The sequence below is a fragment of the Balaenoptera borealis genome, assembly GCF_965194805.1.
Source record: "Balaenoptera borealis genome assembly, chromosome: 7".
NCBI lineage: Eukaryota > Metazoa > Chordata > Mammalia > Artiodactyla > Balaenopteridae > Balaenoptera > Balaenoptera borealis.
In genome coordinates, this window is record NC_138864.1 from 13,198,404 (window position 1) to 13,267,942 (window position 69,539).

Genomic DNA, 69,539 nt, shown 5'->3' on the forward strand with positions numbered 1-69,539 from the left:
ACGCAGCTCCTTCTGGCTGCGTACAATTCCGGGGAAGAGTCTACTGGGCAATGATCGGTCAACACTCTCAGGAGCCGAAGGAATAAGTGCCTCAGTTTTGAAAAGGGCTGTGGAACTCTGGACCATAGCTTATACTATACTGGTGGTTCTCACATTTTAGCGTGCACCAGAATCCCCTGCAGGGCTTGATGAGCCCCACCCCACTTTCTGATTCAGTAGGTGTGGGTTGGGGGTCAGAATCTGCATTTCTAACAAGTTCTAGGCGGTGCTGATGCTGCTGCCTAGGGACCACACTATGAGAACCATTCCACTGTGTCTTCCTGGGTTGAATCCAGCAAAGTTGAATCATTTGTTAATGTTTGGTATTTATAATTTATAGATGCTAGTACCTAAGATTCTCTGGTTAGATGTTCTCCTTATGAGCTCATGCTGCCTTCTTTGCAACCCTAGTTCACTGTAAATTAGACTTTATTCACTAACACACTTGCTTTATAAAATAGTTAATAGGCAGTTTTTCTGTTTACAGATGCCAGAAAACTTCCATCCATTTTCCTTCAGTCTGTGGGCCTCAATATATTTCGTTCATCTCTAAACAGGATGTATAAATCACTAAAGGGATTACTATTTTCTGTGATGAGAACCAGTTTCTGTCAACCTGACTCCATTTTCATCAAATCTGAATCAATGACACGAAGGCTAAGGGGTAGAGAGTGGCAAGTGAGAAAATGAATTTCCTGTTAAGGAAAGAAGGTAACATTTATTGGATATTTATTACATGCTAGGTACAGTGCTAAATACTTTCTTATACATTACTGAATTAGTGCTCGGTCACAACCTGTAAAATAGGTATTGCTACTTTCAGTTTTACAAATGACAAAATAGATAATATTAAATCCCTCACCCAGACCACACAACCAGTAAGTAAAGGAGTCTGGATTCAAACTCAAGTCTTTCCACAGACCACAATGCCTATCTAAGTGGCTTAAAAATGAGTTAGTATTCTTTCTTTTCATTAGCCAAGTGACATTTTCACGGTACTAGGTACTGTACCAAGCAAAGAATGACAACCTAAAAAAAAGAGTTCCGTGCGCCAAGGGAGACCAACACAATTCAGCATGACAAGGACTGATGACAGTAGAATACACGGGGTCATACAGGGCACTTAATCCAAATCAGGGATGTCAAGGAAGACATACTGAAGAAAGTGATGTCTGGGTTGGCCCTTGAAGGATAATTAAAAGTTAGCCAGGGAGAAGCTGAGACTGAGGACTGTTTCAAGCAAAGGCATGTGCAAAGGCAAGATGGAGTTTCAGGGGTGGTAGGGAGAAGCAACAAAACATAAGATGAGCAGGGGCCAGAAAAAGGTAGGGCTTTCTATGCCATGCTAAGGGTTTGAATTTTGTTCTCAAGTCAGTGAGGTTAAAGGAAAATATAGTAAGATTTGTATTTTAGAAAGAGTGGAGGGTGCAATGAAGGAGGAAGAGAATAGGACATTAGTTAACAGGTTTTTGCACTGATCCAGGAGAAAAATGACAAAGGCTAAACTGAATCAGTGGCAATACACACAGCAAAAAAAAAAAAAAAAAAAAAAAGCCATATTTGATATTCAGGAAGTAGAGGGATCTGGTCAGAATTACAGCAGCCAAACTAGCCTGCTTTAAGTCCCTTCACAAGGGACAAGTCTTTCTCACTTCAAAAGCCTTTATACTTGCTCTTTCTTCGTGGAACACTGCTAAATTACACCCTTTCTAAATTCCATTTACTCTGCTTCTGTCTCTCAAAGCACTCTGTTTCTTCCCTTCCATGCACTTGCATTTCTTGTAATTCACACATCTGCCTGTTTACTTCTTTAACATCTGACCCCTGCTGTCAAGGACCGTTAGGGCAGGGGCAGGTCTATTTTGCCAACCCCTGAATCCCCAATACCCAGCACAGCGCCTCCAAACAGTGCCAACACATCACTCGGTGACTGGTTGACGGTGAACTCACAGGTGGATGCCTCGGCGGACGTGTAATGCCAGTCACTAAGGCCAGAAACAGGAAAGGAGGGGCAGCGATTAACAGTGGTTACTGCTTACTGAATTAACTCCTAACTCCTCCACCTACTTGTCAGGTTTTCCATTCATCAGGGCACCCTGCTCTCTGCCTCCAACTTGACAGGCCCCTCCTTCCTCACGCTCGTCAACACCTTCACTCGCATTTTTCCAAACTCTTATTTAGAAGCTCAGCCCCTTCCTCTCCTCGAACTCAGGTTACATTTCCTTAAAGGCTCTCTTCCGTGTCAGACGGAAGAGAAATCTCACTTTGGGACAGCACCTGCCCACCTGGTGATGCTTCTGAAATGCCCGCCTGGGGAAATCCCACCAGAACCGAATCTCCGCGGGGACGGACGGCTCCGCACACCCGGAACGCTGCCCGGCGCGGTCAGTGCAGACAACTGTGAAAAGAAGCAAAGGTTTCAAACTGCAGCGGGTGAGAACTAGCCCCGAGCCCGGGCCTGGACCCCGGCGACGGCGGGCTGTGCCGTCCCGGGGACAACCGGGCCCGCACGCCGCATGGTGAGGGGGGGTGGGCGTGTAGGGCAGCCAGGGGGAGCGGCCATGGGCAGGCAAGCCCTCCTTCGCGCCCGTCCCTCAACTTCGCAGAGGGAGCGGGGACACCGACCCCATTTCCGAGTTTCTTTCCTTTTCGTTGGGCGGCTAACCTAACGCCAGCGGGAAGGCGCTGAGGAGAAGGGCTGCCAGGCCCGGAAACAGTGCCCGCCGCGGAGCGAGTCCCCGCTAGCACGGAGAAACCCTCGGAATCTGTGAAAAGCAGCCAGCAGAAGCAACGACAGCAACCGTTTCCTTCCCAAACAGGTCTCAGAAACCGCAGAGCCGATGCTGAGAAAGGGCGGGAAAGCCAAAGCCACCACTAATTTTTCCACCTATTGGCTAATCCCGCTGTCGTTCCCGCAGGCCCGCCTTCCTTGCTCGCGGGCGATGTTCTTACTGGCTGACTTCCGTCAGCCGTCCGCTCTCATTGGTCAGTCCCTCCGTTCGTCAGGCTCGGGCCTTGGAGACAGGCGGAGAGTGGCGTTTGGCTCCGCCCCCGGTCGCGCACAGGCGCGTCTGTGTTGGGTCGGAGGCTCCGCCTCCGCGTGCCGTGTGCAAAAACAAACAGCCGTTAGGGAGGAGGTGCTGTGGGGCGGGGTTTGGTTAGAAGGAGGCGCGCAATTGGGCGGTCGCCGGGGTTCAAACGAGCAAGGAGAGCGGGCATTGGTCGGGGTGGTGCGAGGCGGGCCCCGGTTATTGTCCGGGCTCCGGCGGCGGCGGCGGCGGCGGCGGCGGTGGCGGCGGCGGTCGGTGCTGCTGGAGCGGCGGCGGCGGCGGCGGCGGCTCGGCGGGACCGAGGGCGGGAGCGGCCGAGACCATGGTGAAGTCTGTGGGGCGGCCGGGTGGGTGGCGGTGGCCGGGCGGCGCCGCTACCTGTTGAGGCGGCGGGCGTCAGGCGGGCGGGCGTCAGGCGACTACGACGACGGCTGGGCTGGCGTCAGGCGGCGGGGTTCCCCGCGGTCCCGGCCTCGCCCGCCGCGGCGCCGGCGCGAATTGAGGTGCGCGGGCCGAGGCCGGGTGGCCCTGAGCGGGACAACCCTGGCGGCTCTGCAGCACCTCCGCTGCCCCTGCCACCGACTTTGACTCCTGAATTGTGCGTTGGTAAAAAAAAAAAAAAAAAAAGTGCGGCTTTTTAGAAACGCGAGTAGAGGGAACTTGGCCCCTTGTGAAGCTGGGAGGGAAAGGCGCTGGAGGGTGGCGGTGCCCCGCGCGGGAGCGAAGCAGCGACGCCGAGGCGACGAGCAGTGTCCGCCCGAGCGCCCTCCGGAGACAGCCCTGCCCGGGGCTGAACCACAAACAGAAACTGTGGTTATTGTGACATTCTCGCGTCTTAGACCTGGCTTCGACCCTGTGGATGGTCGCACCCCGTCTCTAACTTGTAGTTGTGCAGTTAACGGAAGCGCTTCCGCCGGCCGACTCAGGCACAGATTAGATATGCTCTGTCGACTGATTTGCTCGAGCGGATGATTCTCCTGGTCCTTGCTGGTGTCGAAGGTGTCACTCATTTAATTTCTAGCGACCTGCCACATATTGGCTGTCCCTTTACCAGCAGCTAAAAATACATGCACGATCGCATAAGCTAAAAATACAGGAGGCGTGGAGTTGTCATTCTTGTTTTGAGAATTTTGAACTTGAGGGGACGTGAGCATGTGTTTGTTGAACTGATATGCAAGTTTCTTGGCATCCAGTTTTCAACTTTTCCTGAATGAAATAACACTCCAGCTGGCCCCATAGGCGTATTTTCTACCGAGATGCTTAACCCAGGTTAATACTAACTCAGTTCTTAGAATCTAAAAATTTTATGGTGCTTGTATTTTGTTTCTCAGTCATCAGACGTATTAAAATGAATGTGTGAAGTTGGAGGGTGTATATACAGAGTTTGAGGGGGTTGTGAAAAGAAGGTAATTATTTACTGTACAGTTTTATATTCGCACAAGTTTGATTCCATAAGACTTTGTTTTTGTTAAGTATGAGAAATGTATCCGGAAACCACGGAAGTAGTCATTTAACTTACAGAGTTGTTTTTTTTTTTTTTAATGTTTTATTTATTTATTTATTTTTGGCTGCGTTGGGTCTTCGTTGCTGTGCGCAGGCTTTCTCTAGTTGCGGCGAGCGGGGGCTACTCTTTGTTGCGGTGCACGGGCTCGAGGCACGCGGGCTTCAGTAGTTGTGGCATGTGGGCTCAGTAGTTGTGGCACACGGGCTTAGTTGCTCCGCGGTATGTGGGATCTTCCCGGACCAGGGCTCGAACCCGTGTCCCCTGCATTGGCAGGCGGATCCTTAACCACTGCGCCACCAGGGAAGTCCTAACTTACTGAGATTTTTTAAAAAACTGATTTCATGTCTACTTCCTTAAAAAGCAAATAGGTTAAATAGCAAGTATGATGTATTTGAAGTGATAAAATTGCTTAAGAGCAGTAAATTGGGACGCCTGGGAAGTTTTGCAGTTGGTACCTTTTAATGGATAACTGCTACTTATTTCATAATTCAGTCATAGACAGTGATTATAGTTTTAGACTCATGCACCAATTGAGAGGTTTTTTTAATGTATTTACAGCAGGGCAAATAGAGCTGAATAGATTTATTTGAAGAAGAAGTGAGAATATATGGTTACTCCCCCATATGGTTTTGGGAGATAAACATGCGGGGGGGGGGGTGATTTTTAGCCTAAAAAGTATTTTAAGGAAACCATTACAAAGGGACAAAGGGGGTGCCATTTCAGAGCTTATCTTCTGCTTCAAAAATATCCTCAAACAACTAGCCAGTCATGTAAACTGATTTCTTTAACTAATTTTTCTTTTAACAGAGAAGAAATAATAGATTTAAGTAGTAAAATCAAACAGCCCAAAAGAGAATATTGGCTTCCCTCTCAAGTCAGATCCTTAGTATTTCGTCCCTAGAGGCAAATAACTTTTCTGATGTATTGTGTGACCTTCTAGAAATGTATATGTACACACACTCTACAGTACTCCACTTTATGTAAACAAAAGCTCACTGCACTTGCATATACCTTGCCTTTTACACAAATATGTTTTGTGAGTTGTTCCTTATCAGCACATATCTGTAACTCATTTGTTGAAATGGCTGCATAATATCCCATTGCATGTATATACTGTGTCCTATTTGTGACCATTCATGTTATTTGAGAAATATTTCTTTTATATCAGTTGAAAGTAGTATTTGTTTAACCCCTTAAGAATGTTTGTATGTCTTTTTTTTTTGGTAAAATACACATAACAGTTGACCATTTTGCCATTTTTAAGTGTACTGCCAGTCATCTCCAGAACTTTTTCATCTTCCCAAATTGAAACTCTGTACCCATTAAATAGTAACTCTCCATTCTGCCCCTTTCCCCAGCCTCTGGTGACCACCATTCTGCTTTTTGTTCCTATGATTTTGACTAGGTACCTCATGTAAGTGGAATCATACATATTTGTCCTTTTGCTTATTTCACTGAGCATAATGTCTTCAGGGTTTACCCATGTTGTGGCATGTATCAGAATTTCCTTCCTTTTTACAGCTGAATACTATTCTATTGTGTGTATGTACCACGATTTTGTTTATTCATTCTTCCATGGTGGACATTTAGGTTGTTTCTGCTTCTTAGCTGTTGTTTATAATACTGATATGAACAAAATAGCAAATAGTATAGAAAATATCTGTTTGAGTCCCTGTTCTCAATTCCTTAGGTATGTGCCTAGAAGTGTAATTGCTAGATCATAGAGTAATTCTCTGTTTAATTTTTTTTTAAGATGCTTTTTTTTCTCCCCATAGAGCTAAGTTCTGAATATTTCTGTGGAAATGATACACACTGACATTTTTAAAAATTATTTTATTATGAAATACTTCTAGCATGAGAGTTATATTGACTTGATGAAGATTCTTCAGTCTGAAATTTGAAAAGTATGTTCAAATTTTTAGAAATCTCATTTTTAAAAAGTATTTACGGTTTGACCTTGTTTCTATATAAATTAATAAATGGTGGACTTCCCTGGTGGTCCAGTGGTTAAGACTCCCCGCTTCCACTGCAGGGGCTGCAGGTTCAATCCCTGGTCTAGGAAGTTCCACATGCCGCAAGGTGCAGCCAAAAAAAAAATGAACATCATCAGTTGTGGGACAAATAAAATTATTAAAAAATAAAATAAATGGTGATATAATACATGTATATTTAAAATTGAAGATCACCTAGATTTTTTTAACTACCTAAAGTAAAACTAGAAGAAATTTTATTTCCTAAGTTTAATTTTTTCTTTTTTTTAATTTTTATTGGGGTATAGTTGATTTACAATGTTGTGTTAATTTCAGGTGTACAGCAAAGTGAATCTGCTATACATATACATATATCCACTCTTTTTTAGATTGTTTTCCCATATAGGCCATTGCAGAGTATTGAGTAGAGTTTTCTGTGCTATATAGGAGGTCCTTATTAGTTCTCTGTTTTATATATAATAGTGTGTATATGTCAATCCCAATCCTCCAATTTATCCCTCCCCCCGCCTTACCCCCTGGGACCATAAGTTTATTTTCTACATCTGTAACTCTACTTCTGTTTTGTAGATAAGTTTATTTGTAGTCCTAAATAGTTTTGAAATAGCATTTTTGATTCTTCATCTGGAACTTTTTCCCACCTAGGCTGGAGGCAAAGCTGGAAAGGACAGTGGGAAGGCCAAGGCTAAGGCAGTGTCTCGCTCACAGAGAGCTGGGTTACAGGTAACATCCCTGCTGTTGTAATTCATTATTAAATTATTTTCTTTACTGTTACAATTCATGACTCATAGATGTTTCTTTAATTACAAAAGTGTACTTGTACTACTGGTCTTTGATAATGAGATTAATTGGTCAAAATATAAACCACAAAGCAACTGCTTTATTTGTTTGTTTGTTTGTTTGGCTGCTCCAGGTCTTAGTTGCGGCACACGGGATCTTTTTTAGTTGTGGTATGCAAACTCTTAGTTGAGGCATGTGGGATCCAGTTCCCTGACAAAGGATTGAACCCCGGGCCCTCTGCGTTGAGAGTGCAGAGTCTTAGCCACTGGACCACCAGGGAAGTCCTGCAACTCCCTTTTATATAATTTGTATTCTCTTCTTCTAAACAAGGACAAGTTATGAAAAGATCTTAAATGAATTTGGTGATTTTGCTCTCTTAAAATCTATTATTTCTAGATTATAATTATGTTCCTAGTTCTTTTATAAATTGTATCAGATTGAAGTGAGTATGCTGTGGCTTTTATTTTAAAGAGTGTTTGTTGTGGTACATCGGCTTTCAGGATGAGAGAATAATGAACTGTCCACTGATCCTGTGAATCTTTCCCCAATACCTTCAAGTGTAGACTCAGTGATATACTCAAAGCACTAAATGGTTTCAAATTTTGTATATTTAAATTGTTGCAGCTTTAATCCACAAACTCAAAATTTTCTGGATGAGTAAGAATTATTCCCTACCTGTAAGAGATACTTTTTAAACAGGAAAGTTTGAAGTCCAGACTATAAGGTTAGGATTTTTAATCTTGTTAGTAGTGAGCCATTGAAAGTTTTTGAGGAAGAGGACGACATGATCTGGATGGTACTGAAGGAAGGGGGGGGCGAGAACTTGTACTTGGTGGGTACGTTCTATATTTTAGAACATCATGCAAATCTCAATTAGAATTTATTTTGAAGTGTCCTTACTTTGAAGTGGGAGATGGGAGACAGATACAGGCTATTGCAGTGGTTTAGGAATAAGGTAATAACATACTTGAACTTGAGTGGGATGGAAAAGAATAGAAGGCTTGTGTATGCTCCCCAAAAATGGGAGGAGGGGTATGGGATTGAGAGGACGGTCAAAGAGAAGTTTCTCTAAGGCTTAGACCCTAAGGAGCAGAAGAGTTTGTAGTAGGGGCAAGTTATGAAATAATAAATTTAAGTGCAGTCGTCTTGAAGTTCCACTAAAACATCCATATGAAAATGTCCAAAAGTTGTAGATTTGAGTCTAGCTTTCCAAGAGAGGTGATCAAAAGAATTACAAATTTAAGGTCACTTACGTAAAATTGGTAGCTTGTGCTGTGGATAAGTTTCCTAAGTAGAGCATGAGGAAGGATCAAAAAGGCATTGGTGGACCCCTCACCATATTTGATATGGTATTTGAGTCAAAGAATGAAAAGACTGAGGAGTAGTCAGAGTTCGTATTAGAACTATGTAATTGCTTCGGCCTAAGAAGAAATGGTTTTTGAGGTTCTCTGTGTCAGACGACATAACATGCCGGTTACTGAGGATGCAGAAGGGAGTACGACATGGATCCTGGTCTCGGGGAGCTTAGAATTAGGGAAGGATGTAAACAAAACAATCATGCCTTTTCTCTTTAAGGGTGCAATCTGGAAGTGGCTAGTAGATTTGGTAGTTAAAATGTTACTGCTCGTCTTTCAGAATTGTGTTTAACAGAAGCCAAGGTTGCATTGGTAGAAAATGGGTGACAAGAAAGGGGTTTCAGGGTTTGCCTTTAAATCTTGCCTTTGGAAAGGAGATGTCTAGACTGTAACTGGAGGCAGTTGCTGTAGACACGTGGAGACGTTTTAAGTGAAGTGTGCAGAAGGAAAGGAGCCAGCGAAAAGGAAGCAATTGGAGCTGTTGAATGATGGAGCAGTAACAGGGTAAGGAAGGTCCTTAAGAAAGTTGGGAGTGGGGTTAGTCAAAGACACAGACAAGTGGGATTAGGGAACTTTGGAGATGAGAAAGTGCCTATTCTCAGAAAGTAGAAAGAAAGGGTCACAATGAGAGAATGGTGTTGGTTTTTAGTTCATGCTTTACTCATATTATTCAGCCTTTGATTACATTCAGTGGTGTGATGTTAAGACTTCAGTGCTTCCCATTTGGATGGTCTCTTTCAGTTTCCCGTGGGCCGCATCCACAGACATTTGAAGACTCGCACCACAAGTCACGGAAGGGTCGGTGCCACTGCTGCAGTGTACAGTGCTGCAATTCTGGAGTACCTCACTGCTGAGGTTAGTGGGGGAAATGTTATATATGGGAATCCCAGATGTGTCCTGGACATAAATGGCTAAAACCCATGCAATATGGGTTTGAAATAAAAAAGACACACTCTTGTTAGTTTCTTTTAATAGCAGTTTTAGATGCATCTTATCAACCTATTACCTAGTACCAGTGTCAAATAGAACTTTGGTGTGCTCTTTTTTAAAGTTAAGTAAGGGTCAATGATCCATATTTTTAAGTGACGTGACAAACAAGGGTAAAATAATTTAAATACCGTACTGCTAATTAAACGAACTCTGAAATACGTATATAATCGATAGGTGATATTTGTGAAGTTACAGCATAACTTTTTTTTTTTTCTTTTTTTTTTTACAGCATAACTCTTAGTTAATAAAGATTTGAGGTGGGGCGAAGTCTTGGCAGTGTGATGATAACATATTTTTTAAATATCACAACTATATTATGATGATAACAAAATTTGGTAAAAGACCTAAGCAACCTTCTGATTCTGTGCATGGTTGTATGCATAAAATGCTGTATCTTACTCAGTTTGACTTTTCAGGAAGATAAGTTAATTGGGCAAGAGTTCTTAATTCTTAGGTCATGGACTACCACTTCCTCCACTCTAATCCCTCCTAAGGAAAACAAAAGGGAAGCCATGAAACTCCTTCAACTACATTCCAAGCAAGGGAAGTAAGTTGAGTAGCAAGCAAGTCAACTGATAGAGATAGCCAATCTAATAGAAACGGGGAAGCTTCCTACTTGGGAAAGATGTGGTTGGGAGCTAGGTTGAAAGATTTTGCTTTAACCTGTGTGTTAATTATCACTGCTGTCATTTCATTAACCTTACCAAGTCATTTATTTTCCCATTGGAGATTTAACATTGATAGTTTCAACTTCACTATGTCACAAGCAGGGATTTTGTGTTGGTAATGTTTTTGTATTGGTACTAGTTAAGAGCCTTTCTGCTTTATCACTCTTATACCAGTTTTTATTTGTTTACCTGCAGACTTTTCAGAAAGGTATGCATTTTGTTCACTCATGTAGAGGCATAGGCTTCTGGTTCAGAATTTTCAAGTCCCATCTAAACTCCCATTATCTTTATTCTTAGGAACTTTATGATTTTTTAGTTTAAGATTAAACAGTAATCATATACATAGATACATACATATGCAGTCAACGTGTATTTTCCAAATATTTAATTTTGGGGTTTTAGTCAATAATAGATGTAAAGAAAATACTGAAATCTAAGTTTAGGGGTAATCACTTTTCAACATTGGCTTCACACTAGGATCACTTATGAAGCTTTCAAAAGATACTGGTGCCAGGCCTCACCCCAGACCAGTCAGAGTTGCAAGGGAGAATGGAGTAGAGAGAGTACTGGTGGTTTTTAAAGCATGCTGATTGCTTTGGATGTACACCGAGGCTTCCCACCACTCTGTTTAAGTGAGGAGGTTCTGTGGAGTTATTTTTGTGTTACTTCCATCAAAGGTTTTATAATGCCAGTACAGTCTATGGAGGCAAAAAAAAAAAAAGAAAAATGCAACTTTATGGCCAACTGGGACTTTGAAATTTCTCTAGTTGAAAATTGCCCTTATAGAATAAAGGGCTTCTAGCTTATTGCCTACAGATTATAGGGCCCAGTGATGTTAAAAACTCTGAATAAGAAATTATTTTTAATTATATTTTAAAATTTTTCTAAAAGTGCTAAGCAATAAATTTCAGCTGTTAAGGGCCATGAAAAAATAGACTACATGGGTATATTAAAATATATTTCTAGATGTTCACATTTATTGAACAGATTCTTGGCTAAGGGATATTATCCCTTGTCTTTATTTCTTTCTATAGAAGTAGATTTTTGCTCAAGTTTCCAGTTCTCTTGCAGAGAATGAATATAAAAGGACCAAATGAAGTAATAAGAGTTCTATAACAGCATTATAGAAATTTGGAAAAAATTTAGTGTTGGTTTATATATGTACCTTGTGTGTTTTGTGTGTAGATGCTGTAGTGATCTTTTTAGCTATAATTGCAGGCCTAAACCGAATCCTTAAACACTTCACCCTTGTTTGATGTGCTGTCTCACGGATGCTTTGTAGGTGCTGGAGCTGGCAGGTAATGCTTCCAAGGATCTCAAAGTTAAGCGGATCACTCCGCGCCACTTGCAACTTGCAATCCGTGGTGATGAAGAGTTGGATTCTCTTATCAAGGCTACCATAGCTGGGGGTGGTATGTATTATTTTTTCTTCAGCCTAGATTGTTAACTGGCCTAACTAATAGATAATTCAGATCGATGATCCAATACATTTGTATCACCAACTAGAGAACATAGAAACTTAAGTTCCAAAAGTGTTAAGTCTGACAGTTCTAGACTTCTTCTCATTATGATCTGAATAAATATTTCTTCTCCTTGTAGCCATATACAGTGCTATTTTTATTTTAGCAAGTTCTTCATCTAAATTTCATATGTGAGACTTAAAACCTGGTGTTTAAAATATTTCCCATATCCTTTAAACTGTGTTTGAAAAATGATCTTGAGAAATTGCTTAATATGATGCTCTTGAAAGTCAGGGCTGAGATAATTGAATGAGTCAGGATCAGTGAAGGTGAGATATAAATTGGTGGTTCTTAATACTTTTTGGATCACATTTGGAGAACCTCTTGAAAGCTCTGGTTACTCTTCTCTAAAAAAATGCACATAAAATCACACCATTTTACACACAGTTTTAGAGGGGGTTCCCAGGCCCCAAGGTGGGGACCCCTTGGTATAGATACTTTAACAGAATCAGAATGTGAAAGGGGACTTAAGTAAATTTCGTTCTTTTTTAAAAGCCTTTTTGTTTGTTTGTTTTTTATATTAATTTATTTATTTTTGGCTGCATTTGGTCTTTGTTGCTGCTTGTGGGCTTTCTCTAGTTGCAGCAAGCGGGGGCTACTCTTCGTTGCGGTGCGCGGGCTTCTCATTGCAGTGGCTTCTCTTGTTGCGGAGCACGGGCTCTAGGCGCATGGGCTTCAGTAGTTGTGGCACGTGGGCTCAGTAGTTGTGGCTCGCAGGCTCTAGAGTGCAGGCTCAGTAGTTGTGGGGCACGGGATTAGTTGCTCTGCGCCATGTGGGATCTTCCCGTATCAGGGCTTGAACCTGTGTCCCCTGCATTGGCAGGCGGATGCTTAACCACTGTGCCCCCAGGGAAGTCCTCATTCTTTATATAATTGCTTTTTGGGGTTGAAGCCCTAAAGTGGTAAGATATAGCCAGTTTAGGGACTTCCCTGGCAGTCCAGTGGTTAAGACTCCACGCTTCCAGGGGGCACGGGTTCAGTCCCTGCTTGGGGAACTAAAGATCCCACATGCCTCTCAGTGCAGCCAAAAAAAAAAAGATAAAGCCAGCTTAAAGTTTTTCTACTAATACTGTTTCTTTTCATTTCATTCTAGGTGTGATCCCTCACATCCACAAGTCTCTGATTGGAAAGAAGGGACAGCAGAAAACTGCTTAGAGAGTTGTTTTAACCAACCCTCTTCCTCCCCGTCATTGTACTGTAACTGGGACAGAAGAAATAATGAGGATATGTGGAATTTTTAAAACAGTTAAGTGGAAAAGCATAGACAATTACTGTAGACATGAAAAAGAAACATTTGTATGTTCTTAGACTCGAAGTTTGATAAAAATACCTTTTCATGTGGCAACAGTTGTGTGTTGATTGGCTAGGTTTCTCCCATGTGTTTTATACAGAAATGGAATTGATAAACCATTTTTTAAAAAAATGATTTGTCTCAAAACCGTTCTGTTTGTGCTGTGTTGAAAATATTTTGCTCATACTTCAAAATTTTTTAAATTTCAAATTGGTTATATATTCAGAAAAATCTTAAAACAGAAATTGGGAATCTACTGCTATCATGATTGATACCATATTATATTGAATCTTGGCTGCTACCTGTTAGTAGTAGGCAGCAATTATTTTACATACCACTAAAGAAAAAAACTGCCAATTAAACCATAATATGCCGTCAATTATGAGATGCATCCCAATTTCAGAGATGTTAGAGTATGAAAACATGCATTTAGAATTGATGAAATAGGATAGTGGAATTATTTGAATTATTTAATGAGCACTTACTATGTGGCAAGCCCTGTGCTAAGAGCTTTATTGATGAAGAAATTTTATTACCCCCATTTTAAAGATGTAGAACCTGAGGCTCACAGAAGTTAAATGGCTTGCCAGAAAACATTTATCTAATAGTTAGAAAAGGGCAGAACTAGGATATAAACCTAGATTTGGCTGACTCCAGAGCCCACACCCTTAACTAGAACTGAAGTTAAGGTTATCAAAGTTGTCTGCTTTTGGCTTAAAATTCCAGCTTTTAGTGATCTTTTATTGATACAGTAACATTTCAGTAATTTGTACAATATTTTAAAAATTATTTTTGTTTGTCAGTTTCTGAGTAACTTGTAAGATTTAAGTTAATGTATCAGTTAACGGTCCATCAGAAAATTATATTTTTCTGCAAGTCTGGAAGTCTTCATTAAAAATGGAAATTCTTTAATGTTTTATAATACAACAGTATCAAAACAAAACTCTCATTTTAAAAAACTTATTTTATTATGGAAATTTTCAAAAATAAAGAGAATAGTATAATGAACTCCCGTGTACTCATCCTGCAACTTCAGCAGTTATCCTGTGGTCAGTTTTGTTTTACCTGTATCCCCAACCTGAACCCTCATCCCAGTTGATTGGTTTGAATCCCATTCCAGGCATGATTTATTTTCATGTCCACATACTTAAGCATGTGTCTCTAAAGATGGGGTACCTTTTAGACCATAACCACAATACAATTGTCTTAAGACAGCTAACACATTTTATAATAACAAATATCCAGTCAGTATTCAGATTTCTGATTGTTTCATAATTTTACAGTTGGTTTGTTTGAATCAGGATCCAGACACTATGTCTTACATTTTACTAATAGCTCTTAAATTTCTTTTTAATCTGTAGGTTTCTTTTTTATTATTATTATAATTTAATTTTTGAAGAAACTGAGTTGTTTGTCCTATAGGATTGTCTCTAAGTGTGGATTTTACTGAATCTTGGCACATATTTTGAAGAAGCTTCTATATTGAAAGGATCTACGATTATCCATGTGTGAAGTTTTAGTAGTTTTTAGAAACCAAAGAAGCAACAGAAAAGAAGGCAAAATAACCTGTCAGAGAATAGGGTCTTGTACTAGAGTTTTCTAGATAATTGCTTCAAATATCTGTTTCCTTTTGGTAGTGTAATTATTTGCTTCCTACTGTGTTCCCAGGATTGTATTTTTGTTTTTTGGTTTTTTTTTTAATTTTATAGCTACTCTATTTATTTATTTATTTATTTATGGCTGTGTTGGGTCTTCGGTTCGTGCGAGGGCTTTCTCTAGTTGCGGCAAGCGGGGGCCACTCTTCATCGTGGTGCGAGGACCGCTCTTCATCGCAGTGCACGGGCCTTTCACTATCGCGACCCCTCCCATTGCGGGGCACAGGCCCCAGACGCGCAAGCTCAGTAGTTGTGGCTCATGGGCCCAGCTGCTCCGTGGCATGTGGGATCTTCCCAGACCAGGGCTCGAACCCGTGTTCCCTGCATTAGCAGGCAGATTCTCAACCACTGCGCCACCAGGGAAGCCCTATTTTTGTTTTCTGATGGAAAAAAATAGAACAACTGGGCCATGTGCTCTGGGCCTCACCCCCACATTTGGTCCATCTTGCTTCACCTATACACCCCTTCCTCCTGCTGGCTTTTTTTAAAGCATGTCCCAGCCATCATATTGCACCTGTAATACCTTAATAGGTAACTCTAAAAGCTTTAAAAAGAGGGCTTTTTATATTTTGAAAAAGACAGTACCTCATTGTGGTTTTGATTTGCATTTCCCCGATTATTAGTGATGTTGAGCATCATTCCATGTGCCTGTTGGCCATCTGTATGTCTTCAAACAAATGTCTATTCAGATCCTCTGTCCATTTTTAATTGGACTTTTTTTTTGCTACTGAGTCATTTGAGTTATTTTTATATATTTTGGATATTAACCCCCTATGAGATAACATGATTTTCAAATATTTACTCCCATTCCGTAGGTTGCCTTTTTTTCTTCTTTTTTAGTTATTTGTTTGGCTGCATCAGGTCTTATTTGCAGCACACGGGATCTTTTGTTGCAGCGCGTGAGCTTCTCTGTAGTTGTGGTGTGCGGGCTCAGTAGTTGCGGCACACGGGGCTCTCTAGTTGTGGCGTGCAGCTCTCTAGTTGTGGTACACAGGCTCTAGATCCCACAGGCCTAGTTGCCCCACGGCATGTGAGATCCTAGTTCCCCAACCAGGAATCAAACCTGCGTCCCCAGGCAGACTTCTAACCACTGGACCACCAGGGAAGTCCCCGTAGGTTGCCTTTTTATTTTTTTGGTAGTACATTTTATTATGAAAAATTTTTACTATGCAGAAAAGTTAACTATACAGTGAATAATTCTTAACACTTACCACCTAGATTCTACAATTAATATTTTACTACATTTGTTTTATAACATCTATTCGTCTGTGAGATGGCTCTCATTTGCCTGCTGTTTTTATTCTCTGCTTGTCCAGTTATTTCTTGTTAGAGAAGTTCTTAGACCAGATCATGTTGTTCATTATATTAGATGATTGAGGGACTTCACTGGTGGCGCAGTGGATAAGAATCCGCCTGCCAATGCAGGGGACACAGGTTCGAGCCCTGGTCCGGGAAGATCCCACATGCCATGGAACAACTAAACCTGTGCGCCACAACTAAGCCTGTGCTCTAGAGCCCGCGAGCCACAACTACTGAGCCTGTGTGCCACTACTGAAGCCCACACGCCTAGAGCCCATGCTCTGCACAAGAGAAGCCACCACAATGAGAAGCCCACACACTGCAATGAAGACCTAATGCAGCCAAAATTAATTAATGATTTTTTTTTAATTAAAAAATAAAGTGCGGTCTCCACTCGGGAGGCTCATAGCCTAAGTGGGGGGACAGAGGTGGACACAGAAGTTTCCGAGTGGGGCTTCTTTGGTGGCGCAGTGGGTAAGAATCCGCCTGCCAATGCAGGGGACACAGGTTTGAGCCCTGGTCCAGGAAGATCTGCGGAGCAGCTAAGCCCATGCACCACAACTACTGAGGCTGTGCTCTACAGCCCGTGAGCCAGAACTACTGAGCCTGCATACCACAACTACTGAAGCCCGCACACCTAGAGCCCGTGCTCCACAATGAGAAGCCACCTCAATGAGAAGCCCGCGCACCACAACGAAGAGTAGCCCCAGCTCACCACAACTAGAAGAGCCTGCATGCAGCAACGGAGACCCAACGCAGCCAAAAATAAATAAATTTATTTTTAAAAATTGCTCAGCAAAATGCATTAAAAAAAAAAGAAAAAGATGAGCCTAGTACCTAGAGAACAGACTTGTGGTTGGCAAGGGGGAGGGGGTTGGCGGAGGTGTGGAGTGGGCTTTGGGGTGAGCAGATACAAACTGGTATATACAGAATGGATGAGCAACAAGGTCCTACTCTATAGCACAGAGAACTATATTCAGTATCCTATGATAAACCATAATGGAAAAGGATATTTTTTAAAAGGTGCATATATGTGTAACTGCATCACTGCTGTACGGTAGGAATTAACACAACATTGTAAATCAACTATACTTCAATTAAAAAAAAAACATGGTGGCCACATGGAGGACAAGGTGAAGGGGAAGAGAGCTTAGGATAGACAAACCAAGAATGAAGGGTGCCGGGTCTGGATAGACACCCCGTATTCTACTCCAGAGAAAGGGGACGGCCTTCGCCAGCTCAGCCAAGGAGGCAGGGCCTCGCGGAAGAGCCTCTTGAAGGCAGCACGTTAGAACCATTCGCCGCAACCAGGAGTGCTGCCGCCAGAGCAGTCAAGGCTTTGGGAGGACCCTGGGCCCTGCAGCCTTGACCCAGGAGGAGGTCCCCAGAGTCACAGCTTAGTCTAAAAGTTTGCTGCCAGAGGACAAAGGGAGCCTTTTAAAATTCACAAGTTGTTGGAATAAACCCCAGTCAGTTCCTGTCTTCCCTATGCCTCATCCTTCCTTAGGTGTGAAGAGGAGAAAATAAAACTTCCTGTCTCTCCAGCCCAGCCTGAGATGGTCACTCACATTTATCCACCTTTCTACAAGGTCATCGATCTGTCCTCTACAAGGTCATTGATCTGTTCTTCTAAAAGCTCATTGGTCTGAATTCTGTAAGGTTATTGATCCGTCCTCTGCAAGGTCACTGATCCATCCTCTCCAAGGTGGCTGACTACACCAGCACACCTGGTGCTCAGCTCCCTCCCAGTTGATGCCAGAGGCTGTGCTGTGGGAAAGCACTCCTCTGCTCTCACGGGGAGCTGGTTCCGGAGCTGGCGTAGCATCAAAACTCTGTGCAGCTTTCACAGCTCTACCTGTGGGTTTTCCTGCAGTCAGGATTTCCTAATATTTATTAACCCAAACAAATGTACAACGAGAGGGCTTTCAACGCCAGCCTCTCCAGCACAGTTGCTTCCTCTGCTGGCTCTGACTCTTCCAGCCAGCCCTCCGCAGGAGTGGCGAGCAGTGTTCCTTCCATAAAATGTCAAACTTTAATATCTGCGGGTACCTAAACAGGAGTTAGTCCTGTGACCGGTATATGTGCACCACTTCCTCTCGACGTGTTTCATGTGCATCGTGGGAAATAACTGTAATAAACTGAAGCTGTTCACGTACTGAGTGCAGTTGGCTCTTACACAGACTGATTCTTCATTCTTTCGAATCACTAACCATCGCTGGGGCTGGTTTCTGGACCCCTGGGGCAGCCCCACCCTTGGGTTGCAGGCTCACCTGGATCTGAGCCCCCAGGGCCAGTCCTTGGCCCTCCTCCCTCCCTTTGGGACCCAGAACAGAGGTCCCCAATCACCCACCTTTGCTCTCCCAGAACACCACTGATTTCAGGCCCGTCCAGACTGGGGGCGCCCCAGGCCAGCGCTGGAAACGGCCAGGAACGCCTGATGGACTCGAGGGGGTGGTGAGGGGTGGGTTGGGGGCCAGTGTGGCAGCAGAGTCACAGTAAGCGGCCAGCAACTTCTCCGGCTCTAAGTAGATGTAGGTGGCAAACCCAGGTAAGCTGAGGTTTCAGAACGGGTTTCCCTCGAATCCTATGTGCTTCTAGCACCAGCAATACCGCCCCACCAACTAGTGTGGGATTTCAGGGGCCCAATTCACATCCAAAATGTTTCATCAGAGGGAGGCTCAGGAGTTGTGGCTCACGGGCTTAGTAGCTCCGCAGCGTGTGGGATCTTCCCAGACCAGGGCTTGAACCCATGTCCCCTGCATTGGCAGGCGGATTCTTAACCACTGCACCACCAGGGAAGCCCACAAATTCCTTTTTAAGAAATGAGTTGCTGAGGCAGCTGTAAAATATCTGGCAGAAGGTAGTTAGTATTCTGCATTATATGAAAGACAACCCAGACATGAAGGAGACATGGCCTTACAAGAAAACAGTAGACAAATCGGAGAGTCTTTTCTAAGGAAAAATAATATGCTTAAGATGTATATGGGTCAGAATTATTTTTTAAATATTTATTTATTTTTTTAATATTTTAAATTTTTATTTATTTTTATTTTATTTATTTTTATTTGTTTATTTATATTTATTATTTATTTATTTATTTTGGCTGTGCCGGGTCTTAGTTGTAGCACTCGGGATCTTAGCTGAAGCATGGGGGACTTCTTAGTCGCAGCATGCGAACTCAGTTGCAGCGTGCATGCGGGATCTAGTTCCCAGACCAGGGATCGAACCTGGGCCCCCTGCATGGGGGGCACAGAGTCTTACCCACTGGACCACCAGGGAAGTCCCCCAAATTATTTTTAACCAATACTTTTCAATTCATCACCTTCAATCCTGACTGCCAGGAGAGACTTCTGCTGTATAAACGGGTGGACAGTCACCCCTCTGCAGACAACTTAACATCTGATTGAAAGGTTGACCAACATGAACAAGAAGGTAAATGAAGGGAATTGCCTGGCAGTCCAGTGGGTAGGACTCCGTGCTTCTACTGCAGGGGGCACGCGTTCGATCTGAATCCTGCAAGCCACGCAGCGCTGCCAAAAAAAAAAAAAAGTATGTCTTATTTTACCCATATAATCAGGAATGATTTCTAGCTTTTGTTTTAGGAAAAGTCTAAATTTTTGAGCAATATCTTTATTTTTTTATTGTATTTTGTTATTCTCTACTAAATTTTATATTTTATTTTTTAAATTTTTATTGAAATATTGTTGATTTACAATTTTGTGTCAGTTTCAGGTTTACAGCAAAGAGATTGTCATATATACATATATATATATATATATTCTTTTTTAGATTCTTTTCCATTATAGGTTATTACAAGATATTGAAAACAGTGAGTCCTTGTTGGTTATCTACTCCATATATAGTAGTGTGTATATTACAATCCCAAACTCCTAATTTATCCCTCTCCCACCCTTTCCCCTTTGGTAACCAGAAGTTTGTTTTCTATGTCTGTGAGTCTATTTCTGTTTTGTAAATAAGTTCATTTGTATCATTTTTTACATTCTACATGTAAGTGATATCATGTGATATCTGTCTTTCTCTGACTTACTTCACTCACTATGATAATCTATAGGTCAATCCATGTTGCTGCAAGTGGCATTATTTCATTCTTTTTTATGGCTGAGTAGTATTCCACTGTGTATATATACAACATCTTCTTTATATATTAATCTGTCGATGGACACTTAGATAATATCTTTTTTCTTTTAAAGTAAATTGTTTTATTTTATTTTATTTATTCATTTTTTTGCCACACCATGCAGCATGCGGGATCTTAGTTCCCTGACCAAGGATCGAACCCACACACCCTGCATTGGGAGGGTGGAGTCTTAACCACTGGACCGCCAGGGAAGTCCCAATAATATCTTTCTTATATTAAGCATTTTGAAGTGAGCCAAATACAGTCATCCCTCAGAATCCATGGGGGATTTGTTCCAGGACCCCTTGGATACCCAAATCCGCAGGGTGCTCAAGTCCTTTATACAAAATGGTGTAGCATTTGCACACAACATTGGAACATACTCCCAGATACTTTAACTCATCTCTAGATTACTTATGATACATAATACAATGTAAATGCTATGTATATAGTTGCAGAAACAATGTAAATGCTGTGTGAATAGTTGCCAGTGCATGGCAAATTCAAGTTTTGCTTTCTGGAAATTTCTGGAATTTTTTTTCCCCAGTATTTTTGATCCATGGTTGGCTGAATCTGTGGAGGCAGAACCTGTGGATATGGAGGACCAACTGTACTATTGATTCATTTTAGAATGTATATTTTTGAAATTTTAAATATTTAATACAGGTAAAAGGGATATGTGGTGACAAAGTCCTCTCTGCCCACAGGCCTTCACCCGTCTACCCAGAGACACCCACTGGGAAATATTTCTCTGTATCCTCCCAAGGGTATGTACAAGTATAAAGATACACTTCGTTCTGCTTTTTACAAAAACTGTAGCATATGTTATATTGTGTTCTACTGCTCTTTGTTTTCTTCACATAAAAGTCTAGCTGAGGCTGTTTTGGAGATGCACTACCTTGTTCTTTTAAATTTATTTATTTATTTATTTATTTATTTATGGCTGCATTGGGTCTTCGTTGCTGCGCACAGGGTTTCTCTAGCTGTGGCGGGTAGGGGCCACTCTTCGTTGCAGTGCGTGAGTTTCTCATTGCCGTGGTTTCTCTTGTTGCAGAGCACAGGCTCTAGGCTCATGGGCTTCAGTAGTTGTGGCACGCAGGCTCAGTAGTTGTGGGGGGGGGGGGCCAGGTTCGATCCCTGGTCTGGGAACTAGATCCCGCATGCATGCCGCAACTGAGTTTGCATGCTGCAACTAAGAAGTCCCCATGCTTCAACTAAGATCCCGAGTGCTGCAACTAAGACCCAGCACAGCCAAAATAAATAAATATTTAAAAAATAATTCTGACACATATATATCTTAAGCATATTATTTTTCCTTAGAAAAGATTCTCCGATTTGTCTGTTGTTTTCTTGTAAGGCCATGTCTCCTTCATGTCTGAGTTGTCTTTCATATAATGCAGAATACTAACTACCTTCTGCCAGATGTTTTATAGCTGCCTCAGCAACTCATTTCTTAATTTCTTCCCACTGCGCCACCAGGGAAGTCCCTACTTTGTTCTTTTTTTTTTTTTTTTTTTTTTTTTTTTTTAAATTAGTTTATTTTATTTATTTTTGGCTGTGTTGGGTCGTCGTTTCTGTGCGAGGGCTTTCTTTAGTTGCGGCAAGCGGGCGCCACTCTTCATCGCGGTGGGCGGGCCTCTCACTATCGCGGCCTCTCTTGTTGCGGAGCACAGGCTCCAGATGCGCAGGCTCAGTAGTTGTGGCTCACGGGCCTAGTTGCTCCGTGGCATGTGGGATCTTCCCAGACCAGGGCTCGAACCCGTGTCCCCTGCATTGGCAGGCAGACTCTCAACCACTGCGCCACCAGGGAAGCCCCCCTACTTTGTTCTTTTAACAGCTGCATCCTATCTCATTACGTCAGTGATTTTTAGCCAGGAGGCACTTTGGAAATTTGTGGGCCTCTGACAGTGTGGATGGGGCCAATGCTGGACATATTATAATGCCTGAGACTGCCCCACTGACTTCCAAACGTCTGGCCAGATGTTAGTGTATGTGAAAAACTCATTTATAATTATGTAAATCTAAACTCCATTTTACATATTAACATGAAGGGTTTGGTTTTGGGTTGCTGAAAAATTTGAATATCCCTGGCACTTCCAAGGCCTCCAACTGCTGTGTAATGGAAGGGAAGCCTGAACTTCAGAAGGGCTTAAAGGCTACTGGAATCATGTCAAAGAGCCACAGAGGTCAACTTAGAGGGGCTTGTACTAGCCAAATTTGGGATGATTTGAGTATCAAAAACAATGAGTGCAGGAACTTCCCTGGTGGTCCAGTGGTTAAGACTCCGAGCTCCCAATGCAGGGGGCCAGGGTTCGATCCCTGGTCAGGGAGCTAGATCCCACATGCCACAACTAAGACCTGTCACAGCCAAATAAATAAATATAAAAAATAATGAGTGCAATTGTTTGTAATGCGTTTAATGAAAATCCATGAGTCCATAGTGGTAGGAGGAGGGAGAGAGAGATTAGAAGATTACTCAATTTTTCGCAACTACACAATAATTGATTCAGGGGAATTCCCTGGTGGTCCAGTGGTTAGGACTCCTCACTCAGGGGTTCAGTCCTTGATCAGGGAACTTGGATCCTGTAAGCCACGTGGCGTGGCCAAAATAATTTTTTTAAAAAATTGATTCAGGTGAAGATCATTAATTGATGCTAAAAGAAAACAATCAGGTGAAAGGTCTGGGAGCAGGGTCTTCACATAGAGGCAAAGTATCATCCCACAGGTTACCTACTCAGCAGAAAGAATACAAAGTACCTTTCCAGTGGAGCAGTCTGACCTGTTGAGTCAGTCTGAGATCATATGCTACCTGACAAGAGGCAGGATTAAGTGCATATAGCATCAGCTACACCGCCTTCCTGCATAAAATGTTGAACGTGTGTCCATTCAAGCTTCTCTGCCTAATTTCCAGTTTACAGAAAATACAAGAGCCAGAGGAACAAGCAAGTAACACAAAATGGAGACATTAGGCAACTCCAAAATCAGGGACATTCGACGAAGTCAATGTCCTGGACTGTTTAAGTTGATGTCAAAAAAAAAAAAAAAAAAAGCAGAGGCCAAGACCACACAGTGTAGGACTCAATTTATATGAAATGTCCAGAAAAGGTAAATCTAGAGTCAGAAAGCCGACTTGTAGTTGCCAGGGACCGGGAGTGAAAGCAGGAGGGACTGCAAATGGGCACAAGGTCTTCCTCGTGTGGTGGATCATGGTGATGGTTGCACAACTCAGTAAATTCACTAAAATTATTGTACTCTTAAAATGGGTGAATTTTATGGTATATAAATTATCTCAATAGGCTTTTTAACATTAATAAATAGAAATTACAATATGTTAAAAAGTGGAAGGACTGTTCTAGATTGAAAGAGACAAAAGAGACCTAACAATCAAATAGTGTGTGAACCTAGGTTGGATCCTTGGGGGCCGGGGAGAGCGTTATGAAAGACATTCTGATTGTATGTAAATTATACTTTTATAAAGCTGATTTTAAAAACACCTCTAGGGACTTCCCTGGTGGTGCAGTGGTTAAGAATCTGCCTGCCAATGCAGGGGCCCACGGGTTTGAGCCCTGGGCTTTTAAGACCCCACATGCCGCAGAGCAACTAAGCCCGTGTGCCACAACTGCTGAGCCTGCACTCTAGAGCCCGCGAGCCACAACTACTGAGCCCACATGCCACAACTACTGAAGCCCATGCACCTAGAGCCCATGCTCCGCAACGAGAAGCCACCACAATGAGAAGCCTGTGCACACCGCCAAGACCCAACGCAGCCAAAATTAAAATTAAAAAAAACACCACCTCCAGAACCAGTGGGGGAAATCTGAATAAGGACCATACACTGCAGGTTTTATGGATTTTGCTTATTTTCTGAGGTGTGCTAAAGGCACTGGGTGAGCCCTACCTTATTGGATGCATGGCTGGCCCACTTCTCTGGAAGCAGCACTCGTGCTTAGGGAAGCTGAGGCCACACTGTAATCCAGATTCTGCTTACCTTGCCTTGCTGGAAGCCTTCCTCATGTAGCAGCCACTTACCCTTTGCACAACTAGGTTTAAACTTGCTTTTCCAAGACTAAACAGTATGTTTTTAGGGACACACATAGGTGATAGATTGATAAACACAAAAGCAAAATCAAGGTGACCTCAAAAAAAAAAAATTGTGGGCCTCTGGTGAGGGATAAAGTATGCAACTGGGGAGGACTCCCAAGGGGAGTTCTTGATCTTAAAGGAAACCATGTTCATGAACATAAAGGCCTCATCTGGACCAGATTATGGCTCAGACTGCCAGGTCTGCACTATGGAATGAGTGCAAGACCTCAAATGACCATGAGGGCCTCTACAACTAGCCAGGGAAAAGTTCCCTATAGAGTTACCTGGTCACCAGTTGGTCTGGGGCAAGGCAGAGCCAGATGCCTTCTGCAGGTAGACTGCGCCACACCAGGTCTGCCTGCCTTTCTCTAGCAGACTGAACTTCACAATTGAGCTGTCATAAACCCTGTACTCTGCATTTACATTCTCAAACAGCTACAGATATCCCAAGAACATGGTCCAAAGACCCTTCCCCACAGAGGCTAAAGCTTGACATTATTTCCCTCAAGGAGGGCCACCACAGAATATGCCCAAATTAAGCTTTGTTAAAATTAGCTATGATTTTCAATTTGTTAATTTTGATGGATAACCCTAAATATGCCAAGTGAGAATTTTCCACTGTCACCCTTAAAGGAGTACTGCTCCAACCTGGTCACAATCTTGAAGTTCCATTTTTTCCCTGCCCAAGCCTACATCGTCAGTATTCCACTCACAGCTTGCCCTTGGGATACTCAATCAGCAACACTTAATTCTTGGATCAGGGAAGCAAAAAACAAGATACTCTTTTAAACAAACACAGCAACTGCTGTCTTAGAAGTAATGTGTTGCTGCTTAAAATGAAACCTACATCAATACCCTAATCCAAACAAAGACAGACAACGGTTGTTTAGTTTTTATTTCATAACCATAAACTTAACTTTGCAATTCAGCTAAACTTGGAGGGGAATAAGGAAAATATGGAACCCAAAGAGGTGCAATGAGAGGACAAAGATTATAGTATATTTTGAGCAGATGGGGATGAAGGGGTGCTCTCCTGAGCTACAGAAGGAATGGTCTGGTGGTTAAGATAAAACACAAGTCAAATTTATTATTAGATTTGTCCACAGTCAGCAATGGTGATCTTCTTGCTGGTCTTGCCATTCCTGGACCCAAAGCGCTCCATGGCTTCCACAATATTCATGCCCTCTTTCACCTTGCCAAAGACCACATGCTTGCCATCCAACCTGGAAACAGAAGAATAAACATTACTAACTGCGACCTGCAGGTAGTAATGAAATAAGAGAGAAATAAGCAGCCTGCATTGTGCATTGAGATAAGAATAGTGTCCCACAAATCAATATAGCATACCCAAGCAAGAGAAGACCAGAAGAGTGGTTTATCCAGCTTTTAGTACTAGCTAATGTCGACTAGTTAAATACTAGAAACATTTTATCCTTTTACCTAAAAAAAAAAAGTGGTAACACCAGATTACTTTAAGCCAGTCTAAAAAAGGTGGTCTCCAAGAGTCTCTAATCACTGTTAAGAATCCTAATTTTAGAATGGACCCCTAAAAATGAGCAAGCAAATCACATGCTAATTAGATGAAAGCACCACTCTTAAATTCAACTACTCAACAAAGTGCCCTGGTTTTGCTATTACAGTATCTCACTTTCTATAGCGCACTACCTAAATTTGTGACTATTCATGCCCTTCTACTACTTTAGAGCAGGAAACAGCAGGGAAAGGTTGCCTTTGCTATATGTTCTGCTCTTACCACTCAGTCTTGGCAGTGCAGATGAAAAACTGGGAACCGTTTGTGTTGGGGCCAGCATTTGCCATGGACAAGATGCCAGGACCCGTGTGCTTCAGGAGGAAATTCTCATCATCAAATTTCTCCCCATAGATGGACTTGCCACCAGTGCCATTATGGCGTGTGAAGTCACCACCCTGTGAACATAAAAGAGGAACCTGTCACTTTTCGCAACACAACTGGAAAACATGCCAAGTGTGCAAGGTTCAAACTTTAAAACTCAAGTTTAAACTAATTAGAAGGTTCAAGTGGAACCAAAATGGTAGAATTAACATTTTAGTTCATATATGCACTTAAAAAAAAAAAAAAGAACATTTGTTTATTACAGACCACAGCAATTTAGATGGCATGGTATTACTGCAAAATTGTCAAAGAGACAAATATAACAGAAAATAAAGTATAAAAGTAGACCGGCACCAATGCAGACAGACCATATGTGCACATTCTGAAGTGTTCTGGCTCAATCCCAAATTAAGAGAACCCAAATCAGTATCAGTAAATTTCATACCTGGCACATAAATCCCGGAATTATTCTGTGAAAGCAGGAACCTTTATAACCAAAGCCTTTCTCCCCAGTGCTCAGAGCACGAAAGTTTTCTGTTAAAATAAAGTGTATATGTATATAGACACAACAGTTAAAATCAGAATACCTTTGTTAAACATTCAAAAAATAAATAAAACTAACCTGCTGTCTTTGGAACTTTGTCTGCAAACAGCTGTTAAGAGAAAATGACAGTTAATGAAAAACATCTGCTTACATATTTTGTTGCTTAGTACCCTTGCCTTTAGGGGCTTCTGAATCATAAATTCATTTTCTCACTAGAAGAGAATGCTTCTCCAGTAATTACTCTGAATCCCAAATAAGAACTGCTCCTGACAGCCTTAAGGTCCTGCGGGGTTGGGTTAGCAACATGACACCCAAAGACATGCCAAAAATCCAGAACCAGGAATGACTCAAATAGTGTGAGGCTTCTAAAAAGTGACTTAAAACTTTTATGTGTATCACACCTACTTCTAAACAGATACATAGTCTCTCAAAAGTACATCACCTCCCCCAACTTCAGCTTGAACCTAAAGACAAGAACTTTCAAGAACAGTAAGTACTCCTGCACGATCAGGGAGTAAATAGCTGTAATTTTAGTCACTGGTAATGAAAATGCTACTACCTCCAATCTGTTAACATAGCTTTATGGATTGGATGAGCAGTCACTTCTTGGTTTCCAGGTCCCTTACCTAGTAGTGGGGTAAAAAATAAAGATTGGTTTCTAGAACAACTGCTTCGAACCTTTCCTGCATATATCAAACATTTTGGCTAAAAAAGCTTAAATACCGTAGAAAACGCAAGCCCTTGCATAAAGACAGTTTAAAGTACTTTATGAACTATTCCACAGACCTGTGATTTAAATCATCTACTGAAATCCCTGGATGTTTCTTAGAAGACTTGTTATTTAGCTTCTAAGTACTGTATACAAAACACACGGTCTCTTGTAAGTATTAACGTGTCTCCAACCCTTGTACTCACTCGTTTCCCTTTTAGACTCTTACTAAAGTTAAAGCTGCAGTGGCAGTTCCACCTCCACTCTCACCAAGGGATCTGTCAGAGCGCCTATCTCATTTCCATCATTAAGCCCTGTGGCTAACCTGAGACACACAAGCTACAAAGGGTTAGGCTCAGGCCAAGTTTCCACGTGGCCCCTGGCCAATCATCAGCTGACTTCAGATAAACGTGGAGTATACATCTACTGGATGTAATATTTCTCCAGAGAGTTTTTACGTCAGGGCAAGTTTCCACATGGGCCCTGATCAAGTCTTAGCTCTGACTACAGTGAGAGTGGGCTACAGACTGATCTGCATGGGGGGCTATCTAAGCTTGGACTAAGATCCTACAACCCGATCACTGGCGGCTCTTTGAGCAGTGGTAAAAGAGGATAAAACCACTTAGGGCTACACCCCAAGGCCTACCATGTTGGGTTAACTGGAACGGAATCGCATTTACCGTTTGAAGAGCCCGCCGAGTTCCTTAGCTACCCTGCTGTGATTACAAACTGATTAATTAGTACCCATAACACGCCTGAACTAATTAGGAAACCACGGGAGAAAGCCTGCCGCGCTGCCGGTCTCGACTAGCCCGTTCTGCGCGAGGACGACCGGGAGGGGCCCGGGCGCCTCCCACCCGCCGTCACCGCAGCGGAAGGCGGGCCTCGGCGCCAGCGGAGGGAAGGCGGCCGGCACATTTCCGCTCGGGGTGGGGGCGGGGAGGGGCCTCTTTCTACATCAACCTCGCGATTTTAAAACACCCGGGGAAGCCCTCGAGCCGACCGACCCCGCACCCTTATAACCCACCCCTGAACTAGCAAGCGTCCTCCGAGACAAGGGATGGGCTACTATCCCCACCGGCCCTGGCGCGCCCGGCGCGGGAAAAGGCACCCTTCAGGTGCGGCCGCCGCGTCGGCTCGAAGGAAGCGGCTTCCGAGTCCTCGAGGGCGGCCCCGGGAAGGTCGCGGCTGCCCGGGGCCGGCGCCCGCCTTCCGTTTGGGGCGTTGCCGACCCTCAGGGCCCAGCGGTCCCACGCGGCAGCCAACGGCTCGCGGCCCGAGCACGTGCGCGGCCGGAAGGGCGCGGCCGCGCCTCCCCCGCCCGCCCCGCCTTTGTCTGCCCGCCGCCCCCGGCCTCCCAAAATGGCCCCTCGTCAGGAAATGGCGCCGCGCCGCCCGTGTTCCTCAGGCGGGGTGCCCGCACCCAGCCCCTCGGCCTCACCCCCCGCCGCCCGGTCAGGCCCACCCGGCGCGCCGCCGCCCGCCCCAACCTCGAAGGAGACGCGGCCCAAGGGCTCGCCGTCGACGGCGATGTCAAAGAACACGGTAGGGTTGACCATGGTTGGGCTGCGCGGGAGGTTCCGGGGTAGCGGCGTCTGCAAAGCAGCACGAGCCCCACCGCCCGCCTCTCTTATAGCCGGTTCAGGCCCCGCCCATGGCCGGTCGCGCGCCTCATCTCTGGCCAATCGCGACCGTGGGTCAGTCGAAGTGACGGTGTGGCTGGGCCTATGGGTGGAGATGGCGCCGGAGAGGAGGGACGGGAGACGCGCGTGCGCGCTGGAAGATGCAGGCAGGTTCCCGCCCGCCGGCTCGGTCTCCGCGTTGCGGCGTGGGGTCGCGCGCCCGCGACTGGTTTGGGGACGGGGCTTGGAGACCGCCCTGGTGGGCCGGTTGGGTCGGTGGGAGCCCGAGAGACACGCACCTGCCTGGGCCCGGGGCCAGGACGTCTTCCCATCGCGCAGAGGGGGCAACTGAGGCAAACGCAGGCCTCAAGGTCGCGCCGCCCGCCAAGGTCGCTCGGGGTCCAGGGCCTGTGCTGCTCTGGGAGGCCAGGTGGCTTTGGGCATCACCATTTTCCCACTGCAGATGAGGATGAGGCGCAGCCGCCGCCCTCTCTCCCTTCCCCCTTTCTCCCCTAGTCTGAAAGGTTATGAAATGCTTCCAAAATACCCTACTTTCCGAAAATATCTTGTACACTCTGCTTGAATTTTCTCCAGGAGGAAGACATTAAAACAAGAGCCTGTCACTTCCCTGGTAGCGCAGTGGTTAAGAATCGCCTGCCAATGTGGCGACATGGGTTTGAGCCCTGGTCCGGGACGATCCCACGTGCTGTGGAGCACCTAAGCCCTTGCACCACAACTACTGAGCCTGTGCTCTAGAGCCCGCAAGCCACAGCTATTGAGCCCACATGCCACAATTACTGAAGCCCAGGCGCGTAGAGCCCGTGCTCCGCAGCAAGAGAAGCCACCACAATGAGAAGCCCGCCCGCTGCAACAAAGACCCAACACAGCCAAAAATAAATAAATAAATTTATTTTTTAAAAAAAGAAAAAAGTGAATTCCCTTAGGCAAAGATATTAATAATAGTTTTATTACTAGTACTAAATGCACTTATATGGCCCTGGTCTTTTGTTCGGAAAATCTTGAAAAGAAAATTTATATATCCTCTGACATTCAGAATGTTATTTAGTATCTCCAAAACCAGGATAGGGTTGTGAGAAGCAAATGAGAGTCCTTATGAAAGATGAAATCCAGTATCTGGCATCATGCCATCGCTATTAATAATGGCATTGTGAGCCTACATGTGCTCAGAATTTATAGAGAGTGTGGTTTTGTTCTCACAGCCACCCCAGAATCCCCATTTACAGATGCGGAAAGTGAGCATCCTTCATGTTAAATAGCTTGCTCAGAGTAACCAGCTTAGGAGTATTAGCAAAGCCAGAACTGGCAACTGCTTTTTTGCCCATTCCTCAGCACCAGTGCTTTGTGACCTTGAGGAAGCTGCTTGTCCTAATCTGACACTGAAAAAATGACCCGAGGCCCTCAGGCATAAACTCCCTCAACTTCTCTCTCCTCCACCCTGAACCTTAAAGCAGTTAGGAACCCCTCCTAAGAAATAAATGAATAATAAGATCGTCACCTATGACTTTCCTCGCATTACTATTCAAAGCTCTCCCTTCTCTTCACCATCAACATAGTCCTCTCACTTCTACCAAGAACTCAGAGGGGCACCCTCCACCTGCGAGGGCTAGAGGCAGTGAGGGGAAGCCAGACTGTGTCCTGTGCAGGCCCCAAAGACGGGGGTCTCTGTGGCGGGCACGCAGGCGTGGCCAAAAGGATCCTGTCTGCAGCCAGGCCATCCTGGGCATTACTGACCTGAGTTAGGTGGTAAAATGTGCAGTAGTTTTTTGTTTTGTTTTGTTTTCTCTCTCTCTGTCTCTTTGACTTATGTATGCATTTCTTTTTCTTGCTGCACTGTGCAGCGTGCGTGCGGGGATCTTAGTTCCCCAAACAGGGCTCGAACCCTCGCCCTAGGCAGTGAAAGCACGGAGCCCTTAACCACTGGACCGCCAGGGAATTCCCTGCATTTTCTTTTTTAACGGCTTTTAACAAGTGAATTTCATGGTATGGAAGTTTTATTGAGATGTAGTTTACATACCATGAAATTCACTTGTTTTAAGCGTACAATTCAGTGACTTTTTAGCAAATTCAGAGCAGTGCAGATATCACCACAGTCTAATTTTAGAACATTTCCCTCACCCAGAAGGAACCTTGTGCCCATTTTTAGTAACTCCCTGTTTCCACCCAATAACTGCTTTTAAAATTGTGTAGTTAAAAATTGATTTAGACTTGTGGTTTCAACTGGAAATATTAAAGTTTATATATTACATTTTTTTTTCTTTTATTTTTGGCTGCACTGGGTCTTCGTTGCTGCACGCGGGTTTTCTCTAGTTGTGGCGAGCGGGGGCTACTCTTTGTTGTGGTGCATGGGCTTCTCATTGTGGTGGCTTCTCTTGTTGCGGAGCATGGGCTCTAGGTGCATGGGCTTCAGTAGTTGTGGCTCAAGGGCTCAGTAGTTGTGGCTCACGGGCTTAGTTGCTCTGCGGCATGTGGGATCTTCTCAGACCAGGGATCCAACCCGTGTCCCCTGCATTGGCAGACGGATTGTTAACCACTGGGCCACCAGGGAAGTCCCTACATGTTGCATTTTAACATTTAAGAGAACTTTAGGTTCAGCCTATTTAAAAGTTTATCAGAATTGTTTAATGCTCAGGGAGGTTTTTTCATTGTTCATTTGGACAATGAAGTGCTTTAAAAGGAAACCAAATGTATTACATCTATAAATGCAGTTTAAATGTTTGAAGATATATTAAAAGAGTTCAAATCTGCCATACCTATAAAGAGACAAATATGATGTGTAAGCTGAAGAACTATGTTTTGAATTGTAGTTTAATAAATTAAATATCAGCTGTTAAAATATAACAAAATAACTCCTGAGTAGTCTTGCTACATAAGAAAAGATGCAGGGCTCCAATTCTCACATCAGGGAACCCAGGGGACTTTACTCCTCACCCCACCACCCCGTCCTCAGCTCCAGCCCCATCACTTCACAGCTTCACAGGTGCCACCCCCTCCCTTCCCCTCCCGCATCCCCCAAGTTCATGTTCAAGATCGTCTGGCTGCCGCAGAGACTAAGGAAGGGGGAGAAAAGGAAAAGGGCAGAAGGCTCGGGAGTGGTGCCATCACAGTCTTGTTTGCAAAGCTTTCCCAGGAGCCCCACCCAGCGGCTTTCACCCTTGGCAGCAGGAATCCAGGATGATGAATATTTTGATCTGGGCACATTGCCACCTGAGCCACCCAGCTTCTGATAGTAAGGAGGAAGGCAAGATGGCTGCTTTTGAGAGACAGCAGGCAACATCCGAGGCAACAACTTTTGCTGACCCAGCAGAAAAGGGATGGACTGGGAGGGACCGGGAGTTCTCAGTCCTTAGGAAACCTGCACATCAGGGCACAGGGAGAAACCCACCTCAGCCTGGCCTGGGGGAGGACCACCCCCGCAAATGTTGGATTTGATGGCAGGGCGGGCGGGACCGGGGTGGGGCTGCATCTGCTTAGTGAAGCCCAGATCATTCCCCATCTCCCTGGATCACCCCAGATCACCGGAGGCTGGGAAAGATGGTGTCTGGTGTGCTCACATAAGGTGGGGAATTTCCCTCACACAGAAAGGGGCACAGTAACCAAAAAGGGGGGAAATGAGGCCTAAGTTAGTTAATTCAAGATTCCAGAAAATATCGGGTGCCATTATTATGATCATTATTTAATTCTCATAGCAATCCTTTGAAGTAGATACTATTATTTTGGGTTTTTTTTTTTTTTGGCGGCGCTGCATGACATGCAGGAATCCTGACCAGGGATGGAACCCATGCCCCCTGCAGTGGAAGCGTGGAGTCCTAACCACTGGACCACCAGGGAATTCCCTATTTTTCCTCTTTTCCACAAGAGGAGACAGAAGCTCAGAGAAGTTGAGTAACTTCCTCAAGGTCACACAGCTGCTAAGAGGTAGAGCCAGATGTCCATTCTACCTGGTTTTGGGCCCTGTGCTCCTCACCACCATGCCACATCCTGAAATTTTAAAAAATTATGGTAAAATATACATAACATAAAGTTTACCATTTTCGCTATTAAGTGCACCTTTCACAGGCATTAAGTACATTCCTATTATCATGCAGCATCCCCACCATCCATTCCAGAACTTTTTCATCTTCCCAACTGAAACTCTGTCCCCACTGAACTCTAACTCCCCATCCCCTCCCCCAGCTCCTGACCCCCACCATTCTTCTGCTTTCTGTCTCTATGAATTTGCTTGTTCTCGGAACTCCATGTGAGTGGAATCATACAATATTTGTCCTTTTGTGACTGGCTTATTTCACTTAGCATAACGTCCTCAAGGTCCATCCATGTTGTAGCAGGTGTCAGAATTTCCTTTCTTTTTGTAGCTGAATAATATTGCATTGTTTATCCCCCCTTCCATCAATGGACACTTGGGTTGCCTCCATCTTTTGGCTATCGTGACAAATGCTGCTATGAACGTGGGTGAGTCCTTTCTTTCAGTCTTTTTGTGTATATACTGTGAAGTGGAATTGCTGAATCAGACAATAATACTGTTAATTTTTTAAGGAACTGCCATACTGTTTTTTAAATTAATTAATTAATTTATTTATTTTTGACTGCGTTGGGTCTTTGTTGCTGTGCGTGGGCTTTCTCTAGTTGTGGTAAGCAGGGGGGCTACTCTTCATTGCGGTGCACGGGCTTCTCATTGCGGTGGCTTCTCTTGTTGTGGAGCACGGGCTCTAGGCACACGGGCTTCAGTAGTTGTGGCTCGCGGACTCAGTAGTTGTGGCTCGTGGGCTCTAGAGCGCAGGCTCAGTAGTTGTGGCACACGGGCTTAGTTGCTCCGTGACATGTGGGATCTTCCCGGACCAGGGCTCGAACCCGTGTCCCCTGCCTTGGCAGGCGGATTCTTAACCACTGAGCCACCAGGGAAGCCTGCCATACTGTATTTCACAGCGGCTGCACCATTTTACATTCATACCAGCCATGCACAACGGTTCCAGTTTCTCCACATCCTCACCAACACATGTTATATTTTCTGTTTGTTTGTTTTTATAATAGCCATCCTAATCGGTGTGAGGCAGTACTTCATTGTGGTTTTGACTTGCATTTCCCTAATGATTACTGATGCTAAGCATCTTTTCTTGTGTTTTTGGCCATTTCTGTGTCTTCTTTGAACAGAGAAACATCTATTCAAGTCTTACCTATTTTTCAGTTGGGTTGTTTGGCTTTTTGTTGTTGAGTTTTAGGAATACTTTACATATTCTGGATATTAATCCCTTACCATATATATGATTTGCAAATATGTTCTCCCATTCTGTGGGTTGCCTTTTCATTCTGTTGATAGTGTCATGATTTTTTTTTTTTTTTGAGTGCCCAGGTTGCATCCATTGGCTGGATCTCAACTTTGGCTGCATGATAACTCACACTCAGTTTTGACGTGTGTGTGGGTCCGACCACCAAGGGAAGGTCAACGTTACTCACAAAGCTCAGTTCTCCAAATTCCTGGGGTGATTTCAGCAAAGTTCCTGTGGTGACCATCCTGGCCTCCTCCTCTAATGCTGAAGGTGGAACTACAGTAGGTGAAGACAGAACCAGGAGGGGAAACTGAGGCAGGGACCATTCAGTCCTCTGTCCAAGAGCAGCTACGTCATGTATAGAGCCCATAGCAGAATGAAATGTGGGGCCTCTTATTCAAAAATTGTCAAGGATTCCAAGACAGAGACGGCAGAGCATTAAACCAAGCACAGGGCCCTTCTGAGCAGGGAGCCCTGTGTGGCTGCATGGATCACATGCCCCTGATGCTGGCCCTGCCACTGCCTTTGGTGGAAAACCGTCAATCCCTGGGAGCCCTGGACACAGGGGACTTTACACACACCCCCTGGCTCTTTTCCAAGAGTCATCACCAAGTGCTCATGAGGAAGACGGGAGGCTGGTCCAGGAGATGGAGAAGACTCCCTGAGGCTCTGAGGGAGGAGCAGGGGTCCTGAGAGACCCTCCAAGGACAGGGGCTCTGCAGTAAGCACCTGGTAGTGACTGTCTGCCCTGGGGGATCATGAGTAAGACCTGGCCCTGAGGGTCAGGCACGTGGCGCTACTGGAGCCTGAGGGTGGACATGCCAGGCCCTACACCGTGTACCAGTGGGGGTGTGTCAGGAGAGCTGAGACCTCCTGAAGGACGGGCACATGGGGCCTCTGAGAGCAGGGGGATCAAGAGAAACACTACAGGTGTCCCCAGGCCACACCGACTGCCAGGCAGTGGCCATCTACCACTGAGAAGGTGAAAGAGCAGAGTGAGACCACCCGCCAAGTTGCAGGGGCACAGGGCCTGCTGCAACAGACCCTCACACACTCACATGCCAACGCTGCTAAAGGAAGGTCTGATCCTGCTGCCTGTGGTGAACTGAATCTAAAGCAGCAACAAAGTCCAGACTCAGCTCACCCACAGGCCAGATGGGCTGAGCCCAGCACCAACAGCCAACACAGAAGGATGTGCCGTTTCCTGGGCATCCAACTCTTTACTTCAGCCTCTGCTATTCTTTACACACTGTGCTTGGTATTCAGTGACAAATCCTTCCTGCCTGACTGCCTTTGAACTGGGGCATTGGGTTTTTCCTGTCTTTGGACTGGAACTTACACCATTGGTTCTCCTGGGTCTCCAGCTTGCTGACTCACCCTACAGATCTTGGGGCTTGTCAGCCTCCATAATCAGGTGAGCTCATTCCTCATAATAAACAAACAAACAAATACATATATCTCCTATTGGTTCTGTTTCTCTGGAGAACTCTGACTAAATGTAGACACCAAAAACAAAAACAAACAAACCCCAAGATAATGTGACCCATCATCTAGAAAGGCAACAATCAATAGAACCAGACCCAGAGATAGCCTGTGTTATAAGACAAGAGACTTTAACCATGGTACATGTGTAACAGGATATACTGCAAAGGGTGGATGATGTCACGACAGGTGGGATTTTCAACAGAGAGATAGAAACAATAAAGAAGAGCCAAATGGAAATGCTACAAAGGAAAAATATGAAATTAGAAGAAAATATGATGTCAGAGATGAAGTCTTCATTCATGGATTTACAGCAGATTGGACCCAGCAGAGGAGAGAACCATTGAATTTGAAGACAGGAGTTATGGACTGAATGTCTGTGCTCCATCCCCACCCCCAAATGCATATGTTGAAGCCCTAGCCCCAAGTGTGACTCTATTTGAAGATAGGGCCTCTAAGGAAGTAATTAAGGTTAAATGAGGTCATGAGGATAGGGCCCTGATCCAATAGAATTAGTGTCCTTGTAAGAAGAGACACCAAAGAGTTCACTCTCTGTCTCTCTCTCCATGCACACACACCAAGGAAAGGCCAGGTGAGTGAGAAGGCAGCCATCTGCAAGCCAGGAAAAGAGCTCTCACCAGAAACCACATCAGCTGGAATCTTGATCTTGGACTTCCAGACTCCAAAAAATAAATGTTTGTTGTTTGAACCACCCAACTTGTGATATTTTGTCATGGAGCTCAAGCAACTAAGACAACAGGACAATAGAAATGATTCCATCTGAAGTACAAAGATAAAGAATGGGGAAAATAAAACAACAGACAGACCATTCAAGATCTGTGAGACTATTGAACAGTCTGACATATGTAATTGAAGTCCCAGAAGGACAAGAGGGAGAGAATGGGGAAGAGTAAAATTTAAATAGATAATGGTCAAGAATTTTCTAAAATTAATGAAAGAGGACTTCCCTGGTGGCGCAGTGGTTAAGAATCTGCCGGCCGATGGATCTAGAGACTGTCATACAGAGTGAAGTAAGTCAGAAAGAGAAAAACAAATAGCGTATATTAACACATAGATGTGGAGCCTAGAAAAATGGTACAGACGAACCGGTTTGCAGGGCAGAAATAGAGACACAGATGTAGAGAACAAACGTACGGGCACCAAGGGGGGAAAGTGGCGGAGGTGGTGGTGGTGGTGTGATGAATTGGGAGATTGGGACTGACAGATATACACAAATATGTATAAAATGGATAACTAATAAGAACCTGCTGTATAAAAAAAATAAATAAAATTAAAAAATTTAAAAAAAAAAATCCACCTGCCGATGCAGGGGACACGAGTTCAAGCCCTGGTCTGGGAAGATCCCATATGCCACGGAGCAACTAAGCCTGTGTGCCACTACTACTGAATCCCACGTGCCTAGAGCCCGTGCTCCGCAATGAGAGAAGCCACCACAGTGGGAAGCCTGTGCACCGCAACAAAGAGTAGCCCCTGCTCGCCACAACTAGAGAAAGCCGGCACGCAGCAACAAAGACCCAATGCAGCCAAAAATAAGTAAATAACATAAATAAATTTTTAAAAAATTAATGAAAGATATCAACTGAACCACGAAGCTCAGAAATCCCAAAACAGAATTTAAAATGAACACACAAAAAATTTAAAAACTGTATCTGGGCACATCATGGTCAAACTACTGAATACCAAAGATAAAAAGAGAACCTTGAAAGTAATGAGAGAATAAAACACAAAGGGGAAAGAAACTGTAAGAATATTACTGACTTCTCATCAGAAACAATGAAGGCCAGAGACAGTGGGATGACATTTTTAAAGTGTTGAAGGAAAAAAGCAAACAAACCAAGGAGCAGAGAATGGACTACTCAACTAATGGTATTGGGGCAGTTGACTGTCTCTTTAAAAATAAAGTTAAATCTCATAGGTCATATTTACTAATCATGTTGTTTAAATATATTTTGCTGTTTTTTTTCTTTTTCCATCAATTACTGAAAAACATATGTTATAGTATCTTATGACTGTCGGGTTTTTTATTTCTCTTTTTAGATCTGTCAACTTTTGTTTTATATATTTTGAGGCCATGTTCTTAGGGGCATACAAATTTTTTTTAATAAATTTATTTATTTTATTTATTTGTTTTTGGCAGCATTGTGTCTTCATTGCTGCGCACGGGCTTTCTCTAGTTGCAGTGAGTGGGGGCTACTCTTCATTGCGGTGCGCATGCTTATTGAGGTGGTTTCTCTTGTTGCGGAGCACAGGCTGTAGGTGCATAAGCTTCAGTAGTTGTGGCACGAGGGCTCAGTGGTTGTGGCTCACGGGCTCTAGAGCGCAGGCTCAGTAGTTGTGGTGCGTGGGCTTAGTTGCTGCACGGCATGTGGGATCTTCCCGGACCAGGGCTCGAACCCATGTCCCCTGCATTGGCAGGCGGATTCTTAACCACTGTGCCACTGGGGAAGTCCCTGGGCATACAAATTTTAAATGAAGATAGAGTATTCTGCTGTCAAATCTGTCCATTGATCTGAATTTCAGCTACATATTTTTCAATTCTTAAAGTTCTATTAGGTTCCTTTTCAAACCTGCATTATCCCTTTTTACAATGTACTGCTTCCTATAGATATTTTTCAAGCTTGATTCCCATTCTTGAAACACAATAAACATAGTTATTTCATAAAATGGCTCTGATAATTTGAAAATTTAAAGTCTTTTTCTGTTTCCTACTATTTCTGTCAGTTCTTGTGGGCCTGGTTACCTTTGAATGAAGGCTGAAATTGTATTTAAAATTTTATTGTCATCAGGTGAAGGTAACTTCCTCCAAAGAAGACTCTTGCTGGCTTATTCCAGGTGTTGGGAGCAATATGATGTAGGGCCATTGTAACTCACCAGACACCCAGATGGGAAAGCCCCCGGGCTACATCCCTGCAGAGCTGGTTCACTGCTGGTTTTCCCTCCTCTGGAGGTGCGGCCCTTTAGGGTACTAGCTTAATGTTCTTGGGGAGGGGGTGTCACACTCCCAACCTTGGGTGGCCCTTGAGCCTTGGCTTGTTCCCCAGGCCCCTAAAAGGCCAGCAGACATCCACCTAGTTTTGTACCTTTGATAGGAACTGGCAAATGCTCAGGGAGAAAATAACCCAGATTGACTTCTCTGGGTTCTTGCCTTCTCCTCAAGTTTGGTAACTCCACACCATCTTGTTAGCTCTAAGATGTTTTAAAGAATATTTTAAAATATTTTATTCAGGTTTTTACTTGCCTTTAGCAAGAAGGTTGCTCCAAAGTCATAGTCTCCCATTGCTGGAAGTGGGCACGCTTCCCAAAGCTAGAGGTCTACCTCACCCCCCAGATATGCAGTTCTAATTTTAAAGTTAAATAAAAAAGAACCAGAACTAAAGAATGAGGTACTATTTTTTACAGTCTTGGGGAAGAAAAGGGCATTATAGACTGACATGAAGGCCAGAAGCCATGAAGGACTAGATCAACATACTAATAATAACAAAGTTAAAAATCACTTCAGCAAAAGACTATGAACAAAGTTAAATGATGTACATGCACAACAGACAGGTTAATATCTTTAATAATATTTGAAGTGTTCCCTTTTAATTAGAAAGAAGATGAACACTACAGACACTACAGATGAAAACCAAAAAGATGAACAAGCAATGCACACTAAATATGAAAAAGAGGATTTATCCCACTAATAATCAAAGAAATGCAAATCATAGCAACAAGAAGATCATCTATAATGTCCATTCTGGGCAAAGATTAAAACAAGAAATAATGCCCATACTTATCTCGAGGCTATGGGTTGGACACATTAAACATGCACAGCTTTTTGTATATCAATCATACCTCAATAAAGTGGTTAAAAAAAAAGAAAGAAAGGAAGAAAATAAATAATGCCCAGGGAGTTCCCTGGTGGCCTAGCAGTTAGGATTCCGGGCTTTCACTGCTGTGGCCTGGGTTCAGTCCCTGGTTGGGGAACTGAGATCCCATTAGCTGAGTGGCATAGGCAAAAAGAAAAGAAAAGAAAAGAAAAAGAAATAATGCCCAGATCTTGCAGGGAAGTGAGAATCTGGTCTAACAGGACAGCAATCTGGGAAAGAGATCACTGTTTTAGATATACATGGCCTTTCATCAAATAATGTCGTCTAGGGCAGCAGTCCCCAACATTTTGGCACCAGGGACCAGTTTTGTGGAAGACAATTTTTCCACGGAAGGGGGGGCCGGGGAATTGTTCAGGCGGTAATGCGAGCGATGGGGAGCGACGGGGAGCAGCACGTGAAGCTTTGCTCGCTCGCCTTCCACTCACCTCCTGCTGTGCCGCCCGGTTCCTAACGGGCCTCGGACCGGTACCAGTCCACGGCCCAGGGGTTGGGGACCCCTGTTCTAGGGAATTCCCTGGAGATCCAGGGGTTAGGACTCGGCACTTTCACTGCCATGGCCCTGGTTCAATGCCTGTTCAGGGATCCCACAAGCCACGAGCTGTGGCCAAAAAAAAATGTCTTCTAGAAATTATCCTGATAAAATAATGGAGCAGCTTCAGAAATATCTATTTGCCTATAGATATGAGCATATGAATTTGTTCATCATACCATTGTTTATAAGAACAAAAAGTTGGAAATAACCTATTTTTTTTTTATTGAGGTATAGTTGATGTACAATATTATATAAGTTTCGGGTGTACAACATAGTGATTCACAATTTTCAAAGGTTATATTCCATTTATAGTTTTTATAACATATTGGCTATATTCCCTATGCTGTACAAAATATCCTCATAGCTTATTTATTTTATACATAGTAGTTTGTACCTCTTACTCCTCTATCCCTATATTGCGCCCCCGCCCCCGCTTCCCTCTCCCCACTGGTAACCACTAGTTCGTTCTCTATATCTGTGAGTCTGTTTCTTTTTTGTTATATTCACTAGATTGTTGTATTTTTTTTTTTTTATAAGGAAGGAACTTTGGGTTTTTATTTATTTATTTACTTATTTATTTATGGCTGTGTTGGGTCTTCGTTTCTGTGCGAGGGCTTTCTCTAGTTGCGGCAAGTGGGGGCCACTCTTCATTGCGTTGTGCGGGCCTCTCATTATCGCGGCCTCTCTTGTTGCGGAGCACAGGCTCCAGACGCGCAGGCTCAGTAGTTGTGGCTCACGGGCCCAGTTGCCCCGCGGCATGGGGGGTCTTCCCAGACCAGGGCTCGAACCCGTGTCCCCTGCATTGGCAGGCAGATTCTCAACCACTGCGCCACCAGGGAAGCCCTGTTGTTGTACTTTTTATTATTTTTATTTGTATTTATTTTGGCCGCACCAAGTGGCTTGTGGGAGCTCGGACCCCAGCAGTGAAAGCACCAAGTCCTAACCACAGGACTGCCAGGGAGTTCCCTAGATTCCACATGTAAGTGCTATCATATAGTATTTGTCTTTCTCTGACTTATTTCACTTAGCATAATGCCCTCCAGGTCCATCCCTGTTATTGCAAAATGGTAGAACTTCATTCTTTTTTATGGCTGAGTAATATTCTATTGTAGATACATACCACATCTTCTTTATTCATTCATCTGTTGATGGACACAGGTTGCTTCCATATCTTGGCTATTGTAAATAATGCTGCTATGAACATTGGGGTGCATGTGTCTTTTCGAATCAGTGTTTTCATTTTCTGCTGATATATCCACGAGTGGAATCGCTGGGTTACATGGTAGTTGTATTGATATTTTTAGTTTTTTAAGGAACCTCCATACTGTTCTCCATAGTGGCTGCACCAATTTACATTCCCACCAGCAGTGTACAAGGATTCCCTTTTCTCCATATCCTTGCCAACATTTGTAATTTGTGGGGAAATAACTTAAATGTTAATATGAGGTTGTTAATGAGCCATGGGCCGTATGTACAACAGAACATTATGCCACTGTCAAAAAATAAGGAAAGTCTATGATACAGAAAGCTACCCAAGGTCTTTTGTTTGTTTGTTTTTGGCTGCACCGTGCGGCATGTGGGATTTTAGTTCACTGACGAGGGATCGAACCCATGCCCCCTGCAGTGGAAGCTCAGAGTCTTAACCACTGGACAGCCAGAGAAGTCCCCCTCCCACGATCTATTTTTAAGGGGGAGAAAGAGGATTATGTGGAAGCAAACATAGCATGATCTTATTTATGTAAATATGTGTGTTTATATAGAATCTAAAATAATGTTAACTAAGCTTTTAATAGTGGTTATCAGGAATTCCCTGGTGGTCCAGTGGTTAGGACTCCACGATTCCACTGCAGGGGACACAGGTTCGAACCCTGGTCAGGGAACTAAGATCCTACATGCCCTAAGATCCTGCATGCCATCTGGTGTGGCCAAAAACTAAAGCAACAGCGACAAAACAAACCCAGTGCTTATCTCAGGGCAGGAAAGGGAGGAAGACCTAATAGGAGATTTTTATTTTCTCATTATTATTAGAATTTTTTACAGCAATTCAATTTATTCAGCTTAACAAATGCTTATTTAGTGCCTATTATATGCTAGGCACTGCTTACATATATCATAAAAAATAACAAGTCGACTTCCACTAAAAAAGGAACTTCTCAAAGAGCGAAGTAACTAGTAAGAGAGAACTGCACAAAGCAATTAACTTTAGGAAAAATGAGAGGTCAGGTAAGTGAAATGTGAGCAGAATCTTGAAGAAAAAGGAGGAAACAGGATGGCAGTTGGAGTGGACAGGGGTGGGGGACAGGCTCCGCCCACGTCTTCCCTACCATGCAAACTTCCGGTGCCGGCATCTAGGGCACATTTGTACATTTGGGCAGGAGCAGTGCTCCTGGATGTCATTCCTACACCAACACAGCAGGTGGAGGTGAGTGGACCACGTACACAGATCCACAAACCAAACCAAATTGATCCCTGACCCAGTTTCCCCTGGGCTGGATCCCAGAAACACCCGTGGCACCTCCAGCTCCACTCAACATAAGAGAAGTCAGATGATGGGCGAGTCAGGGTGGAGAGAGACAGGTTAACTGTGGTCTGGCTCCAGTGTTGCCAGCTGCCCTGCCCTCTGGGGCCCTGGAGCACCCTGGTGAGTCAGCCTCTTTTTCTGCCCGGAGCGCCCAGAGGGCAGGGGCCCCGGGACACTCGGGCCAAACTTCGTGTGGCCTTGCACCACGTACAAAGGGGACCTGAGTTCTCTCTGAGGACACAAACTACATGCAAGCAGAGCTGTCAGAACTGTAAATAGAACATGATCTCTTCTGCGATAATTTCACCAGCCTGGTCTTTTCTGTATAAGACCCTTTTTAGATCTTGTCTTCCCCATTCTTTTTCTTTTATTTCTTTTTAATGTATAAATCAGAACTTCCCTGGCTGTCCAGTGGTTGAGGGGTGCAGGGGGTGCAGGTTCAATCCCTGATCAGGGAACAAAGATCCCACATGCTGCACGGCCAAAAAAAAAGTATAAATCATGTTGTCTGTACAATCTTATTGCCTAGCTTTCAACGTAGTCCTATATCATGAGCATTTAGTTCGGTTCCAACCTCCTCGATATGCCTTATACAATGTTGGGCAAAGTTCCATGCAGTGGAAGTTCCATAATCTGCTTCACTCCTTTATTACTAAGCACTTCTCTCTCCTGAGCTCTTTTTTATCTTTATAATAAGTATGTGGTTTTCCCATGCAAGGAAACCAGGGACCACTGGGAAAATGCCCGACCTAAGGTCAGAGGCAGGGAAAGGTCAAGGTGAGCCCCGAACAGCTTGGGCCAGAAAGCAAGAGTATTCAAGTCCAAATGGGTCGAGGAGCCAGGGTACCAGGGTACCACCTGTCAAACTCGGGTCAATTTAAGTATCAAGTCAATTTAAGTATCAAGAAGAATAATGACAGTAGTTACAACACATTGGACAGAAACAAATCCAAGTCCACAGTGATTCTAAATAACAAAAGTGTATATAAGGGGGGGGGGTCGCTCTTCTTCACAGAATTCCAGGCAATGCATATAGAAGGAAAGATCAAAGGAGGAAAATCACTTTGCAGTGCAATCATGGGCATCGTCAAGGACCCTCAATGGAGGCTAAAGCCATGTTGAAATGATGCTGAATGTCCTTAGTCTGCAGCCCACTTACAAATACAGTAGGCGAGAGGCCCCTTCACCAAGGGAGGCTGCTGGTTACCACTGAAAATAGCCAATGATGAGACAGCTGACCTTACAATGCAACGAGGCCACTTGGGCAGGATTCCAGACTCTGAGGAGCCCTAGACACAGCAAATGTCTTCCTGGACTCCATGTGCACAGATAACTTCTGACAGACCATATAGGGGTCCTTCCTGCTTTCCACCTGTTTAGGCTGTTTCTTTCTTTTAAAGTCAGTAACAATAATTAAGAATCGTATTTACAAATAATATGTAAGATACCAATTTTTTAACAGACTTTTTAAAAAGAAACTTTTTAAAGAACAGTTTTAGGCTCATAGGGAAATTGAGGAGAAAGTACAGATATTTCCTATATATGCCCTGTTCCCCACCCCTGCCCCTGGCCAACCTCCCCCATTATCATCATCCCCCACCAGAGTGGTGCATTTGTTGCAATCGATGAAACTACACTGACACATTATAGCCACCCAAACCCACCTGTTTACATTGGGGTTCTCTCTCAGTGTTGTATTGATACATTCTATAGGTTTTGACAAATATATAATGACATGTACCCACCATTACAGTATCACACAGAGTATTTTCACTGCCCTAAAAATCCTCTGTGCTCCACCTGTTATCTTTCAGCCCCCAACTCCTGGCAACCACTGATCTTTTTACTGTCTCCATAGTTTTGCCTTTTCCAGAATGTCATATAGTTAGAATTATACAGTATGTATTCTTTTCAGATTGGGTTCTTTCACCTAGTACTATGCATTTAAGGTTCCTCTATGTCTTTTTAAATTTTTTTATTGAAGAACAATTGATGTGCAATATAACAAAAGTTACTGGTGTACAACAGACAGCTCATTTCTTTTTAGTGCTGAATAATATTCCATTGTCTGGTTGTACCACAGTTTATTTATCTCTTCACCTATTGAAGGGCATCTTGGTGGCTTCCAGATTTTGGCAATTATGAATAAAGCTGCTATAAACATCTGTGTGCAGGTTTTCGTGTGGACATAAATTTTCCACTCCTTTGTGTAAATACCAAGGAGCCTGGGGACTTCCTTGGCAGTCCAATGGTTAAGACTCTGTGCTTCCACTGCAGGGGGCACGAGTTTGATCCCTGGTTGGGGAACTAAGATCCCGCGTGCCATGTGGCCAAAAAAATTAAAAAAAAAACAACAACAGGGAGCCCAGCTGCTGGATTGTATGGTAAGAGTATGTTGAGTTTTATAAGAAACCACCAAACTGTCTTCCAAAGTGGACGGACCATTTTGCATTCGCACCAGCAATGAATGAGGGTTCCTGTCGCTTTCGTGTTTTATTTTTTATCATGAGTGTGTATTTACTGTACAAAAGCAGTGTTTCCTGCTCATGTCGCAAGGAAGTCAAGCAGACGGTGACACTGTTGGCAGGTGACGGCTGCTTCACCAAGGCCTCTCCTGTCTTGGGCTCCTGCGGAGGGGGTGGGGGAGAAAAGAGCAGACACCAGCCGCCAGAAACCTCGGGCTCTGTGGTCCTGTGTGGGCTCAGTCAGGAGGAGTTTTGGCTACAGACAGAAAATACCACACAACGCTGGCTCCGGCCACATGGACCTGTTTTGACATCAGCTATGGAATTACTGTTTGTTTTCTTAGGTGTGATAATGGTAACGTGTTTATAACAGAGAATATTCTTGTTTTTCCAAGATGCGTACTGCAGTATTTAGAGATGAAGTGTGGGGACTTCCCTGGCGGTCCACTGGTTAGGACTCTGCGCTTCCACTGCAGGGGGCGTGGGTTTGATCCCTGGCAGGGGAACTAAGATCCTGCATGCTGCACAGTGCGGCCAAAAAAAAAAAAAGTAGGGATGAAGTGTCTCTCTGCAACTTACTTGCTGAAGCTGGCAACAAAAAAAGCGAGTGTGTGCATTAAAAAATACAGATATATGGAGGGAGTGAGAGGGAACAGTAAAGCAACAGGGCAAAATATTGACAGTTGGTGAATCCAAAGGTTGTGTGGATGTTCACTGTACAATTTTTTAACTTCACAAAGATAAACTATTTAATTGTCTGTAATTGATCAGCTACAATGGGGACCATGACAGCAACCCACAGGTGAACCATGGCCAGAGCAAGAGGCTCCGACTCATTCTGGAAACAGAGAGCTCCCTGGGGAATCGGCAGTTCAGCCAAAGCCTGAGCTAAGGTAAGACACTGAGAAACCTGGAAATCTTCAGACGGGGTGGGGAGTGGGGAGGCGGAGGTGCTGCCCTCTGTGGCCAGGAAGCCTGGCTGGAGGAGGTGAGGCCAGGCTGGGCTGGCTTTGAGTTAAGGAATGTGGACCTCATCCTGGGGCGTCTGGGGGCCACCTGCACCGCCTTCTGAAAACTGACCCCTCTCTCGGGAAGCGCTCATGATCCCACTCTAGTCACGGGGGCCCCCCTAGCTGAGCCAACCAGAGCCAGACCGGAAAGCAAACAGACGGTCAGTGCCTTTCTGTGGTGAGTCAACTTGAGCCAGGCTTGGAAGCTCAGGTCTGGAGAACAAACCTTTCAGAAAGGGGAGAAATGCCATCCTGGGGTGTGCCTGCCCGTGTCCAGCTGTCCCTGATACTGACCAGGGTTTGTGACCTTCCCCAATCAATAGAAATTGACCAGAGGCCAGACAAGAAATGCAGGCAAGGCTTTATTGGGGCCCCTGCTGCAGCACGGGGGAGAGAGAACAAGTAACAGTTTCCCTTGCTCGCTCCCCCAGGCGGGGGCGAGCTGGTTCCATATATGGGGTGAGGGTAGGGGTATGTCCAGGGGTCGAGCTTAGGTGGTTTGCCCACCCCTTTGGTGGTGCTGTGTGCAGGGGGCATGCTCAGTACCCTGCTTTTGCTTCTGACACCCTGTTTTTGCTCCTGGCTCTTCAGAAGTGGCAGTTGGGTTTTTTTTGGTCTTTTTGTATCTTTTTGTCCATAATTTGCCCCAAGATGATTCCGAGTGGGTCATGGTCACTTGCAACCTGGGTCGTGGCTAACACCCCATGGAGAGGGTTTCAGCAGAGGAGCACCCTGGCCAGAAAGAGTTGGGTGTCGGAGGCTGGGGAGCGGTGTTAATCACTGCTAGTCATAACTAGGAACAACTTACAGTTAAATGAAAATAAAAACATGAGCTTTAAGGGTCACTTAACCAAGGGGTGCAGACCTATGATTCACTTATATCAGGTTCAAGACCAGGCTAAATTCATCTCTGGTGATAGGGTCCAGAACAGCAATAGCTGAGGAGGGGGCGGGAATGGTGGAAACATCTGTCTTCACCTGGACAGCAGTTCCACAGGTGTATGACCTTACAGAACTCAGTTCTGTATGTCAACTCTAAAAAGTGGATCAGGCCAGTGGCCAATGACTCCCAACACAAAAGGTAAACAGTAAAAAAAAGAAAAGAAAAAAGGCTTCAGCAGTCCCTGGGCCCATGAAACACTCCCTTGATCCTGTCTAGAGACTTCTCCCTCCAACCACTGCCCTGACGTCCTTGCTTCTCTCGTAGAACCCGTGGCAGGCAGGATGAATGGTCTCAGGGGCCACCCAAGCTTGAAAGGTTGTTAAGGAGGACAGGGCTGCAGGGGATAGAGCTAAGGGGGCAGGGGTGGCAGCCCCTTGCTGCAGGGAGAGGACACAGGCCACCGAGCCTGGAGCGAGAGAAGGCCAGGAACATGGCAGTGCTGCTGGCAGGGAGCTGCCGAGAAGAAACACTCAGCAAGTATTCCCTCCTCTGCAGTGTTTACAAGGGTGGGATAAAGATTGGTCTAAGCCTTTAAATGGTAGGATTCACCCATGAAGGCATCTGGTCCCAGACTTTTCTGTATTGGGGGAGGTTTCATTATTGATTCAATCTCCTTACTCATAGGTCTGTTCATATTTTCCATTTCTTGTTGGGTCAGTTTTGGTAATTTGTATTTTTAGGAATTAGTCCATTTCATCTAAGTTATCTAATTTGTTGGTGCACCATTGTTCATAGTATTCTCTTATCCTTTTAAGGTAAGGTCAGTAGTAATTTCCCCAAGTTTCATTTCAGATTTTAGTCATTTGTTTCTTTTCCTTTAGTCAATCTAGCTGAAGGTTTGTTCATTCTGTTGCTTTTCAAAGAAACAACTTTTGCTTACCTTGATTCTCTATTGTCTTCCTATTCCCTCTGTTCTAATAGTTATTTCCTTCCTTCTGCAAACTCTGGATTTAGTTTCTTTTTTCTACTGCCTTCAGTCGTAGTTAGGTTAACTGAGTTCTCTTTTTTGCTACTTTTTTTTTTGTAGTATTCATTCATTCATTCATTCATTCGGCTGTGCTGGGTCTTAGTTGCGGCATGCAGAATCTTTAGTTGGGCATGTGAACTCCCAGCCACAGCACGTGGGATCTAGTTCCCTGACCAGGGATGGAACCTGAGCCCCCTGCAACGGGAGTATGGAGTCCTAGCCACTGGACCACCAGGGAAGCCCCTCTTTTTAAATGTAGACGTTTACAGCTATAAATTTCCCTCTTTACCACTGCTTTCATTGCGTTTTAGATTTTGGTGTGTAGTGTTTTATCTTGTAATTATTCATTTGTGATTTCTTCTTTGACCCTCTGACTGTTGAAGAGTGTTCATTTACACATATTTGTGAGTTCTCCTTTCCCTTCTCTTATCTAGCTTCATTCCACTGTGGTCACAGTAGGTAGTTTGTATGATTTCAATCTTTTTAATTTATTGAGGCTTGTTTTGCAGCCTAACGTGTGGTCTCTCCTGGAGAACGTCCCACATACACTTAAAAGGAACGTGTACTCTGCTGTTGTTGGGTGTTCTGTGTGTCTGTCAGGCCTAGTTAGCTTTTTAAGTTGCATATTTGGTACGTATGTAAGGATATACAACACGAAGCATAAGGTGAAAACCCACGAGACCACCTCTCCCCTTGAGGGTCAGAACACCCCTGACACTGTCACTCTCCCGACGCACCCCTGTGCTATTCCCACAGGGAACACTGTGGCCACTGTGTTGACTGCCTTGCCTTCCTTCCTCACTGTCGCACGTGTGCGGATCCCATGAAATGTAGACCTGGCGTCACGCTTTATAAAAACGGCATCACACCGCGTGAACTCCCACACCTTGCTTTCATCCCGCACTGTTTGAAAAGAGGTGGCCACAGTGACGCCGGGGCTGGGGCGCCCCTCAGACCTTTCCCTACCTCTCTGTGGGTGGAGTCCAAGCAGCCCACCTCCCGATCTCTCCACCCCACCCAGCACCCAGCACGTCACAGGCCCAGGGTGCAAAGCTGCCCCACACAGTGGGACAGCGCTCCCAGCTGTGCCCAATATCCCCCGGAAAGGAGCCCCCCCCCCACCCCCTGGGGGTGGGCTCTGCCGGGTCTGGGCTTCTGGGCAAACCCCGGGGCCTGCCTCTTTGCTCCCTGCGGCACTGGGGGCGCTGTTCCTCCCTCAGCCAGAAAAGCCAGAAGCAAGGCTGCAGAGGGACAGGAAGGCCCACAGCTGGGGTTCCAAAACGTCAGCAGGCAACGTGCAGCCCGCCCACACCGGACGCTCCCCCCGCGGCAGGTGTCCGCGGGCGCCCTCCCTCCTCCCCCACGGGATGCATAAGCCTTTTCTGCTGGACAGGAAGGCCCTCGGGGCGGCTCGGGGCAGCTAGCACACAGGCGAAGGCACTCGGTCCCGGCCCCTCCTGAGGCCTCTGGCCCCATAGCTGGCTCCCTGCCTGAGGCAAGCCCACGCAGTGACGCGGTGGCAGATGCGTCTCCCAGCCCCGGTGACACTTCACCAAACAGCTCTGCTGCCAAAGCCAACTTGGGAAATTCCAGGGACAAGGAAATTTACCCGGGGTTGCGAACAGCTGGGCCTTGGCTTGGAGCACGGAGCCCCACCCGGGCACCGGACGCAGGTGGAGCAGGAAGGAGGGACTCGCCAGGTCCACCACGAGGGAGTCCTTTAATAGAGACGGGCAGACAGGGGACACAGCTCGGCCCTGCACAGCTCCTCCTCCCCCACCTGGCGTGGCCCCAGGGTGGACATGGGAGAGGTGTGGTTTTAAAAAACACAGCGAGACCAATTCTTCACTTTCACAGAGAAGGGGAACTCGGGGGAGCCGCCTGCTGAAGACTCTGTACGGGGAGCCAAGCCCGAGCCCCGCCTCCAGCAGGAGGGAGCTTGCTGCTGCCCGCCCCTCCCCGCCTGCACCGGGCAAGGGCAGGAGCCCCCGGCTGCACGGAGGCCCAGCCACCCTACATCTGTCAGCGTTTCTACGCTACGTACACTGTTGTGCTGTAGAGGCCCCACCCCCAGCGTCAGCCTGAAGCCTCGGGCAGGAGGAGGGACCCCCCACCCCCAGCCCCTGCCACAGGAGGCTGGGCGAGACGGGGCCCCGGGACAGAGCAGCCCCCGTCCTCGCCGGCCCAGGGCCAAGGGGTCATTGAAGTAAAAAGGTCAACGCTGGACAAGATGCAGGCCGGTGAGAGCAGGCAGGGGTCAGGGGGCCTGGGGCGAGGCTGAGGGGCCAGGGCGGCAGGTGTGCATCAACCAGGCAGGGCTGGACAAGCATGGGTGGGGTGCGGATGGGGCCAGGGCAGGGACAAGGGCGGGGCTGGGGATCTCATCAAAAACAGTTCTGCAGCTGCAAACTGGGCCAGCGAGCACCACCGCCCAGGGGTCCCCTCCCAGCCAGTGCAGGGCTGCCTCCAGCCTCCAGGGCCAGGCGTCGGGGCGCGTCCCGGCTCCAGGTGTACGTGTGGGGAGGGCCGCTGGTGTCAGGGGTGGCCGGGCTGGAGAGGAGGGTGTGTGACATCTGTGGGCATGTCCCCGTCGGCCAGGTGGTCGACAGGATCAGTTGTTCTCGAAGAGAGAGAGCAGGTCGTCATTGCTGTTGGTGGGGAGGTCGGGTGGGCCCAGGTAGGACAGCAGCTCGTCAGGGTTAGTCAGTTCTGGGAGCAGCTGAGGACAAAGCAAACCCGCCAGCTTTGGGCCTGGGTCCCCAGCCGGGGCCCCAGGCCCAGCAGGGATGCGGAGCACCCCTCACCCCGACACAGGCTGGCACTGGAGCCCCTCAGCCTGCTCTGCACAGGGGCTCTTCCAGCAAAAGACTGCTCTGGGAACAGGAATCACTTGTGACAAGCTGTCCAAGGACAACATGGGACACCCAGGACGTGAGGGGTCCCTAACGTGAACAGGGCGAATGCAGAAGGTGGGATCCCACTCCCTGGGATTTTCTGCTTTGCGCTGTGCTTTCCACATTTTTTCACGTTGAACTTTGTATTCATTTATCATGGTCAAGGGACAGTTACCTGTCTTTCATGCACTGATTCTGGCTCACATACCACCTGTGAGTCAGACAGGTCAAATCAGACCCTAAGGCCAGGGTCACCAGCTACAAGCCAAGTCTTCTCAGGGACTCTGCCCATGCCACGGTGGCACCCAGGTCCCCAGGGCCAGGTGTCTGGACACAATCACCCCACGGCTACTCTGGATACCTCACACTCGTCAACAAAAGCGCTGACATCACCCGACCAGCTCTCCCTGCGTCTGGAAGTCACGGTGGTATCACTGTCCTCCCTTCTATGAAGCGTGTGGACCCTGGGATGACAGATAAGCCACACCCCAGCCCCGGCTCCAAGTGCTCCCCAGCACGGGGCCCAGTACTCACGTCCAGGGCCGGTTCCGGGGCCTCCCCTGCCCCAGACACGGGGGGCCCCATCATGCCTGTGGCAGCACTGAAGGCCAGCTCACCGATGGGACCCGAATTCACCGGGCCCAGGGGCTGCCGGGATGCCGGGGGAGGGTTTGGATGGTGCAGCTGGGGCCCTGGGGGGCCTCCAAGGTTGGGGGCGTGCAGCCCCGGAGGCCCAGGGTTATGCGCCGGGTCCAGGTGACCCGCTGGTGCCATCTGAAGGAGGAGAGAAGAACCTAGTAAAATGGCCCAGGGGCTCTCTGGGTGGACAGCTCCTCAGCCCCCCGACTTGGCACTGACCTGGCCTGCGAGGCAGGGGGCAGATTTCTCCGGTGTCAGGAGGCTACTGGGAATGTCGGATTGATAGGAGACAGGGGGTGGCCCCGGGGTGAACTCAGTAAGGGTCGGCGTGGTGGGCGGGAAGGAGTCGGGGAACGTCCCGGGTCCCAGGAAGCTGGAACCTGAGAGAGGAGAGCCAGGTCCAGGTGAGGGCAGGGGGCTCATGCCGGTAGAGCACGGAAACAGGCCAGCCACAGCGTGGGCAGGACTCACTGAGCTCACCCAGATAACGTCTGACTTTATGGAAGTTGCTATTCGGCAAAGGGCATTTCTTCTCATTGCTGCTGGGGGAACTGGCTGATGACACTGCCAGGAGGCTGCGAGGGGACAGGAACGGGACCCACCACACCCAGACACTCCAACACGCGTGGTCGGACGGGGCCGGTCCGTGGAAGTGTGCCAGCACAGACCTTTGCTCCAGACTACTGGGGAGGTGCGTGCAGCTGCAGCCGCAAGCCCTGCTGCCCATCCCCGCCGGCTGGGCCGAGGCTGCGCCTATGCCACCAAGTCCCCAACCAGGCCCCCAGGCTCGTGGCCCCCGGAGTGACACGTCCACAGGCGGTAGACTGGTGGGAGAGGACAGATCATTTGCCCAGGGCCATCTGCTTCTAGGGCGAGTCCCCTCTACTCACCCTGGCTGGGGTAATCGCCGGCAGCCGGGGCTGAGGGGGGCTGGAGGGGGGCGAAGGGCGCGGCCCCAGGGCCCAGGGCAGCGATCATCTCCATCACGCTGGGCATGAGCACGTGGGCGGGGCTCACGGTGCGGCAGCGCTTCAGCACCGGCCCGTCCGGCTCCTCCTTGACGTGCACGTCAGGCTTCACAGGCACTGGCTTCCAGCTGCACGTGGGGTCGATGGTGATCTCCTCGTAGTCAGAGCTGGGCGGGGACACGCGGGGCTGGTCACCACCTGTCCTGCTGCCTCTCCTGGCCCCGGGCCATTTTTAGGCAGACCTCCCACTCAAATGCTCGTGGCCCCCCAGCACGTTCCACGTGCTTGTGGGGTCGGATGTGGATTCCATCCACGGCCTGGAGTCGAGCCCGCTCCATGCTGGATCAGCATGGGGTGCCTCCCCACCCGTCCCAGGGCTGCCCCCTGCTGACCAAAGACGCCGGGGCTGCAGGAAGGAGACTCACTTCTGAATGTAAATGAGGATGCCCAGCATGTACTGGTCCACCTCCAAGCCCTCCAGCAACGCCGTCTTGCTGTAGAAAACCAAGGGGACACACAGCTCGGAGGGCTGGCCCAACCTCCTCCCGAGCACAGGCCCCGTCACGGCTCAGCCCCCGGTGCGAGGTAACCCTGCGTGACGTCGCTGCCCTGAGCCACTCCGTCCCTCCTGGCCTGTGCTGTGAGCCCCACGCCCGGCTTGTGGAAGGAAACGCCCATTAACAGCCTCAGAGGAAGTGCCACCCGCCCCCCAGAGCCGTGGGGACCGTCTCTGACACACTCACTTGCACACGGGGCACCTCCAGGTCCCTCGCTCACAGTTGAGCTGTAAATAGGACTCCAAGTCGAAGCACTGCAGAGAAAGGGCGAGACAGTTCCTCACACTGGGGCCGGGGCAACCCGGCCATGCTCTGTGGTCTCAGGAACTTGGGGCATATTTACTGCACGTGTGAGAAGGCTCGGCTCCCCGGCTTTCACCACGGCATCGTCCTAACAGATGTAAGAGACGGGACAGCCTACGCAGCCCTCCCTCGGAACGACGTGTGGCCAAAGCAAGAACTGGGCAGCTGTGCTGACAGGGAATGACCTCCAGGACGTGGTGTGGAGGAAAAAATGGCGCAGTGATGTTTACCGCTTATGTAACCAAAAGGTGGGCGGGGGGGGGGGGTGGAGGGTGTGTGTGCACGTACTTGTCTGCACGCAGAGCGTTTCTGCAGAGACAAACCAAGGCGCTGCTCCTGGGGGCAGGGCGGGGAGAGGACAGCGCCCTGCATCCGGGATGCCGTTTAAAATCAGAGCCCCGAGAACGCAGTAAAACGGCTGTTATACTTAGAATAATATTAGAAGAAACAAAAGCCCAGTCTGAGGGGAGAAGGCAGGGGACCCAGGCCACCTGCCCACTGGCCGGCCTGTCCTGTCACCTGCCAGCCGAGGTGCTCAGAGGCCACACCCGCTAAAGACAGTTAAAGGGCAACAGAAGTTCTGGCAAAGCTCTGCAGCGGCCACCTACCTGAATGTGGCGGCAGTCGTGGCCTCGGGCAGGGAGCTGGATCCTGCGGAAGGTGATGGGGCACTTGAGAGACACCTTGATGGCCGTCTGCTCCACCCCGTCCTCTCCGTTGGGCCCAGGGGTGCCAGGGATGGTGCCGCTGCTGAAGTTCCGCTTTACTGACATTGACAGGGGAAAGGAGGACGTGGGTGAGGGCCGCCAAGCGGGAGCCGGCCACTGCTGGCTCAGCACCTCCGAGGGGCGTCCCAGGGCTGACTGCTGCTCCCTGCACGCAGCCCCCGCCCCAGAGGAGGCAGCCTTGTCTGTCATGGGGCCGGCTGCCTAGGGCCAGGGAGAGCAAGGGCCACTCACTCTTGGTGATGCAGTGCTCGGCAGGCAGGAGGCGCTTCTTGAGGAGACCCTGCAGCACCGAGCGGACGGACGGCCGGTGCACCAGCTGCAGCACGAAGAGGTGGGACTGCAACAGGAGGATGCGGTCAGCGGGACGTGGCCCGGGGAGGCGCATCGCAGGCCCGTTCTCCTCTTGTGGCTAATGCACAGGCAGGCCACCTGCTGCCCCTCCCCGGGGAGCCCAGGGGACCAGGCCCACACCTATCTGGAAAGCTCACTGTGTGTCTGCACCAACCACGGCCTCTCCGTCGAAACACAATTATCTGAGAGGCCCCTGAAGGTGCCCTGCCTACAGCATCCACCTTTACCTACGCTGGTCCAAGTGGGAACATCCCAGAACTGCATCGGGGCTGCCCCACCTCTGCCCCCTCCCACCCGGGCTGACCAGTGCTGTGCGGCTAAGTGCACCCCGCCTCTTCTAGTCCTGGATCCGGAGCCTGCTGGAACCTGAATGGCACCTTAACAAAGATCCAGGGTCACCTGGCACTCAGGACCCCGTGAGCTTCCTCCAGGGAAGAGGCAGGCTCAGCTAGTTTCTCTTACATAATTAACACGAGCATCAAATTTAGTTACTGAACCCAACCCGAAAGCAGCGAAGGCATTTTTATTTGAGACCCTTTACTTACAAGGCCCAGGATGGGAAGGAGGAGAGCCAGTGCCTTTTTCTTTAGCCATGACGCCCCAACCCAGCCCCGCGAAGGGCACTCACGCAGCAGCAGGCCGTGACGGTGATCTGGATGGTGTTGCGGCCCGGCTGGCACACGTGCTTCAGGTAGAGGGGCTTGTGGGAGGTCTTGTTGTCACCGCGCTCGATGGTGAGCGGGGTGGCGTTGACGCTGACCTGCACCGAGGCCGGCCAGTTGGTGTTCATCTGCCGGTCCTCGTGGTGGTAGCACTTGAACTGCAGCTCCAGGTCAGGCCTGCACGGGGAGGATGGATGCTGAGAGCGAGGGGGCGGTGCGAGGGGCTGCGAGCTGGGGGCGGGCACCCACTCACCTCAGCATCAGGGTCTTGTAGACGGAGTCACGGAGCTGGAAGGCGTGATTGCTCACGGCCAGGTTGTGCTGCAGGCGGAAGGGCTCCAGGACCACCCCATCCCGCACGGGGAAGGTCAGCCGCAGCTCGTCACAGGGGCCACCGCCTGGAAGCAGGCCATGCCGGTGTGAGCAGCCTGCCCCCGCCCCATCGCGGGGACCGCGGCCCCTCCTCCCCTTCCATGGGGCTGGGGCTTGGGCAGCATCTCCCCTGGGACCCTGGGCTCGGCCTCCACCTCCAACGGGAACAGATCTTGGTGTCCCGCCATTCTGTCCTGCTTCAGTAGGAGCCCCGAGAATGATCCCTGAATCACGACCAGAGAACATGCCCCACCAACCCAAAAAGATGGTGCCTCTGGTGCTTTCAGAGGGGGTAGGAGGCAGAAGAGGTGTGAACGGGCCACCTGCCGTCACCCTAGTGCTCAAGCTAGGGTTTTAGGACCCGCAACTGCTGCTGCAGTGGTCTCCCGGAAAGCAGGAGTTCTTAACCAGGAGTGGGCTTCAGGGGGGCCCTGAAACCATACACAAAACTTTGTGCACGTGGCTGTTTTTCTACAGAGAAGATGGATGCCTCAAATGGATTTGCAAAGAGGTCGTCCATTAATAGAAAATGAAGATGAAGCCCCCCCCTCCGCCGCCCCCACCAAGGTCCCTGCAGGACTCTCTGGAGCTCTGCCCACCTGTCCTGAGAGCAGACCTCACTCACCAGGTGGTGACGGGTGCAAGCTGCTCACGCTGGGCTTGAGGTCGGGCAGGAAGGGAGACTTCACCTCCTGGCTGGTGGACAAGTAGGGGATGCTGCTGCCGGGGGTCACGGGCGGCGTGGGGCTCCCTGGCAGTGGGGAGCTGGGGTAGCCGGGGATGGAACGGGCGGGCTGTGGGGTTGAGCAAACAGTCAAGGTGGAGTGGTGTAGGGGTGGAGTTTGTTCTCGGAGCGCCCAATGGGAACGGTCAGACCAGGAACGGGCAGGGAGTCCACGCTTCCTCCTGCCTGGGCACCCTCTCTCCAGGCACCCACCCCATGAGCCTCCCGCCCGCCTGCCCGCCTGCCCCGCCGCCCATACCCCACTCAGGCTGGGCTGGCTGTAGCTGACGCTCCCCCCGTTGAAGCTGGCACCCTGCCCGCTGAACTGCTCTGCGGGCTGCAGGAGAGAAAACCGCGTGTGCCTGGGACTGCCGCCTGCCCCTGAGCCAGGGCCCTGGACTTGCCCCTAGGAGAGGGCTGGGGACAGGGGGCCCACCACACGCACGGGTGTTGGCTTCTTTCTTCTTTATACACTTTTTGTGTCTTCTAAATAATCTACGGGGAGCACATGCTGATTTCATAATTTTAAGAATGACCACTACAGAAAAAGAGCTGACCCCACGCATCAGAGGGGTTTACGGGGAAGCCACAGAGAGGCCGAAAAGGACACAGGTACACACAACTCTCCGCCCTCCAGCGGGACTCTTATCGCTCGGGCCCCTCCCCTCACGAGCTCCTGGCCCCTCCGGCCCGTCCCCTCACTGGGCTTCTCTGCAGCAAGCAGAGGGGATGGGGACACTCAGGTGGCGTGGGTGCCTGCCTGCTGCTCCCTATGCCGAAGCTCACAGAGGGGTCTTTCATACCTGGACTCCCCTCCTGGGAGCTGCCCTACGCTGATCAGGGCCCCCGGGAAGCTCCTGGTTGCTCGGTCACCCAAGCACACGCGAGCCCACTCCCCAGCCAGCCCCGGCTGCCACAAGGTCCGCCTGTGTCCCGCAGGGCTTGGCGTGGGCCAGCAGGGGCTGCAGAGGCCCGGGAGGAGCGGCCCTACCTTGTAGTGCAGTCCCGCGGGGCTGGGGGTGGACAGGGACGGGCCCGCGCCCTGCTGCAGGGGCAGCCTGTGCCCAGGGTAGGAGGACGGGGCGGGGGGCTGCCCGGGGCCAGGTGCGTACTGGGTGGCGGCGGGCGTGTACTGGCCTCCTGGCAGGTACTGCTGCCCGGGATACACCTGAAGGAGGAAAGAGGCAAAATGGCCAGAAGAGGTATTGGGGAAGCCCGTTCCCGGGGAGGGATGGCGGTACCCACCCTGTCAGGCACAGCCCGTTCTCCCTCCACACAACGGCTCTGAGGGCGCTTGGGGTGGGGGGCCTGGCCACTCACCTCACTGGAGTAGGCTCTCTTGACGCCCTGTCGGGGCAGGGGCTGGGCCTGGGGGGGCCCAGGGTACCCGTGCTGGGGCAGGCGCTGCCCTGCATAGAGGGGCGCCAGGCCCGCTGCCCGGGTGGGGTTCATGCCCATGGGGCTCATGCTGGAGGGGCCCGTCAGCCCTCCCACGCTGGCAGGGTTCATGCCGCTGGGGACACTGGGCCCCCGGGGACCGCCGTGCTGCAGGAACTGGCTGTTAAAAGACTGTCCGGCCCCCATCTGGGAAAAGAAGAGAGGAACCATCCAGGCCTTACCCACCGCTGTGGGCGCCAGCCTTGTGCCCGCCCCCTGCAGGCGGGCTCCCCCCTCGCGCCCCCCGCCCCCACCCGGGTCCTCTCCCCTCAGCTCCCCACTCCTTTCCCGCCTCATCTTCATCGGCCCCGGCACACAGCGTGCGTGTCCCCAAGGCCTCATTCCTGGCTGCCTGACAAGTCCCTGCCTTCTGGACCAACGCACACGGGCCGCACAGGAGGAGCTGCGGGGCCTCACCGCTCCGTACTGGCTCAGCTCCTGGCTCTGCTTCTCCTGGAGGGCGGCCACGGTGGCCGTGGCCGTGGCCGTGGCCGTGGCGGCAGCAGCAGCCACGGCAGCAGCTGCCGCCGCTTGAGTGAAGTCGGTGGAGGGCCGTGCGGCGTGTGAGGGGAGGCCCAGGCTCCCCGGCCCCCCCGGGCCACCCGCATACCTGTAACAGACAGACGGCGCGGCTCAGAAGCACTGCCCTGCCACCTCCCGGGGGGTACACGGCACCCGAGGGGAGCCCCATTCTTTCCCACACCCGCCCCTCGTTAGCTCGGGAGCCGGCAGGAGCAGCAGAGATGCCACGTTCAACACATCAGTGTCACACAGCTCCCAGACGCCCAGCAAGTTAGCAGCGTCGCCCCCAGAGGGCTCCTAGCACGCCTGCCAGGGGAGGGGTCCTGCTTACCCAGTGGTGAAGCCGGGGCCCCCGGGGTAGCCCCCGCGGCCGTACACCCCTTGCTGCACGTAGCCCTTGTTGGCACCGCCCTCACCGAACGCCTGCTGTCCCAGGCACTGTGGGGAGTTCAGGGCAGAGCTGCCGCCTGCCATGCCGGGCATCATGGAGCTGCCGGGGGGGCTCCCTGCGGGGCCCATAGGGTTCCCCAAAACCTACAAGGAAGCAAGAAGCACTAAAGGACACCATCCAACAACTTGCTTCATGCCGTGGTCCTAAAGTGCTGGAAAGGAGAGGCCGGGCAGGTGAGGAGGTGGAGGTGGGGGCAGAGGGGAGGGTGGCCCAATGGGGGGGCAGCTGCTCACAGGTGGGGTGTGGAGGCCAGGTGAAGACAGGAGGAGGAGATCCCACGCCACGTGTGGAAGAACTGGTCTCTGAGGATGTGGGAGACTCAGGAAGCCCTGGCTCCACTTCTCCGAGATCTCAGGGGGGCTCTGGCGCCTCTCGGGGCGGGGCCCAGGTGTGGGCTCACCTGGCTCTGCGCCGCGTTGCCGACTCCCCACACGGTTGTGACCACGGACAGCGATCCTGCTGGCTGAGTGGCACTCTGTTGCCAAGGCACCGCCTCATAAGCGAATGGACCATCACTGCAAGGAGAGGGGCAGGTGGGGAGGCTCGGTCAGGAGGCCGCAGGTGCCTAGAACCCCACCTGGGAAGAAGCGAAGGCTGGGAGCAGAGGGGTCCCGCTCTACCACCCACCCGTGTCCTGGGGCCCGAGAGGGGAGGGCAGCAGGAGACCCCACTCACCCGTGTGGCGCGGGGGGCAGGGCGGGTTTCATGGGGTTCATGGGGTTCATTGGCTTGGGAGCAGCCTAAAGGCCAGGTCTGTGGGTGGCAGGAAGCAGCCCTCACTGGTGCTTACGTGGGACTCAGATGCTCTGGCTGCTAGGACAGGAGGGAAGGAAGTCAGTGGAGATGCCGCCGGGAGATGCCTGTCAGCACCAAGCCCCGTCCTTCCTCTGCTCCAAGCGATGAAGGGTAGGGCAGGTGAGACCGGGACCCGGGGACCTGCTCAGGGGGCTCAGGGCAGCCCGGCATTGGCCCTACCCGCATTGCCCACCCTGGCAGATCTCTGCCCTCCCCAGCCCCAGCCCGGAAGCCAGCACTGACCCTTTCTGGCCGGGCCCTGGCACCTGGAGCCCCCAGAACGGTTCTGGAAGTAGGCTTTCTGATCCCCCAAACTTTCCACGTTCTCCCTCCCCGACACGAAAGCCTGGATACGCATAAAAGCCAGGGGACATCCAGGACCCAGCTGCCAGAATCCCCCGCCTCCACCCCACCAGAGGCCCGGGGGCGGAGGACAAGGCCAGAGGCCGATGGAGGGCCAGCCAGCAGGCGTCACCTGCTCAGGGTCTAGGGCCTGCCCACTATGGGGAGGGGCCTCTGCATGCCGGGTGGTGGGGGGTGGGCCGCAAGGTCAGCTAACCTGCAGCCTGGGGCCGGGCGGGGGGAGCGGGACGCCTGCTGGAACTAGGTGTGGAGCCAGCAGCCCATCCCTGGCTGGCAGCCCCACAGCCCCAGGGCTTCTCCCCAGGGCAGCAGAAGGGCGATGTGCACACAGGGGCAAGGCGGGCAGACTGACCCCCACAGATCGCGGTGACACTCACGGTGAGCTCCCAACAAGGCGGGGACACACACACAGCGCAACGGGCGAAGGGTTGGTGGGCACCCAACGGACATGGCAAGGGGCCAGTGGGGACACAGCAGCCGTGGCCGGGGGACACGCATGGAACCTGTGTGCTTGTGCCGGGATGGGGCACCGCTTCCTCCCACTATGTGGGGCTGGCTCTCTTCCCCTTAGCACCTCCGAAAACGAGCGAGGCAGCGGCCGGCTGCTCCTCCCGGCTGCCAACGCCTTCCGACACCTCCACAAGCAAACCCTTCACCAACCAGGCCTAGGGCCCTTGCTGGCACCGCCAGGGCCACCTCCCACGCACACCTCCACCCAGCCTAACCACAGAGGCACACTGGCTGTGGTTCTCAGGGGGTCTCCGGGGAGGCCCGTCTGCCTTCTTCGGGTCGAGGTTCCATCCTAGAGCACCACTGCCTTTTAGGGGCGGCAAGGCCTCACGCACACAGACACACCACCTGGGCAAGCTAACTTCTGATGGCTCAATCCCGCCGCCTCAGCACTCACAGTGCCCCCCACCCACCCCCAAGGCTCGCATTCCTGAGTGCTGACCAGGACCTCACGATCAGGGCAGCCCAAGCGAGGCAGGATTACATCATCCCGTCCTCTGCAAATACACTCCTGAAGGCGGCACGCTGGGGACGAGTCCCTGACCAGGGCCCCAGCGCAGGTGAGGGATACAGTGGGGGCTGTGACTTGGGCCCAAGGCCTCCCACAGAGCACTGGGGTGAGTGGTTCCCAGAATCGCAGCAGAGCCAGGGCTGGGAGGGAAGGTGACGGACCGGTCAGACAAGAGGAGGAGTGAGGCAGCTGGCGTGCCTGCCCACCTCACGCCTGGCCCTGCTCTCCTTCCTGACGCCCCTCCCAGAGGAGTCGGGCCCCAGACCACATGCCAACCAGGAAGCAAAGGCCAAAAAAGCAGGAGGCCGGTGGCTCCAGAAGGCTCAGGGGCCCCTGGACTCAGCCCTCGGAGCCAGAATCACCCAGCCAGGCAAGGGAAGGCTGGCTGTCCCCAGTGAGGACAACCACCAGGATGGTGACACTGCAGTGGGAGGTTGGGGGCGGGGGGCGCTGCCAACAGCCGGAAACGCCCCCTAAACCTGCTGAGTGGGGCCTGGAGCAACACGCAGCGTTTTCAGGACTTAGAATATAGGTGGGCTACTCTAGACTGTGGTATTGGCAGAACGACAGACACATAGGTCAATGGGACAAACTAGAGAACCCAAGACAGACCCAGACAAGAGTTTCTGACAAAGGTGCAAAAAATATGCACTGGGGGAAGGACAGCATTTTCAACGAATGTGCTGGAGCTACTGGACATTCACAAGCAAAAGACAAAAACAAAACAAAACAAAAAACCCCTAAACTTCACATCTTATACAGAAACTAACTCGAAGTGGGTCACAGATTTAAATGTACAGCACAAAACCGTAAGAACTTTCTTAGATTTGACACCAAAAGCATGATCCATAAAAGGAAAAACTGAAAACTTTTGTTCTGTGAAAGACCCTGCTAAGAGGATGAAAAGACAAGCTGTAGACTGGAAGAAATATCTGCAAGCCACATATCTGACAAAAGACTAGTATCTAGAGTATATAAAGTATTCTCAAAACACGAAAGTTTAAAAAAATTAGAAAATAGGCAAAAGACACAAAAAGACATTTCACCAAAGAAGAAATACAGATGGCAAATAAGCACATGAAAAGATGTTCAACATCACTGGCCATCAGAGAAATGCAAATTAAAACCACATTGAGGTATCACTACACACCTATCACCATGGCTAAAATAAGAAATAATGATACCACCAAATAAATGCTGGCTAGGAGAAACTGGATCTCTCGTGCATGGCTGGTGGGAATATAAAATGGTACAACCACTCTGAAAAACGATTCGGTAGTTTCTTATAAAACTAAGCATGCAGCTACTATACAACCCAGCAGCTGCACTCCTGAACATGTATCTCAGAGAAGTGTAAACTTATGTTCACACAAAAATCTGTACGTGAATGTTTCCAGCAGCTTTATTCCTAAATAGCCAAAGAATGGAAACCCAGATGTCCCTCAGCGGTGAAGAGTTAACCAACTGTGAGCCTGGAGGCATAAAAAGGAAGAGCTACTGATACAGGCACCAACCTGCAGGAATCTCTAGAGAATCATGCTGTGTGGAAAAAGCCAGTCCCCAAAGGTTACACACTGTATGATTCCCTTCATATAACATCCTTGAAATGACGAAATTATAGAAATGGAGAGCACACTGGTGGTTGCCAGGGGTTAAACGTGGGGAGAAGGGAAGCGAGTGGGAATATAAGAAGGTGGGGATGGAAATACATGTATCTCAACTGTATTGATGGAGTTAGTACCCTCCTGTGATATTGTGCTACAGTTCTGCAAGATGTTACCACTAGGGAAAGCCAGTAAAGGATACAGAGCTCTCTGTGTTATTTCTTATTATAAATCTATAATTCTCTCAAAATAAAAATTTATTTAATGTACAACCATGACCAGCTCTCTCTCCCCACAGAGATGCCCAGGGCAATCCTTTCCCAAAGCTGGTTGGATTGGCCAGGCCCACTCTGCTGTCCCGGAAGCAAAGGACAGGGAAGAGCAGGAGGGAGACGGGAAGACAGGCCCCCTGGCCTGGGTCAGAGCCTCAGGGCAGGTGGTGCACGCCCGAATCTGGGACTGCTCAGCCCCACTCTGAGTTCGCAGCGTGGGGTGCGGCCTAAGACGTGCATTTCTAACAAGTCTGCAGGTGCTGCCGCTGCTGGTACTGGGACCACAGTCTGAGAGCCCTGGGGAGCTGGTGAGGAGGGGGACAGGGCAGGTGCAGGGCGGGGGCCCCCGTGGAGGGTGCTGGCCTGGGGCCCAGGGCAGCTTCCTACATCACGTGACTCTGGGGAATTCCACCCCCACGACTTCTCTGCTGTGGACGAGACCACAGACATTTCCAGTTCCCCCTGAGCTTTCTGTGCGGGGGCAGTGACTTCCTGACTTCCTGCCAAGCTCCTGAACCAAGTCTGGTCTCCTCCCTGAGAAGCCCCAAACTCTCCAGGTCAGGGACCCCGTGACCCTCTGCTCCTGACAAAGGGAGAGGCATGCTGTGAGCGCAGACCCTCCTCCCACCTCCTGGCCTCAGAGGCAGAGGTAAGAAAGAGCTTGGGTGTGTGTGCTTCCTGCCAGCTGGGGGCTCTCCCTGTACACGGACACTCGCTGGAAGCCAGGACCTGGGCAGAACATCCTGGCTTGAGGTCAGTCTAGAAGGCCACAGGGTTTTCTGGGGGTCAGATTACATCTTCCTCCCGAAAAAGAGCTACAGACAGCTCACTACCCAGACCCTTCTTCCCCAGGACCTCACAGCGCCTGCACCGCAGTCTCCAAAGGCAGACATTAACATGGGTCCGCCCTCTTCTACCTCCGCTCCATTACCCCGGCCTAGTCACCCAGGAGCAGCAGGCCCCGCGACACACCACCCGACCCCAGGAGGGCAGGGACTCGCTGCCTCCCCCCACAGCGGGGGGTCCCAGCCAGAGGAACACCGGACACGCTCAGAGAACGGAGAATGACAGCTCGAGCATCACAGGACACAAAGGGGGGGGCTCACATGCTCCAGTGGCTGAAAGTCCTGCCCCTCTACTTGGGAGGCCACACACTGACTGGCGTAAGTGTTAAGAGTTCATCCAGGGGCTTCCCTGGTGGCGCAGTGGTTGAGAATCCGCCTGCCAACGCAGGGGACATGGGTCGAGCCCTGGTCCGGGAAGATCCCACATGCCGCGGAGCAACGAAGCCCGTGCGCCACAACTACTGAGCCCGTGTGCTGCAACTACTGAAGCCGGCGCGCCTAGAGCCCGTGCTCCACAGCAAGAGAAGCCACCGCAATGAGAAGCCCACGTACTGCAATGAAGAGTAGCCCCCGCTCGCTGCAACTAGAGAAAGCCCGCACGCAGCAACGAAGACCCAACACAGCCAAAATAAATAAATTAAATAAATAAATTTTAAAAAAAAAGAGTTCATCCAAAATGCCCAGGAATGAGCATTTCTGAATGGCCCAGGTGTGGGTCATTTCAGAGAACAGTTGAAGGGTTGCACTCTTCCGGGCCTCAGTTTACAATGTGTAAAATAGGTACGTGGTGGTCACTCTAGGACTAGGAAAAGGGAGAACACGTGACCACCTTTAAGTCATCAGCCCCGGCTCCCATCCTGGACCCAAGCGCTAGTGGACACTCCATGGGGAGGCCTGGCTGCCCCTGGCGACCAATCCAATGAGCAGAAATCCTCCCCAGGCATACCCTACCAGTCTTTCACGAGTGGCTCTGAATCTGTCATTCATCATCTCACCTTTCTCTTCCCAGCCACGAACCACCCTCTGGGTGTGACAAGTCCCCAAGGCCAGTACTCACTGGGTGAGGCTGAGATTCCTTCACTTATCCTGTTACCTCTCTCAAGCTTCTTCAAGGGAAGCTCTCTGGTTCTAGTATGACAGGATTTGGTGGGTGAGTCTGTGTTCGCCCTATCAACTGTCTTACAGATCGAGTCACATGTCCTGTGTATTTCCCTGTGAAATCTTCTGAGATAATATTATAGGAATGACTTAAAGACATCACTATGGATAATCTGCAACTAACGGGAAGAGAGTATGGGGAGCAGGCTGTAGGGGAGCAGGTCAGGGTGGAAAGGGGAGCAGGTCGGGGGGAGGTGGGGAAGGTCCGGAGGAGCAGGGCAGGGGTAGCAGGGTAGCAGGGTAGCGGGGTGGGGGGGGACAGGGCAGCGGGGAACAGATGCGGGAGGCTAGGGCAAGACACGCCGGGGGGCAGGACACCCTCCCGCCTGAGCTTCAATATGTCCTGTTGGGAACAGGGTATCTCCACCAAAAGCACGGCTGGGGGCTGGAAGGTCAGGGTCGCCAGCCCCAGAGCATATCTCCGCGGACCTTACATCCGCGTGCCGGCGGCGCGCACGGCCCGGAGGGGCCCAAAAGGTGAGCCTTCAGGCCACAGCGTGGAGAAGAGGCAGCGGGACCAGCTTGGGCGAGGGCCCGGGTCAGCCTCCTGCCTCAGACCCCTCGGGCGCTCGGCCGGATTCCGGCCAGCCCCAACAAAGGCTCAGGTGAAGGGTCGCCTCGGCGCGCACGGGGCCAGTCGGCCCAGGACCACGACGCACGCGCGGCAGGTGCGGCAGGTGGGCGGCAAGGCCGGCTCCAGCCCCGCCGGGGCCCCGCCGGGGCCCCGCCGGGGCCCCGCCGAGGCGCTGCAGAGCCGGGCCCGGGGACGCCGCACCTGCCGCCGCCCGCACCTGCCGCACCTGCCGCCCCCGCCGCCCGCACCTGCCCGCCCGGTCCGCTCACCTCCAAGCGGCCCGGCCCGGCCCCTCGCCGCCGCGGCACCCGGTCCGCGCCGCTCCATGCGCTCAGCCCGCCCTCAGCGCCGCCCGCCGCCCCGGGGCCGCCACCGTCCGCGCCATCTCGCCGCCGCCCGCTCCGAGGGCACAATGGAGCCGCCGCGCTGCTCATGCATATGCATGACGCCGCGCGCCGGCCCCGCCCCCAGGCCAGAGCAGTGGAGCCCCGAGCCGGCGCTCAGAAGCGAGTGGCCGCGGGCCTGCGCAGGCCAGGGCGGCGGGCCGGGCGGCGGGCCGGGCGGGGGCGGGGCGGGGGCGGGGCGGAGAGGGAGGGCGGGTTGGGGGCGACCTGCGCTCCCCGCCCTCTTCACACCTTTCCAAACGCGGCGTCTGCAGAGTCACCCGCGCTTCCTCTTCGTTCTCCGCCGGGGCGGGGCGGAGGAGGCGGGCCCAGGAAGAGGGCGGGCCCAGGAGGAGGGGTGGGACGGGGCGGGGCCTAGAAGAGGGCGGGGCCTGCGGAGGTGACCCGGTGTCAACCGGCCACTTCTGGGAGGGGTCTTGTAAGGAAAACCACACGGAACCAAACAAGTCACTTTCCTCGCTGTTCTTCCCTCTTCCCAGAGGGCGGCCCTGTTGAAGCATTCTAAAAGTCACTCGAGTTCTAGCCAGATGAAGCAACCTCTGATCAGTTGGCATCTTCATATGCTATTAGCAGCCTTTATTTGCAACTATTTTCTACCCTTCCTTTAGGAAGACCACATTCTCCCGATTACCCACAATTTTTTTATTGTGGTAAAATACAATATCAAAGTTTACCATCTTAACCAGTTGTAAGTGTACAGTGGCATTAAGCACATTTCCCACTGTTGTGTATCCATCACCACCATCCATCTCCATAGCTTTTTCATCTCCTAAAACTGACACTCTGTACTCATCAAACAATAATTCCTCATCCCCTTCCCACCCACAATTTTACTTTCTGTCTCTGAATTTGACTACTCTAGGGACCCGATAGAAGTGGAATCATACAGTATTTGTTTGTGACTGGCTTATGTCCTGAAGTTTCATCCATGTTGCAGCTGGCATAATTTCCTTCCTTTTTAAGGTTGAATAATATTTCATTGTGTGTGTATACCACATTTTGTTTATCCATTCCTCTATCAATGGATGCCTCACAATTAACTTTTTTTAAAATTTTTATTCATTTGGCTGCGCCGCGTCTTAGTTGTGGCATATGGCATCTTTGTTGTGCCGTGCGGGAACTTTAGTTGTGGCATGTGGGATCTAGTTCCCTGACCAGAAATCCAACCCGGCCTCCTGCATTGGGAGTGCAGAGCCTTAGTTACTGAACCACCAGGGAAGTCCCACAATTAACTTTTTTTTTTTAAAACAATTCTTCAGTTTTATTTATTTATTTATTTAATTTGGCTGCATTGGGTCTTTGTTGCTGAGCGGGAGCTTTCTCTAGTTCCGGCCAGCGGGGGCTCCTCTTGTTGCGGAGCACGGGCTCTAGGCACGTGGGCTTCAGTAGTTGTGGTATGCGGGCTCCGTAATTGTGGCTTGTCCCACAATTAACTTTTAATATTGCTGAAATTTCTTCCCTCAAGGCTATCTGAACCCTGTGCTCTGTATCCTTTGAGAACCATTACTTCATTGAACAAATATGGCCGGCCTGCTGTGTGCCAGTCACTGGTCTGTCCTCTGAATGCCCCAGTGACCACGTTTGAAAGTCCTCTCTGGCCCCACTAGAAGGGACAAAGAGAAGGAAATGACTCACCAGGTAACAATGTTTCCATCAGGGCAAGGGTTAGGAAGAAAAATAAAGCAAGACCGGAGGATGGGAATGCTGGGAAATGGGAGGGGGGAATTCTCTAGAGAGCTGGCCCAGAGAAGAGACAGCGTGAAGGGGGAGGCAGGCCCCATGGAACCTGACCCTCTTCTGCCTCCAAGAGGCTGTGAGTTTGGGGGAGTTGCAGGCAGGTTCCTGGAAGAGGCCAGAAGTGGCCACACCAGGGTGCTGCATTTGAACTCTGCAGGCAGCTCCGTTACCTCCTCCCAGTGCCACTGGGAGATGCTGTTTGGTGCCCACTCCCATCTTTGATTATGTGGATTGTTAGAAGAGTCTCTCTTAGGGGACTTCGCTGGAGGTCCAGTGGTTAAGACTCCGCTCTTCTGGGACGTCCCTGTGGCGCAGTGGTTAGAATCTGCCTGACAACACAGGGGACATGGATTCGATCCCTGGGCCGGGAAGATCCGCGGAGCAACTAACCCCGTGTGCCACAACTACTGAGCCCACGTGCCACAACGACTGAAGCCCGCACACCTAGAGCCCATGCTCCGCAACAAGAGAAGCCACTGCAATGAGAAGCCCATGCACCGCAACGAAGAGTAGCCCCTGCTGGCCGCAACTAGAGAAAGCCTGCATGTAGCAATGAAGACCCAACGCAGCCAAAAATAAATAATAAATAAATAAATAAATATTAAAGACTCTGCTCTTCCACTGCAGGGGCCGCAGGTTCAATCCCTGGTCAGGGAACTAAGATCCTGAAAGCCATGCAGCCAAAAAAAAAAAGTCTCCCTTATTTACTGGAAAAAATCTGCCTCCCTAAAATCTCCCTTCTACAACTGTATAAAATGAGAATCCTCATTTTGGTATTTGACAGTTCTTCAGGTATTAGAAGAAACTTACTCCCTTGGAATCTGCTGTTGGAAGACAAACACGCCCAGTTCTTTAAGTGTTAACAGCCACAGGATTTCCAGACCCCATTCGGATTGGCCACTCTCCTTCAAATGCACGACAGTTAGACAGTATCCTTTTAAAAGTGACACTGAGGGACTTCCCCCGTGGTCCAGTGGTAAAGAATCCACCTTCTAGTGCAGGGGACGCAGGTTGGAACCCTGGTCGGGGAACTAAGATCCCACGTGCCATGGGGCAACTAAGCCGGCGCGCCACAACTACTGAGCCCAAGCACTCTGGAGCCCGCCCGTTACAACTAGAGAGAGAAAAACCCACATGCCACAAGTAGAGAGAAGCCCACACACCACAACGAAGAGCCCACATGCTACAATGAAAGAGCCTGCATGCCGCAATGAAGGTCCCGCGTGCCGCAACTAAGACCTAATGCAGCCAAAAATAATTTTAAAAAGTAAAAATTAAAAAAAAAAAAGTGACACAGAGAAGGGAACACAATATTCTACATGTGGCCCGCCTAGCACAGCATGGGGGCTTCTGTGGGCCTGCTCTTTCCTGCAGTGAATGTGGCCTAAACCTGAATTTGTTTTTTAACCAGGACCTTCAGTTATTATGAATGGCTCTTAAGCACAATAGTTTGACATGTTCTCGGCTTGCAAAACTAACTTTTAAAAGAAAAAACGGGCTTCCCTGGTGGCGCAGTGGTTGAGAATCTGCCTGCCAATGCAGGGGACACGGGTTCGAGCCCTGGTCTGGGAAGATCCCACATGCTGCGGAGCAACTGGGCCCGTGAGCCACAATTACTGAGCCTGCGCGTCTGGAGCCTGTGCTCAGCAACAAGAGAGGCCGCGATAGTGAGAGGCCCGCGCACCGCGATGAAGAGTGGCCCCCACTTGCCGCAACTACAGAAAGCCCTCGCACAGAAACGAGGACCCAACACAGCCAAAAATAAATTAATTAATTAAAAAAAAAAAAAGAAAAAGAAAAAACTGCTACTTTTTTTGCAACATATTCTAATTGTAGAGAATACAGAAAAATGTTCATAACAAATCAAAACCTTCCACCGTCCAAATGTTGAGAGAGAATCCCTGTGATTTTGGTCTATTTTATCTCTGATGGTTCTCTCTGCATATCTGTGTGGTTTGGAGATTATAGCCTTTATG

The 69,539-nt window shown here is 48.9% G+C and overlaps 3 protein-coding genes and 1 long non-coding RNA gene across 14 annotated transcripts; 1 reads left to right on the plus strand and 3 right to left on the minus strand.

Moving 5' to 3' along the window:
- Positions 1-745: 745 nt before the first annotated feature.
- Positions 746-3,138, minus strand: LOC309632574. Its single transcript, XR_014246986.1, has 3 exons — positions 2,705-3,138; positions 2,325-2,437; positions 746-2,024 (listed from the first exon to the last, which is right to left on the minus strand). It is a non-coding gene; the product is annotated as an uncharacterized lncRNA (long non-coding RNA).
- A 119-nt stretch (positions 3,139-3,257) lies between these two features.
- H2AZ2 (H2A.Z variant histone 2) lies at positions 3,258-14,193 on the plus strand. The gene is made up of 5 exons (XM_082400250.1): positions 3,258-3,414; positions 7,227-7,304; positions 9,458-9,571; positions 11,657-11,786; positions 12,988-14,193. The coding sequence occupies exons 1-5, from the start codon at positions 3,412-3,414 to the stop codon at positions 13,047-13,049; spliced, it is 387 nt and encodes a 128-aa protein (XP_082256376.1). The 5' UTR covers positions 3,258-3,411; the 3' UTR covers positions 13,050-14,193.
- An 11,144-nt stretch (positions 14,194-25,337) lies between these two features.
- On the minus strand, positions 25,338-29,100 carry PPIA (peptidylprolyl isomerase A). Of its 3 annotated transcripts, XM_082400247.1 has the most exons (6): positions 28,956-29,088; positions 27,316-27,382; positions 26,835-26,865; positions 26,658-26,746; positions 26,114-26,286; positions 25,338-25,583 (listed from the first exon to the last, which is right to left on the minus strand). In XM_082400247.1, the coding sequence occupies exons 4-6, from the start codon at positions 26,664-26,666 to the stop codon at positions 25,451-25,453; spliced, it is 315 nt and encodes a 104-aa protein (XP_082256373.1). In that variant the 5' UTR covers positions 26,667-26,746; positions 26,835-26,865; positions 27,316-27,382; positions 28,956-29,088; the 3' UTR covers positions 25,338-25,450. The 3 variants fall into 3 exon arrangements, with proteins under 3 accessions (XP_082256373.1, XP_082256371.1, XP_082256372.1); XM_082400245.1 differs by lacking the exon at positions 27,316-27,382 and having other exon boundaries at positions 28,956-29,100; XM_082400246.1 differs by lacking the exons at positions 27,316-27,382; positions 28,956-29,088 and adding an exon at positions 28,112-28,129.
- Positions 29,101-49,883: 20,783 nt separating this feature from the next.
- On the minus strand, positions 49,884-66,076 carry ZMIZ2 (zinc finger MIZ-type containing 2). Of its 9 annotated transcripts, none has more exons than XM_082400213.1 (19): positions 66,058-66,076; positions 59,466-59,600; positions 59,191-59,305; positions 58,671-58,873; positions 58,202-58,427; positions 57,701-57,964; positions 57,372-57,548; positions 56,640-56,717; positions 56,282-56,450; positions 55,538-55,682; positions 55,251-55,461; positions 54,503-54,608; positions 54,152-54,309; positions 53,427-53,494; positions 53,109-53,177; positions 52,606-52,850; positions 51,935-52,095; positions 51,611-51,850; positions 49,884-50,901 (listed from the first exon to the last, which is right to left on the minus strand). In XM_082400213.1, exons 2-19 carry the CDS (start codon positions 59,513-59,515, stop codon positions 50,794-50,796), a joined length of 2,793 nt encoding a protein of 930 aa, XP_082256339.1. In that variant the 5' UTR covers positions 59,516-59,600; positions 66,058-66,076; the 3' UTR covers positions 49,884-50,793. The 9 variants fall into 9 exon arrangements, with proteins under 9 accessions (XP_082256339.1, XP_082256343.1, XP_082256338.1 ...); XM_082400217.1 differs by lacking the exon at positions 66,058-66,076 and adding an exon at positions 65,692-65,860 and having other exon boundaries at positions 51,694-51,850; XM_082400212.1 differs by lacking the exon at positions 66,058-66,076 and adding an exon at positions 65,692-65,857 and having other exon boundaries at positions 59,466-59,603.
- Between the last annotated feature and the right edge of the window lie 3,463 nt (positions 66,077-69,539).

Excerpts from the sequence above, each read along its gene's own strand:
- H2AZ2 (XM_082400250.1), top strand. Across the intron at positions 9,572-11,656 it reads TGGAGTACCTCACTGCTGAG|GTGCTGGAGCTGGCAGGTAA; the intron begins GTTAGTGGGGGA and ends GATGCTTTGTAG. Across the intron at positions 11,787-12,987 it reads GGCTACCATAGCTGGGGGTG|GTGTGATCCCTCACATCCAC; the intron begins GTATGTATTATT and ends ATTTCATTCTAG.
- PPIA (XM_082400245.1), bottom strand. The coding sequence starts at position 29,024 with ATGGTCAACCCTACCGTGTTCTTTGACATCGCCGTCGACGGCGAGCCC. Across the intron at positions 26,866-28,955 it reads TGGGCCGCGTCTCCTTCGAG|CTGTTTGCAGACAAAGTTCC; the intron begins GTTGGGGCGGGC and ends TTCTCTTAACAG. Across the intron at positions 25,584-26,113 it reads TGCACTGCCAAGACTGAGTG|GTTGGATGGCAAGCATGTGG; the intron begins GTAAGAGCAGAA and ends TTCTGTTTCCAG.
- ZMIZ2 (XM_082400213.1), bottom strand. The coding sequence starts at position 59,515 with ATGAACCCCATGAACCCCATGAAACCCGCCCTGCCCCCCGCGCCACAC. Across the intron at positions 51,851-51,934 it reads CCCCCTGCCTCGCAGGCCAG|ATGGCACCAGCGGGTCACCT; the intron begins GTCAGTGCCAAG and ends CTCCTCCTTCAG. Across the intron at positions 50,902-51,610 it reads CCCCGGAACCGGCCCTGGAC|CTGCTCCCAGAACTGACTAA; the intron begins GTGAGTACTGGG and ends CTTTGTCCTCAG.